General features: G+C 43.2%; 1 protein-coding gene and 1 long non-coding RNA gene across 2 annotated transcripts in view; one reads left to right on the top strand and one right to left on the bottom strand.

The window, feature by feature from the left end:
- LOC114026922 overlaps window positions 1-2,288 on the top strand; it is an 18,052-nt gene extending 15,764 nt beyond the window's left edge. The window contains exon 3 of the long non-coding RNA XR_003567182.1: window positions 1-2,288. This exon is cut by the window's left edge and continues 123 nt beyond it. This is a non-coding gene — a long non-coding RNA (uncharacterized LOC114026922).
- Window positions 2,289-32,268: 29,980 nt separating this feature from the next.
- RCN2 (reticulocalbin 2) lies at window positions 32,269-51,245 on the bottom strand. Its single transcript, XM_027840515.1, has 7 exons — window positions 51,072-51,245; window positions 49,004-49,109; window positions 46,800-46,996; window positions 37,948-38,061; window positions 34,916-35,012; window positions 33,589-33,731; window positions 32,269-33,138 (listed from the first exon to the last, which is right to left on the bottom strand). Exons 1-7 carry the CDS (start codon window positions 51,228-51,230, stop codon window positions 32,986-32,988), a joined length of 969 nt encoding a protein of 322 aa, XP_027696316.1. The 5' UTR covers window positions 51,231-51,245; the 3' UTR covers window positions 32,269-32,985.
- Window positions 51,246-72,089: the final 20,844 nt, after the last annotated feature.

Below are 72,089 nucleotides of genomic sequence, written 5' to 3'. Positions count from 1 at the left end.
AGCTGGAGCTTGAGCTGAGTCTGGAAAGAAGCCAGGGATTCTACGAGCAGCAAGGAGGTGCATTTCAGGCATGAGAGACAGCCAGGACAAAGGCACAGTGATGGGAAATGGGAAGGTTTTTGTAAACCTTAAAGAGCTATAGAAATGGACATTGATATTTTTTTTACAGCCCAGACTACCCCCCCCCGCCCAAATTACATTTGCTCCAAAAGTCCTTTAGGAAGGCAGCTGCTGGGAACTCAGAACGCACAATTCCACCAGTGGACTCATCAGAAAAGAAGCAGAACTAGGGAAGGACAATGTTGGGGGCGGTGGTTGCCTGCACTTTCTCCCTACTCGTCTTACATTACAGAGTCCATCTCTCTCTCAAGACCTCTACTGGTCCCCTGAATCATCATTTCTCCCCAGGCTATCTTAACTGTCATTGGCATAGCCCTTTCTTAGGGCTGATGTGACTGCATCCACATGGGGCAAAGAACTCGCCCCATTCTGCCAGACCCGACGACACATATCTTATGAGACACGCACAAGCCAGCCTTCCTACGGGGAACCCCAGGGAGCCCTGGGACAGGGGAGGGTCTCTTTAACTCTGTCCCACAACCCTTGCAACATATGCTAGGGCCCTGCAAGTCCATTTTCCCCAGGTGCTAGAATACCTACGGAAGTGATGAAGAATGTGGTCTCTACCCTCCCCCCCCCCACTCACCCACGGACAGAGTCACAGAAAGTCCAGAAAATAATCACAAGGTAAATAAAGAAAGAGTATAAAGGGTTTGTTGAGAAATTTTCATATAACCACACAACAATGTATGAAGAACTTTCTTAAACAATCTGACTGTATTATAAGCTTTTGGCTAGGGCATAAAGGGAACTGTCACTACATGACACATCTAGTGATTGGCTGAATCAGTCATGTACTTGGGCCTACATAGTTAAAGAATCAAGTCATGTAGCTGTTTAAATTTGAAAGATGGAAACACTGGAAGCCATGTGGAGGAGAGGAGGGAATTTCTCTCATCCATACCCCACATATTTTGGCTGGGTAGCTAAGGAGATCACGCATCCATCTGGAAGCAGAGACAGACAGACAGACATGGCTCCAGAGGAACAGATACCCCAAAGAGGAAATAACCTCAAGGAATATGACCCCTGGCAATTCAGAGTTAAGTTATGGAAAGGGGCAGACCCCGGGAACCCAGGATGAAGACTTTAAAGAGGAAAAATTACTTCCAGGGCCTGTAACACAGGACTTGTGAGTTGCCTTTGCCCCAAGTGTATCCTACACTCTAAGCTTGAACCCCTTCCTTTCATGGGTGGGTGCTATGTGTATTTGTGGAAGAATGTATCCTAGGTTTAAGAGGAGGTGGATATTTTGTATCTATTTGTTCTTGCTCTGACATTTAAGTGAATGCCTTTGCTAAGAGCTAATTGAGTTCCCTGGCTGATTGTTAATGGGCAGTACACTAGTAGGGGCTTGTGAACTGTAGTTTTTAGAAGAGTGGTACCACAAGGTATATCACTCTCAACTTACGGACTTAAAAATTATGCAGCAAATATATAATACTTTCTAGAAATGCAGCATCCCCTTTATAAGCAGAAATATCTTAAACTGTTAGAAAGCCATTTACATGTCCACACCCTTTGACCTAGATATTCTATGGCTAGGCACGTACCCCCAAGAAGTCGATGAAGAAAAAAAGACCCTATATAAAATAAAATACTCAGAGTAGAACTCTTTGTGTTAACAAGGTACTGGAAACAAAGTAGATGACCATCAACTTAGGCATGGTTAAACATGCGTGGGATGGAATGATACCATATTGTACTATAAGAAACAATAATTGATGGAGATAGAGGATCATGAGCAGAACCAGGAGAACAGACAAACAGCTTTGAAAGCTGTAAGAACTATGGTCAATACAATGAACATTCATGATCACCGGAATTGATAATGAAACATACCATCTATCTCCTGACAGAGATGATGGATTCAGGGTTCAGAATAAGATGTATACAGTCAGTGAGGGGATTTGTTTTGCTTGATTATAGATATATTTGTTACAAGGAATTTGCTTTTATTTTCCCTTTTTTTTCCAATAGGGTTGGGGGTGGGAGAAAGAGAAAATAGATTTATGTTAATTTTAAAATCTTTTAAAAATAGAGAGTAGACATGCTACAGATGGGAGATGTGGTCATTGAGTTGTTAGATTTGCTTAATTGTTTTCTTTGTTACAAGGGACTTCTTATGGAGTAGGGGTTATCTGGAAATGTTTATAATGTAAAAACAAAACATGTCAATAAAACTTTTTGTTTTCAAAGAGAGGTTTATATAAGCTGATGCAAAATGAACTCAGCAGAACCAGGAAACCTATAAACAATGAATACAAGGTGAGTAAAATGATCAACAACCACAAAAAAAAATGAAACAGAAACTGGAATAACAAAGCTTGGCCCCAGAGAAGAAACAGAAAAAGACTCATTTCACGCACAAATGCACACACATACACACACATACACACACACATGCACACACATATGCTCCCTTCTTTGCAAAGGGGAGCGACTATGGATTCAGAAAATTACCTATAACATCAGACTTTTTCAATATATTGGTTAATTTACTGAACTTTTTTTCTTCTTTAAAATTTTTTTTTTTTATTATAAGCAATGTCTCTCTGGGAAGGGATGAAGGGAGGGAACTTGTCAGAAAGGTATGTGGCATCAAAACAAAAGCTATAAATAAAAAATGTATTTAAACAAAAAGAAAGTCATTTAGCTACCCCGTCCCAGAATCCCAGAGTTGGAAGGGACTTTGGAGGTCTCGTCCAACCTACATCTGACAGGAACCCTTTATCAAGACCTGGAAGCAATTGTCAAGTCTAGTGTCCAACCTTCAGGAAGCCCCTCTTCAGTTTCCCTGATCCTGTTTCAGGTTTTACTTTCAGAATCCCTCCTTAACAAAGACTTGGATCCAACCTGGAAAGCTGGTGCATGGTCAACAAGCATTTATGAAGCACTTACTGGGTGCCAAGCAGAGGATGAGCAAGAGGCGGAGAACTACAGGTGTAGAATATTGCCTACCCTGCTAGGCATGCTATTCCTCTTTGTTCCAAGTATAACCTGACTTTGGACATGAGAGAGGGTGCTATGGCTGTGGCAAATTCAAGAAAGAACACTGCCTCTGGAGCCAGAGGACCTGGGTTCAAATCCCACCTCTGACCTTTATCACCTTTGTAGACTCGGGCAAATTACTTTAACCTCCCAGGGCCTCAGTTTCCTCATTTGTAAAATGGGTGGCTTCCATTAGATCTAGTCCTTTCCAGCTCTGGATCCAGGATCCGGGGGTATTGGAAAGTAACTGTGGTATCCAAATCTAAGACATCAAAGAAAACAAGAAGTGGTGCATGGGTGCCACCGTAGGGGAGACAGGGTCACAGTGGCCACCACGGGGGACGCAGGGATCAGGGCAGGATTTAATTGTAAGGAATAATCTGTCGTTGTTGTTTGTCCTTTGTTCTTGAGGAACATCGATTGCAAAATAGAAGGAAGGGCACTGCCTATATTTGTGTTACTTGGGGGCCTGTTTTCCCAAATAAGTTTAATAACAAGGACAATAAGGAGCTTGTAACCCAGGGCAGCTGGGGTGGGGGTGGGAGGACCACAGGGCAAAGTGCTAGGTCTGGAGTCAGGAAGACCTGAGTTCAAATCCGGCCTCAGATACTTAATAGTTGTGTGATCTTAGGCAAGTCACTTAACCACTTCCTGCTTCAGTTTCCTCAACTGTAAAATGGGTATAATAATAGCACCTACCTCCTAGGATTGCTGGAAGGATTAAATGATGTGATAAGTGTAAAGGGTTTAGCGCAGTACCTCACACATAGTAGGTGCATAATAAATGCTTGTTCCCTCCCTTCCCTTGGTCTTCCAGCCCAGCTAAATGGTGAGCACTACGGTTACTTCCTCTCGTTTTTTCTTTCAAGTTCTTTCCAAGGCTCTGTTTCGTCCCCTAAAAATTGGGAATTGAAAGAGTATGCTGTTGCCTCCCCGATTCTGCCCAGCAATTGTGCCCATTGGTCTAGCTTGAGATCTTCCCCCAGGACTCAGACTTACCCCTGACATGCCCACTCGCTGGGTCCAGGGCACAGGGCCACAGCCACCCATTACCTGGTCACAGCAGTTAGCAAGAGCTAAGAGAAAGTCTTTCCCTTCGAAGATAGAGTCCGATGACCAGGCTTCTAGAGCTACCATCTACTAGATGTCAGACCACAGACAAGTCACCCAACCTCTCTGGGACTCAGTTTCCTCTGCTGTAAAATCAGGGGTTTGAAATAGATGGCCTCTGAGGTCCTTTCCAAGTCCAAAAGCTTTGATCCTATGTACCCTAGTGACTCACTATCAAAGAGTCAAGTTATGTCTCGTAGTGGAGATGGATTCACCATGGATCTTATCCATTCCTCCTCTTACAACCAAGTAGGATAGATAGATGGAGAGATAGATAGATGGATGGATAGATAGATAGACAGACAGACAAACAGACAGATAGATAGATAGATAGACAGATAGGTAGCTTGATGGATGGGTAGATAGACAGGTAGATAGATAGATAGATAGATAGATAGATAGATAGATAGATAGATAGATAGATAGATGGATGGATGAATAGATAGGTGGATAGATGATAAATAGATTAAGATAGACAGACAGATAGATTGATAGATAGATAGATAGATAGATAGATAGATAGATAGATAGATAGATAGATAGATAGATAGATAGATAGATAGATAGATAGATAGACAACTGCCATGGATCATGGGTAAAGTCTGGCCACAGAACAGAGAAAAACTAACTGGCCTATATTTGGATGGAACCCCATGGCCCTTTAGCACTGGGTTGTGACCATAGAGGGAGTTACTTACCTCCCATATTATCACTTACCAGGGCAAAGGGATTTATTTGCTCATCTATTTTAATGAGTGAGATCTATAGCAGAAAAAGTGGAGGAAGTAAAGGAAAGGAAAAAAATTGGAATAGCAAGACTTGCAGTCCCAATCCCACCTTCATCATTTTCCAGTGAGGTGACCCTGGGCAAGTATCTTAACCTCTATGAGCTTTAGTTTCCTTACCTGTAAAAATGAAGACAACAATAGCATCTACCTCACAGGAGTCACATGACATAATATATGCAAAATGTTCTTCACATGTTAAGGTGCTATATGAATGCCAGTGGTTACCCACATTATAGGCATGATCAAGCTGGAACACAAATAAGACCTATGAGAATGCATTTTCCTCTGTTCTTTGCAAAGGTAGAGTTATGTACTATAAGCTAGAACATTGCAAACATTGGTGTATTTGATTGATGAGCTGGCCAATTTTACTCATTTTTTTTCTTTTTTCTTTCATGTTATAAGGATAGTTTTCTTGGTGGAATGAGGAAGAAATATGTTGGGAAGTCACTGTGAGGTAAAAATAAGATAGTAAATTTTTAAGAGAGAAAGTGAGGAAGAAAGAGAGGGGAGGAAAGGAGGAAGGGAGAGGGAGGGAGGAAGGGAGGGAGGGAGAGAGAGAGAGAGAGAGAGAGAGAGAGAGAGAGAGAGAGAGAGAGAGAGAGAACTTGAGATTCCCCCCTCCGAAAAAAAATTATTATCGGACTAGTTGCATGAACTTGGGCAAGTCAATTGCCCTAGATAAACATTTCCCACCTGCCATTCTCTCCTCAATGGTGACTCCTTTTTTGGCCTAATAGTTTTTAGAAGGACCCTAACAATGCTTCACATTACTCTTGACAAAAAACGTCTCCTTCTTCTGAGATGATGTCTGCTACATTTCACCTGGGGCATTGTCCCCTTTTTCTCCTCCCCTTTCTGGCAACACAACTTGGGCTGTGTTGATTTCCTTTATTAGAATGTAAACTCCTTGAGGGCAGGAACTGTCTTTGTTTGCTTTTATTTGTATCTCTGGCTCTTAGCACAATGACAGGAATGTAGTAAGTGCATAGTAAGTGCTCTATTTATCTACCTGTCTGCCTACTCATCTACCTATCTCTCCTTCAATCCATCCATCTATCCATTTATCTATCTACCTACCTACTTATCTATCTATCCATCTATCTACCTATCCATCCAATCCATCCATTTATCTATCTACCTACTCATCTATCTATTCATCCCTCCATTAATCAATCAATCTCTCTATCTATCTATCTCTCTCTCTCTCTCTCTCTCTCTATCTATCTATCTATCTATCTATCTATCTATCTATCTAATATTCCTTCCAAGTCAAGGATTCTATGAGGATGAAAAGTATTGATGAGAATTTCCTCTCTTCTCCTGGAACCTGGTACTCCTAGAACTGTGAAAGGGGTGGTCACTGACCTCACTCTGGAAGAATGACTGCATACATTCATGTCTCCATGAGTTAGACTGTATGATTCTTGGGTATAAGCACTGATAAATTTTTGTCTTTCTATCCCCAGAAAACATCACAGTGATCTGCACATGACAGGTGCCCAATAAGTGCTCGTGGATGGATTGATTGATTTCGTGTCTCAGATGGCCAATCAAAACTCTCCTCCTAGGATGCCATCATTCAGCACCTGAGCAAGGCTTTGAGGCGGCTGTTAAAGGGTCACTCTCCTTTTCAGAGTCACATGTTAAAAGCATCTGCAGCTCTTGGGCAGGAGCTGCCTCTCTTCCCACAAACCCCTGAACACTAGAAATGCTCGTCCCATTAAATCATCCCCCTAGGCGGATCAACAATCACATCTGCTTTTCCCATTAGGAAAGCTTTCACTGCCTCTCCACTGGGGTGATGGTGGAGGATCAGGTTGTTTCCAGGTTTTGCCATTTCAGATTCACAGCAAACTTTCCTCCATCTTCATGAATGCTTTTCAGGCTGTTTCTCTGTCTTTGTTCTTCCTTAGCTCTCAGCTCATGTTTCCCCAGGGAGCAAAAAAAACAGTATTTCAAAGAGTTGCCTTTCAGTCCCAACAGAGGCAGTCCCAATTCATCCCTGCCTTTAGAGCTGTTTTTGTAAATTTCTATACCTTTAAAAACTCCAGGAAACTTGGGTTTGAATCTCAGGACTGGCACTTAGTAGATCTTGGGCAAATCACTTCACATCTCTGGGCCTCAGTTTCCTCACCTGTAAAACGAGGATCACTATACCTGTACTCCCTGATTCACTGTACTTACTCTAGTAAGTATCTACTTAGTCTGATATTTTAGTCACTCTGGGATTTCACCAAGGTAAAGACTTCCTCTTTAGAACGTTTTGACTCCTCCATGCCTCCTTATCCTGTGTGATTCTTGTCCATAGATTTCTATAAGTCCTCCATAGAGGGTACACCCAACACCCTGGAGATCTCTTTCAGCTTCTAATAATATATTGAAGGTTGCAAGTCAGTGCTTGGGCCATCTATATGTTGAGTCTCATTCTCAACTCCAGACTAGCTAACCATTCTCAAGTCATATACATCCTCAATGTTGAGAAGGTGGTGCACTGTGGAAAAAGAGATGGACTTGGGGTCAGATCTCTGGGATCATTGATTTTAGAGCTAGAAGAAACCTTAGAAGTCATTAAGTCCAACTCCTTCATTTGACAGATGAGGAAACTAAGGCACAAAGGAGGTAAGTGACTAAACAGTATTTGACTGAAAAACGATTAAGGACTGCCATTTCTTGGAGGAAACTCTACCATAAAGAGGACATTCTCAGTCATTTGTGGATTTGATTCTGTGGCCTCCTAGGTCTCTTCCAAATCTGACACTCCAGGATTCTCTAAATATTGTCTTTGTTGCATATATTCAAATATTCAAACAAGCCCATGATCTCATTGATTTGATGGTTTCCTCCAGAGATGCAGATCGAAGCCCACACATAGGATATGTGACTCTTCTCCTCTCCTCCCATGAATACAGGAGACTTGTTTTACTTTCTTTGGATGTGAGGATGCCAGGGGACCCTCAGGCTGCTCACCCATTATCCCTGACCCTGTATATCTTCTTCTTCTAATCTATACTTCCCTTCTTCAAAAATCCTAATTGGGTCTATGCTGCAGCTCACTCCCACCCACCACTAGCTTACTCACAACCTCTCTGTGATCATTAGACCCAATTATTTGGACACAGCTGTATTTCTACCCATGAAATTTCCCATTTCTATTAAGTGGAGTCCATTGAACCCACATTTATTAAGCATCCACTGTATTCATGTGTGGTTTCAGGTTAAGGACCAAATAAGTGCTTCAGTTAGGGAGCATGGGACAGAAATTCCCTTTGGGCTGACAGGTCAGGGAGGCCTTCCTGGAAGAGGTGAGACTCAAACAGGTAAATAGAGCCTTGAAGGACAGGTAGAGCTTGGAAAGGCTAAAAAGAAGGAAGGGCACTCCAAGAAATCAATCACTCAACACTGAGAGAGAAACAGTCACACAAAAGTTAATGCCTATGGTCAGTTGAAGTGGCTGGTATAGTTGAATAATAGGAGATAAGACTGGAAATCTAGGTTGGGACCAGAGAGAAGACAGCCTTGAGTACCAGGCTTAGTAGCATGAACTTCTTGCCCAAGTCAGAGGTAAGCTTGACAGTTTTGAGCATAGGGATGACATAGAGATAGTAATTTCAGAAAGATTAATCTGGCCTCTGTGTCTAGGATGAATTAGAGCTGGGAGAGACAATTAGGAGGCTATTAAGTTAGAGATAATGAGGGCCTGGACCAGTGGAGTGGGCGGAGTGAGAGTGGAAACAAGGTGACAGATAAGAGAAGAATTGCAATTACCAGGGCTTGATGACTGATGGGAAAGTGAAACATGAAGGAGAGAGCAGAGTCAAGGATAAATCCAAAATGCTGGATCCGGGTGACAGAATAGGATTTCCCTGGGAGGGACAGGAATGTGATAGAGTGGAATTTGGACTCAGGACACAGCATTCCAATTCCAGACCCATTACTTATCACCTGTGTGACCTGGAGCGAGTCCCAACCTCCTCATCTGTAGAACGAGCAAAGCTCTAATGTCTCTTCTGTAGAACAGAGAAGGAGGAAGAGGATCTGATCTAGGGCTGTGGGGATGGAGAAACCAAAGCAAGGACAAGTTTGTTCCTGGGTGTGTCGTGGATGTGTCCAGCAGGAAAATGGAGAGCCAGACGTTCTCGTATGTTTGATTTAATTTAAGAAGCACATATCTGGCACCTACCACGTGCTGGGCACGGCACTAGGTGCTGATGATTCAGAGGCAAAAAGAGAAATAATCCTTGCCTTCGAGGAGTGTGTATCCCACTCCCCACCCCCTCCAAATAAAATGTAATAGGCACAGATAAGTCAATGCAAAGGATATGCACATTTATGTGAGATAATTAATTGCAAGGTAGGATATGGAAAGGTCATGTTTTGGAGATGGCCCCTGAGCTGAGCTTTAAAGGGAAGTAGGGATTCCAAAAGGTGGAGGTGAGAGGGAGGGTATTCCAGCAGGAGGAATTCAAAGCAAGGAGGAAGGAGATGGCACGTCATTGTAGATGGGGTCACCTAAGAGGAATGGCAAGATGGAAGATATAGAGATGGAGATCTCCAGGAGTGGACTAGTGGACCAGACACAAGAGAATGCCACGATTGCCATGGTGATGCTGAGGATTTGGGGAACAGTCACTCACATTTCTCTAGTAATTTTGAGTTTACAAAGCCCTCTCCCAATGTAATCCAACTAAGTCAGAGGAAGACTCAGAAGCACCACATTGGGTCATGGAGCCTTGGTGAGCTGGGAAGTGTGTGTACAACGTATTTCCCAGAGTCATTGGTTTTCTGGTTCCTTTGGCCTTGAAAAGGAGTCTGCCTGGGGTTTTTAGCCAGGCTGCTAGAGAGAGGAGGGAGGAGGGGAGCACTCCCTAGATGCTCCCTGCTAGTGTTTCCATGAGGCAAGGAGCAAGGTAGGGGTGTGCTGCCACACCAACTGCATGTAGGAGAAATCAGAGCAGAAATCGAGATTGCTGTGTGAGGACTCGGTATAAACTGGAGGAATCGTAAGAACGGCAAACTGGTAGAGAACTCTACGAGTGGACCAAACTGGAGCAGGCTGGGAGCTCCCTGGGCCTGGGAAGCAGCAGATAGCATTGACCTCCTGACCAAATCCAGTGGGATTCCCACCTCAGGCCTTTCTCTCTCCCCTTTCCTCTCCCCTTCCCACCATTTCCTTCGACTGGAAATATTATTATTCTATTATTATATGTCATTAATAATATTGATGTTATTAATTTGATTAATATAATTAAAACCAAAATGATATTATAATACAGAATTGTGATGATTAGTTTAATTATTATTATGTAATATATTATAATATTATTATTCCTATTTTACAGGTGACAAAATTAAGCCTCCAAAAGGTATGTGATTTCCTAAATGTTATCCAGGCTTATGTCCTTCTCTTTTTCATTTCTGGACCCGGTTCACTGCCCATTTGCAGTGCTGTCCAAAATGTAGATACTAATGAGCTAACTCAATGGATTTCCCACCCTAATGCATGCTATAATCTGGGTAATATATATTTTTCACCCATTTGTTGTTTCTCCAGCGTAGACAGTGAGACCAATCTCTTTTGAATGACTACGGATCTCAGGAGGCCCATTTCTGCTAAAGGGACAGAGTGGTATAATGGAAGGATCACTGGACAATTTTCAAAAAAGGAAATAATTCAAGAAGTTAACAACCATATGAAAAGATTCTCCAAATCACTAATAAGGGAGTCTCCATCGCATCACTAGCCATTCTAATTTAGTATTGATTTTGACCTTTGACCTTAATTCTAAAATGAACCCACATCAGGAAGCAGTCATTTCCTGTCCACTAAGTATCATCTTTTTGTGATGTTTTTGAAGCTCCCCACATCCATTGTCTTTGGAACTGTTCTTGGAGACTATCTTCATGACCCACAGCTCATACTACTTCTTAGAAGTCCATGAGCCTTTGACCTCTTTCATTTCTTGATCCTGAACCATATTCCCAGATGAAATGGAAGCCCCTCGAGGGCAGGATTTTTTCATTTTTGTCTTTATATCCCAACTGTCTAGTACAGTTCCTGGCATGTAGTAGGTGCTTAATAAGCGCTTGTTGAATTATTGTTGAATTGGCTGCCCTATGTCACAGGATCATAGCTCTAAATTTGGAAGGAAAACTAAGAGAAGACACAGGTAGGAAATGGAAGAGGAATGATTTGAACCCAGGTCCTTTGAATTCCCACTCTTGCTAATTGTCTGCATTAGCCTTGGCAAGGCAGGAGTATCCCAAGAGAATCCACCAACAGTGCTATTTCCTAGCTATGTAACTCTGGGTCAGTCACTTAAACTGCCTGGGACTCAGTTTCCTCATCTGTAAAAAATTATGGCTTCTAAGCTTTCTTCCAGTTTTTAATCCACGATCCTCTGACCCTAGGCTCTGTGGGTGCCCTCCACCTCCACATATACATCATGTCTTCTCCTCCCTAAAATGCTGACACAAGGGGACTGATCCCACCACTCCATCCCTGAAAGAGGCAACTCCACTTTCACAACAGGTGGGCCTGGGGGAAGAAGCAGCTCCAGGAGCTGATCCTTAGACACGACCTCCCCCCAGAGGCTTTGAGAAGGAAGAGGAAAGGACGGAGAAGCAAGATTGAGGTGGAATGAAAAGAACGTTGCCTCTTCAGCTGCAGGAATCTGGTGGAGGGAGATCTCAAGCTGTTGAAATCACATTGCAGCAGCCCTTTTCCGGGGCCCAGCTTGTCTCTCCTATTCTTCCGGCTATTGCAACAGCCCTAGAGAGATGCATCTGCAGCTCCTCCCGGCGCAGGCTCATGGACCGCAGGCCTACCATCCAACGCCATGCTAACCAGTCACGTACGCGCCATCTTGTGGCGAGGACAAAAATCTGCACTTCGGCAGCATCCCCAATGGAACTGCCGCACGCAATTGGGTCGAGCTCTCCATTTCCCTTGGATGGCTTCCCTGGGAGGAGCAAGGGACCTAGAATTAGAGGAGGGCACCCTGCCCTTGCTTCCCCATCCCAATCTCCAGCCTTCACCTCCACCCCGTCCACTCAGCTTAGTTCAATGATACCATTTGGATTCGGAGATTTCTAGATCCGGACCTAGCCATGCAGCTGGGACACCTTGCTGTCATTTCTTTTCCATTTCTTTTTGATCTGGCTTTGAAATTTCCAAACACACTTTCCACCATAAGTCTTGCTAGACAAAGGAATCTAGAACCCTCTGGAACCCAGCCCATGAGAGTCACCGAGAGCCTGACAATGTCTCAAGAAGACAACCTCAGGTCATGTCCCCCCTGAGGCAGCCTCTGGTCTCGTGGCTTTTGTTTTGGTTTCTAGGCATTGCAGGGGTGTGATTTTCCATTGAATGAAGTTTTACCAGCCTCTTTTATTTTTATTGTTGTTCAGTCATGTCTGACTTTCCATGACTCCATTTGGGGTCTTCTTGGCAAAGATACTGTAGTGGTTTACCATTTACTTCTCCAGTTCATTTTACAAATGAGGAAACTGAGGCAAACAGGGTTAAGTGATCTGCCCAGTGTCACACAGATAGTAAGTGTCTGAGGCATTTAAACTTAGATCTTCTGGACTCCAAGTCCAGTGTTCTATCCACTGAGCCACCTAGCTGTCCCACAGCCCATTCTATAGATAGACTAAAAACCTAAGGAAATTGTGACAGAGAAACAAAAATTTCCCTCTAAAAATAAAGTTCTTTGGGCAGCTGGGTGGCACAGTGAATAGAGGGCTTTGAAGTCAGGAGGACCTGAGTTCAAATCCAGCCTCAGACCAAACACTTAACACTTCCTAGCTATGTGACCCTGGGCAAGTCACTTAACCCCAATTGCCTAAAAATTAAAAAAAAATTAAAAATGAAGTTCTTCCAGTATACAGTGAGTTGCTTGAGGGCAGATACTGTTTGAGCATCCTCTGGAGTCAGGACGATCTGGGCTCAGAATGAGGACGATCTGGGTTCAAGTCCTGTTTCTGTCAAGTATTATATAGAAGATCCCAGACAGGAGACTCAACGTCTCAGTGTCCTTGGGCAATTCTCTAAGACAGGCATTCTTAACCTTTTAAATGTTACTCATTGCTTCCTTTGGCAGTCTTGGGAAGCCATGGACCCCTCCTCCGAATAATGTTTTAAAATAATTAAAGGAAATACTAAATTTTAGTTAGAGGTTAGAGAAAATAAAGATGTAATTTTTTCCCATCCAAGTTTGCAACCCTCTGAAATCTATCTATGGAAATTGGGGAGGGGGGGGCTGTGTATCCCAGGTTAAGAACTCCTTCATGCTCTAAGACCAATTCTGCATTAGTTAACCAAGTTCCTCACTGGGAGCTCCCTGTGCCAGATAAGTTATAGAACCAGTGCCATATCATTACAATAGCCCAGCATGATGCCTTGCACGCAGTAGGTGCTTAATTAACATTTATTGAATTTCATTGAAAGTTGAACCAAGAGAGGTTACCAGAATTATGCACCCCAATACTTGAAAGGATCAGGGTTTTAGGTGCTTCATTTGCTGCTCCTAACCGTCAGTCCTTAGGACACTGTCTTCATCAGAGCTGTTACTAGCAATTTTGGTGTCTGAGGCAAACAGCACAAAACATCTCTCAAATCTGATTCTTAGGACAATTTCAGTTTGGAGAGGAGTGATGACCGGTAAAGAAAGAAAAAAAAAAAAAAACTCTAATGCCTTGGCATGGGGTCAAGGTGAAATGAGGGGACAGAGATCCTGGCCCACCAGCCCCCAAGGTCCAAGATACCAGCGTACTGTGATGCTGCTTCTGGGGAAGATGCCTCCCAGGGAAGAGTAGGATAGACCCAGTTTGGGAAAGAGGTGACCTGGGAAGCAGTTGCTAATGGGATGAAGAATGTCGTCTGGTTATTTCTTCCTTTAGCTAATTAGAGTGGTATAAGAAAGGAAGAGTGATGTGAGTGTGAGGGCATCAGACTTAGAGTCAAAAAGACCTGAGTTCTAACCCTGCCTCATATATTTTTCCTAGCTGGGCAATTCACTTAACCTCTCTGTGTCTTGATTTCCTTATATGTAAAATGAGGGTGTTGGTCAGTAGCTTCTAACAGAGGGTTCTTAACTTTTTTTTTTTTTTCCTGTTTGGCAGTCTGGTAAAAACCAACAAACCTTTCTCAGAATAATGTTTTTAAAAGTATAAAATACATAGGTTTGCAAAGGAAACCAATTATATTGAAATAAATTTATCAAAATATTTTTTTAAAAAGCAAGTTCAGGGGCAGCTAGGTGGCGCAGTGGATAGAGCGCCAGCCCTGAAGTCAGGAGGACCTGAGTTCAAATCCAGCCTCAGACCAAACACTTGACACTTACTAGCTGTGTGACCCTGGGCAAGTCACTTAACCCCAAGTGCCTAAAAATTTAAAAAAAAAGCAAGTTCATAGACCCCCAAGTTAAGAACCCTTGATTTAGATCCATGATTCTCTAATCTTTGCTAAGCGAGTACTGGTTGTCTCTCTGGGGCTACAGGAGTGTGAGTGATGTTAGCCCCCTATGGATTTTACTAACCTGGGTAAAAGCCATGATTGCCCTACCCTAGTTATTGCTGTGGGACAATACTTCAGCCCTTTCCAACTTGGTTGGATCTATGAACTTGTGCTCTGCTGGCATAACCTTTTAGAAACCAGGGATTCCTCCATGCCTGGATGAAACATAGGAGTATGTCAAAAGGAAGTGTCAGAATTAACTGGGTCATCATCACTGTCATTTTCCTCCTCCTCCTCCTCAAGATGGCCGTAGTGATATGAGGGGTTTACGTGAGCACAGTGGATTTATAAGGGCAATGCTGTAAAATGGACCTATTTGAAAAGCCTTATCTTTCCTCCCATTGGAAACTCACACTAGAGTCTTAGCAACCCAAGAAGTGCTTTCCTGGGAGGAGGCAGAAACAAGGCTGCCTAAAGCCAAATTGTCAGACAGAAGTCTGCCTCCTCCTCTCCTCCTTCAGCTTCCTATGCCCTTCTCTGGCTTGGCTTCACTCTCTCCTCATTTGCATGTCCAATGCTCCTATTCAGCTGCATAGCTCCTGCCAGAAAGGCAAACCTTTGATAAATGCATTCCCTCAGAGGCGCTGTGCGTGCATAACAGGAAAAAAAAAGTACTGAGAACCAAGGTGCCTAGGTTATAGGCCCAGTTCTGCTGCTCATTAGCCGGGGAACTGTGGGCAACTCGATTCTGGCCTCAGTTTCCTCTTCTGAGAAGAGAAGTGGGTGGAAAAGCTTCGCTATACAGCCACCTCCTTCCTGTCTGCCTCCTTTCCCTCATCCTGCTCTATAGAGCAGCAGGTGCATGACTGGGAAGGAGAGACAGGCAGTTAGGAGAGGGATGCCACGCTCAGAACAAGGGATCAGAACAAGGGATGACAAGGTGGCACTGACGCTAACAGCTTCTCCCTCCTGGCACCACCGTACCACTGAGTCCGTGCACTGAGCTCCACGGTGGGCTTGGTGAGGGGAGGCAGCCTGAGGTCAGCTCCGGGCTCTGGCAAGAGAGCCTCAGTCTTCCTGAGTTCACCAGATCATGAGTCCACCCCCTAAACTGCGAGGACCCAGGGCAGTTCTTGCTTCTCAGCCCGGTGGGCGCTTCTTTGCCCGATCACAGGCGATTGGCAGCGGGGAAGGAGGGATTCAAGCAGGACGTTTCCTAGCGCTCCTGAGTTTGAAGGAGCTTCTGGTGCCATTTGGGGACTTCCTGGGACTAGGAAACATCCAGCCCAAAACTCTTTGCTTCCCATGCATTTTTTCTTTGCTGACTGTCTTTGCCATTGGGAGGAGATGAGTGAATATGCAGAATTAGACACACTTTTGGGGGGGGGCTAGGCAATGGGATTAAGTGATTTGCCCAGGGTCACACAGCTACTAAGTGTTATGTATCTGAGGCCGGATTTGAACTCAGGTCCTCCTGAATCCAGGGCCGGTGCTCTATCCACTGCGCCACCTAGCTGCACCTCCCCCCCTTTTTTTAAGGCAATCGGAATTAAGTGACTTGCCCAAGATCGCACAGCTAGCAAGTGTCAAGTGTTTGGTCTGAGGCTGCATTTTTTTCTTGTTACCACGGTCTCTTTCCTTACTCAGGGTAAGGGCTGCATCCGATGCAAGCGTGCTTACCGGCTCCTGCAGAGTCAGCTCTACTGAGTCGCAGGATAAGAGCTCGATAAGGAAGTTCAAGAAGGGGGTGGATAGCGGGTAGAAGCATAAGCTTATTTTCGATTGTGTAAATCCACAAAGGCACACACCCACTGATGTTGTCAGCATGCAGAGGCAGGCAGAGAGGAAGCTTAGTTCTGAAGCTTACGATGCATGACCATAGGCAATCACATAACCCCTCCAGCCTCAGTTTCCTCATCTGAAAAATAAGGGGGTTGGGCCAGATGACCACTGATGACCTGGCAGCAATAAATCAATGAGCTTATGACATTATTTTCTTTGGGAAAATATAATCTCAGAAGTAGAGGAAAGAGACAAAACAGTTCTCAGAAGAACAGAAGAGAAAATGCACCTCCCTTCTTTACAGAGCTGTGGAACGTTCAGACTCGTCTATCATGACGCATGACTAGCACCCTGTTCCATTAAACCTTTTAATATAATTGCTTTTGCAAAAGGATATTTACTTCAAGAATATAGCCAGAACAAGCACATAAATATGTCCCCCCAGCACCACCAGGGCAAACTCTCCCCTATGCTACCGTAGTCTGAGGGCCGGAGATGAGCGGGGCAGAGGCTCAACTGAGCTCAGTTCCTGCAGAGCATTGGTCCCACCAGGTTCACATGCAAAGGTGAGATAGGTCCTCATACCAGCTTATTATACTAGGTGGGAAATTCAAAGATCACTCCTTACTCCCAAGGGTGTCAATGAGTTTGGAATCAGGAAACCTGAATTCCCATCCTGGCTTTTGATAGCTGGGTGATCTTGGACAGGTCATCTCATAATTTGAGATCTATAAAACGGGGATAATAATATCTGTGTTACTGACCACAGGGGGTTGTTGAGAAGAAATAATTCAATGATGCCTGTAAAATGTCAACAGGGAAGCACTCATTTTTTGGAGTAGCAAAGAAGGGGAAACAACATAGAAGACCATCAGTTGGAAAAGGACCGAATCACTTGTAGTGCCATGTATGAATGTGATGGAATATTATAAAGACATAAAAAATGGCGGAAGATATGGGAAGACTTATATGAACTGATGCAAAGGGAAGCTAGCAGAAATTTAAAAAACAGTCCACAATTGAAATAATGCAATTGTTTTAAATTAAACAACTAAAACAGTCCATGATTAAAACAATGACAACAAAGACAAAATAAAAACTGAATACTTCTCCTGAATTGAGTTCGATCCTGAAGAAATAAGAAAGTGCTCATCCCTTCCTTCTTCAGAGAGGTGGGGAACTATGGATGAAAACACTGTTACACTCAATGGATTTGTTAGTTTTTCTTGACTGGTTTTTCTTATCTCTTTCTTTTTTATTATATGTTATAAGTGATATATTAAGAATGTAAAATCAAGATAGGAACAAAGAAATTTAAGAAAAATATAAAGTGCTGTATAAATGTTAGCTATTATTTATATAAATGTGTCATTATTATTTATATAAGCATGAGCTATTACTTATATAAATGTTAACCATTATTACCTATACAAATATCAGCTGTTCATATTTATATAAATGTCAGCAATTATTACTATTTATATAAATTATTATTATTGCTTGCATAAATGTCAGATATTGTTATTAGTATTATCCTCTATTAGGCTCATATAGCATTAGTCTTATCTCTGAAAATAGACGACAAGCTTAGAAGACAATTGTCTTCTCTATTCCCCACAATACCTTACTCAGACCTGGGTTTAGAGCGGAGTTTTTTCACCTGTTTTTTAGCCCCAATGTGGTAAAGCCTTAGGGATTCTTTCTCAGAAGCATGTTTTTAAATAACTGAAGGAAATGCTGAATTTCACTTTGAGGTTAGTGAAATTAAAGATGTAATTTTTTTCCACATGCAAATTCACAAACCCCCTGAAATGTATCCATGGGACCTGTGGGTCCCAAGTTAGGAAGCCCTGGTCTAGAGGACTCAGCAAATGCTAGTTAAATTGATCTGCAGAGCCTCTTTAAAAACATTCAAAGGAGAAGGGGGTGGAAAGTGAAGAGCGGAAGTGTAATTAAACTGCTTTTATTCAACCCTTTGCTTACTCTGAACATTTTAAAACTCAGGGTTCCTCCTCGATTGCGCGGGGAGAGCTGTTTTCAAAGCACTGGAGTATTTCTGGAAAGTCAACAGGAAGGATAAGAAGGTGCCTGGAATGTTTATAGGCTAAGCTGAGGGGCGTGGGAGAAGAGGGACAGCTAAGCATCAAAGACTGACAACAAGGTGTGAAAGCATGATAAGGATGGGGCAATCAGACGTGACAGCCAGTCTGTAAGTGGCGTGTCTCTGGTTCGCCCATTCCTTACCTACTCATCTCATTCAACACACGGTGTAATCAAGGGGCTTCTTCACATCTCAGGAAATTACCTTAGAAAGATAGAAGGTTCTGGGAAGGCCAGGGTTCTCAGGTCAGCATCCGTTTGTATCAGAAGTCGCTCCAAGGACCTGGGATTTCCCCGGGGTGGAATGGATACTCTTGCTCCCGATAATCAGCACTATATTCTCCAGGCCTTAATAAATAGTCTTTATGAGACATTATGGCTAAAAATGTCGCCTATGGCCAGCCTGTAATGATGAGCCTCTCCTAACTTAGCTAGGTTGGTCCTTAGATGACAGGCTCATCTGCCCGATGGAAAGAAGACTGGATCTTGAATCCAAAGAGCCCTGGCTTAGAATTCCAGGTCCAACACTTACCAGCTGTGTGACCATGGGCAAGTCACTTAACTCCCTGAGTTTCCTCTGAGTCAGCCAGAGTGGAAACAATTCTGAATTTAGAATCTGAAGATCCAGGTTCTAATGCTGGCGCTGCCATTTACTACCTATGTGACCATGAGTGACCTCCTTGGCTTTTCTGGGTCTCAGTTTCTAAATCTCTAAAACGAAGGGGCTGGACTTTATAATCTCTGAATCAATAGTCCCTGATTCGGGAGACCTGATGATGAAGTGTGATATTCACCTCCTAACAGAGAAAGGATAGACACAAGACACAGGAGACAAACATCTTTTGGGACAATGTGAGAATTTGTTTTGTTCAACTATGTATATTTGTCACATGGGTTTGGTCTCTTTTTTTTCCTTTAAATGGGAGGGAGGTGCAAGGGAGAGAGAACAAATGTCTTTTAATTGAAAAATAAAATGAAATGTTTAAAAATTGGTCATCAGATCATTATTCTTCAAGTTTGGTAGAATCTTCCAGATCTTGGGCTCTACTTTAATAACTTTCAAGAAACCCAGATTCAGATTCACCTCCATGCCCCACTGAAGCACAGTTTTTCTCTCTGGGGACTGGAGCAGAACTTAGAAGGACTTAAATTGTCATTTACATATTTCATGCTTTAGCCTTTCTTGGGAACAGAGGCAGAGCAGCGGAAAGGAGGCTGAATTTAGAGCTGGGACACAATAGTCTGCATTTCAGCTCCGACAATTTGTAACCTTGGGCAAGTCACTTAACCTCAGTTTCCTTATCTCCAAAATAGGAATATTGTTCTTTGCATCATCCAGCTGACAAAATCCTGATCTTTGTGGAGGCATAAGCTTTTGTTATTTTTATAGTGCTTTCCTTCTCTTTTCATTATTTTCAAAAATTGATACTTATTTATTAATACCTGCTAATTAATTGTTAATTACATACTAGCATTAATATAATGCTGTACTATTAATTCACCTCAATAAAGAATAAATACAACAAATTATTATGTGTTCTGTTCCTTTCCATCAATTACGTCACTGTATCTTCTTGGTCTTTTATTTAAAAAAATCATTTGCCAAAGCCATGTTGTTGTCTTCTCATACTTTCATAGAAATACTACTGATAAATGTATACATGATCTCCTAAGAGTTAGTAAAGATGACAGTGTAAGCTTGTATGTTAGCAGTTATTGATTTTTTTTCTCATTCCTTTTTTATCTTCTACTATTAGTGATACCTTTAACACAATGCAATAATGATTTCAAAATTGTATTGCCTCCAGCATATATTTCTTTGGCCTGTTCTTCAATTCATCCACAATTACATCATCATTTTTCTTCATTAAGTCATACACTAGAAATTAAATGCCATGCTTTTTCCACTATCTTTGATCATGATGAAAAGGATCATTATCCAAGAAATTTGCTACATTTTCTGATTATTCTTCTCACAAAAGCCTAACTTATGAATGTTTAGGGGAGGATGCAATTTAGCTGTCCTTATTGCAAGATTTCCAAAAATCTGACTTCTACTCCTTTTGGATTGTTTTAGAGGAAATACTGTTTATTTATCTCCTATTCACTAACTTCTATTGGCCATCATAGTACTCCTTAGCTATGACTACAAAATAATTCATTGATGAATTTCTGAGATCTCCTTTAAGAAATGAGATTGTGCTTCCACATTCTGAAAGGGAGAGAGCACTGGAGGTGATATTTCCCCGAGGTTGAGTTTCTCTGAGGTTCTGCAGCCCAGAAGTGGGAATTTCTGTTTCTCTGCCCTTTTCTTGTCTTGATAACTTTCAGAAGAAGGCAGAATCAAAGGAATTAGAACCAAAACCACCCATCCGCCGCTGCCATCACTCCCTCAGCTCCTGGACTCCGTCCGCTCTCACATTACAGACACAGTTCTGGATCAGCCCTGGGCCTCCTTTCACTGCAGAGGGATAATTTCACGTGGGTCTTTATTTTCCCATAGATTAATACAGTTCCTGGAACGTGGTTGGTGCTTAGTAAATTCTTGTTGATTGATTCTTCACACAATAACCTTGCCTAATATTCACAGGGCACATAGTCTCTATTAAAGGTGCCTAGATTTGACATACCTCTTTATTTCATATGTCCTTATTTGACATACCTTCCATGAGCAGCTTCATTTTCCACCATGTCTACACCTTGGTTCTTTCAGGTCTTTCTCCTCATTCCATTTTTTGGGGGGGGCAGGGGGCAATCAGGGTTAAGTGACTTGCCCAAGGTCACATGGCTAGTAAGTGTCAAGTGTCTATGGCTGGATTTGAACTCAGATCCTCCTGCCTCCTGGACTGGTGCTCTATCCAGTGCACTACCTAGCTGTCCCCTCATTCCATTTTTGAAAATCATTTTCTAACTAAAGAAAAAAACTATCCTATAAAAAAAACCTGAATCTGTTCCAATTTGTAAAATAACTTAATTTTCTTTTGAATAGACAATAGCTCACATTTACAAAGTATTTTGCTAGAGAGCTTTAATAGCTGTCATCTTGACAACCCAATAAATTAGTGCAAATGCTATTTGCTCATTTATTACAGAAAAAGAAACTGAGGCTCAGTGAGGTAAGGCCTCCCTTGTCCAAAGTCACATCATGAATTAGTGGCAGAGCTGTTACTTGGCCCCAGCTCTACCAACGTCAAATCCAATGGTTTTTCATTACACTATGTTGCCTCACTGATAAACAATCATGTTAACAAAATTAAAGGTCATTTGAAAATCACTGGTAGATAAGAACTAAAATTAAAATGTCAACAGCATCATTACTTGAAGTACTCTATAATTGTAAATTATTATTATTGTCTGGCAGAACAAAACAAGGAGGTTTTCTCCCTCATATTTAGATGCTGGTCTGTAGCACCTGTGTAATGATATATGTCAAAGATAGGAGTCCCTGCCATGTTATAGTCTGATTTAGTGGAAAGAGAGGTAACATGGTGTAAGAGTCTAAGAGTCAGGAAGTCCTGTGTTCAAGTTATTGTGTGTGTGACCCTGGGCAAGTCACTCAACCTTTCAGTGCCCCCAAGCAAATCTCTAAAGATATGTGTATGTGCCCATCTTCATTGGTAGAAAAAGTTCTTGACAGACACTGATACAATCAGAGGACTGGACAAAAACAAAGCAAAGCTGGGGAAATAGCCCTGGATTTGGAAGGAGAAAGATCTGGCACTGAATCCTGGCTCCTGTGTGACCCTGGGCTAGTCCTTTCACCATCCTAAGCCTCAGTTGTTCATCTGTGAAATGGACAACTGGATTAGAGGGTATCTAAATTCCCTTCCAGATTTGAATCCTATAATCCCATTTATGTGAAATTGTAGAGGAAACAAATTGAACATCCGGACTTCTTCATAACCAACTACACTTTAAAGTCTAACAACATGACAGACAGAATGCCTGGCAGTTTAAAATTCAATCGCTAAATGAACGTGTCTCTAGTCATCACTTCTCAAGTTCTCCTGAAGTCGGTGTCTCCCCCTCTGCTTAAATAATATTCTAAACTGGATCTGCTCATAGAACTTAGGAGTGAAAACACTTCCTATGTCTTTTTTGCACTCTCTCCCCAGGAGCAGGGCGAGAAAACTTTTTTTTAAATCCAAGGCTACTGGCTCAGGTAAGGCAGAGATGCAGAGAGGAGTGACCAAACAGGCAAGGGCTTCATAAGGGAAAAACAACTTTCCCACTTCCCCTTCTCCACTTTATCATCACCACCACCATGACCACCACCACCACCACCAGCACCATCATCACCACCACCACCATCACCACCACCACCATCATCATCACTACTGCCAACACAGCCACCACCATCATCATCATTACCATCATCTTCATAATCATCATCATCATCTTCATCAGCAGCAGCAACACCACCACCACCATCATTATAATCACCATCACCATCATGACTACCACCACCATCATCAGAGTGAGCATTTAAATAGTGCCTGAAGGCTTGCAAAGCACTTTACAAACATTACATTGACATTTATAAATAATGTGAAGTGTCCTTCCACTCTCCTCCCCCATCTATATCTTTGCTGTCAAAATCCTATCCATTCCTCAGGGCTTCTCTCAAATGCCACCTCTTTCCTGAGGTCTTCCCTGACTGCTCCAACTAGATGCTGCTTAAGACCTGTATTCAAACCCTGCCTGTAATACCCGCTATCTGTGTGACCATGGACAAATCACTTGACCTCTGAAGCTGTTACTTTCTCTGTTAAATGGGGGTAACAATTCCTAAACCACCTACCTCACAAGAGGTGTTATGAGGCTTACAAGGGACAATGTATGTGCAATGTTTTAAGACTTTCCAGATAAACTGAGGCACAGAGAGATTAAGTGACTTGCCCAAGGTCACACAGCTATATAAAGGTACCTTTCTTGTGTCTAGCTCAGCCAGCACAAGGCAAGCTGTGACTGGTCTTTCCAAGCTGGAAAACTTCTGAGTACGGGTTGGATAACACGGGTTGGAGTCCACAAAGAAAAAAGTCATGTCTTTTCCAACCCCATTCCTTCCTCCTCTTAATTAACAACTTATACTCATAGAGAGCCTTAACACTTACAGGGTGGTTCAGCCAGTGAGTTGATAAATATTTATTAAACCCCAACTATATGCCAGGCACTGTACTAAGTGTTAGTGATACAAAGAAGTGTAGAAGTCCCTGCTCTCAAGGAGCTTACAATCTATTGGAACATTTCAGTAACTAGGTACATACAAAATATACATGAGAGGGAGTAGATGGAAAGTATCCTGAATGAAGATGGCATTAGCAGCTGGAGGGGCCAGAAGACACCTCCCGGAGACAGTCTTTTGTGATAGGAGATGCAAAAATTATCTCCATTCTGCAAATGAGAAAACCAAGACTGAGAGCGGTTAAGTGACTTACTTGGCATAGATACATGGGAAAGCTGGGTCCAGGGAGGGAGAAAGCCAATGCAAAGGTCCAGAGGTGGGAGATGTAGTCGTGTATGAGGAAGAATAAGCAGGCCAGTTTGCCTGCATGACAGTGTATGTGAAGGGGAGTAACGAGGCTTGAAAACTAAATTGGAGATAGGTTATGAAGGGCTTTAAATACCAGGGGATCTCATATTTGACTGTAGAGGTAATAGGGATTCAGGACTGTTTATTGAAGGAGGGAGGAGGGGTGAAGGGGTCAGCCCTGTGCTTTAGTAAAAACATTTGGTTCCTCTGAGTGGAGGATGGATTGGAGAGGGGAAGGGTTCGAGGCAGGGAGCCATTGTAATAACTGAATCAAAGGGTGATGGGACTCTGAACAAAGGGGATTCAGAGCAGGAGTTGAGGTTTTGGAAAAAGAGAATATGGCATCACAACTAAGGGGAAAATTGTTGTTTTTTAATAAATCAGAGAACTAGAGAGTTTACAGAACATGGGCATCTTGATTTAAGCTCCCTATAATCTGGGAACAGGTGGTCTGGCACGTCCTCTAAGCTAAGCAGCCCATTCGTATCCCATCTGGACCACAGCTAAGGAAGCCTACCCAAATCTCCTCCGCTCCAATCCTCCATCCCCTTTTCTCCTTCATGGAAAACTAGGTCAAGTCCACATGGGCCTGCCATGTCAGTCCTATGGAATCATGGATCCCAAGGATCTTTTCTCAATCATGACTCAAGACGCAGAACGCTGAAGAGGAAAAATCCATCCTTTCACGGGACTCAGGTACAAGCCACATTCGCCCTTTTTCTTTTCCCAGATTCAGAGGATCGTAGATTAGAGCTGAAAGGCCAACTAATCCAGCGTGTTCGTTTTACAGATGTGGAAACTGAGGCTCATATTTGCACATGGCCACACAGCTAGTGTCAGAGGAAAGATCTGAACCTACGTCCTCTGAATGCCAAATCATTTTAACCGCAGCACCATGCTGCTTCTCAAGTTGCTGGCTTCATTCTTCCTCCTGAGAGCTCAGGTGGCTAATGTCTAAGTAAAGAGAAGGGATTAAAGAGATACTTGCAGCCTAAATACAATGGCAGAGGCATAGAATCCACTTTTCACCCTTAAGAGTAATTTAACGAAGAAAATAATTGAAAGCCTGGAAAATTAAAATGTGGTAGGTATTCCCATGGAAAAGACAGTGAGGCATAGTAAAGAAAAAGCTGGCATCATAGTCAGGAAGACCACTAGGTTCGAGTACTACCTCTGGCATTTACTGACTGTGTGACCCTGGGCAAGTCACTTACCCAATCAGGGCACCAGGCAACTCTGTTACAGGGGTTCTTAACCTGGCATCTGTAAACTTGATTTAAAAAAAATTAATTTTGACAACTGTATTTTTAATATACTTGGTTTCCTTTTTAACTGTATATACTTCATTTTTGTGAATTTAAAAACATTCTTAAAAGAGGTCCATAGTTTTCACCAGACTGCCTAAGGGGGCCATGATGTCAAAATGGTTAATAACCCCTACCCAAGATTGCCAGTTGTACAGAAGGTGCCAGTCTGCACTGGTAGAGGGGGTTTTCCTCACCTGGGAGTTCCCCGTATCAACAAAATGACTGGTTCCAGATCAATGTAATGGAATATTATTGTGGTTCAAAAAAAAAGGAAACAAGCATTTATTAAGCACCTACTGTGTGCGAGGCACTGTGATAGGCACTTTACAAATATCTCATTTGATTAAAAAGAAGCATTGCCGATAGGCAATGGATAGGACACAGGACTGAACAGGAGGAAGAGAGAGGGAAGGGGTTGTGTTAAAGAAATTGTGCAGCGCTTTCAACAACTCCCAGCTGCTCCCTGGGCCAAATTTTGTTTTCATATAAATACTATCATTGAAACACGCTTTATGGTTGAGTCTTGGAACTCCACAACCACCAACAAATCAAAATTGTGGGTAAGAGTAAAGAGAAATGGAGAGACGTACAGTGGGTTCCCAGGCATGACCTACACTCAAGAAACAACAAAAGAATTTCTTTGAAGACACGGAGGGTGGGGAAAGGACACGGGTTGGCCAGATGGTGACAGTGAGGGATAATAAACAGATGGACAGCCAGAATCCTCCGTCGGAATCCTGGAGATATTAAAAAAAACAAATCTCCCAGAGCAAGGCCTCCAAGATGTTGAGTGGAGCCTCCAACAACAATGGATGAAAGAGAATGGACAAGAATGCTACGGGCTAAGGTTTGGACCAGTTGTGACTTGCACCAACGCGGGGAGTACTCATGTCAACGGGATCATGGGTGAATTGAAATTCTGAAGCAAAAAGCAACCAATGAATAGAAAAGGAAATACTGAAAGGCATCGAAAGCATCTTGGTGATGCTAAGAGAGTAGAATTAGAACATAAATGTTGACCTCATCCATACAATCTCTACAGGGTAAGGTTTAAATTGCCCTAAGACTTTGGGACGCCCTGCAAAGTGCTTTACAATTTATCCAATGCTTTCCTCCCAACAATCCTCTGAGGGAGGGATTATATTATTATCCCCATTTTATGGATGAAGAAACTGAAGGTCACAGGGGAGAAGTGATTTCAGGCAGAAGGACCAGCTGGGAGGCTATTACAATAGTCCAGGTAATCCTTTTTCCAGACAATTTAATTAAGAGGGGATGAAACCCTGAACGGGGGTGGTGCCCCAAAGCAGGGATGGGTCATATGTTCATTGTTGGAGCTCCAAATCCAGAGTTCTTTCAACAGCAAAACTTTTCAAAAGGACATTGACACAAATGAGTTTTCCTCTTGATTTCTTTATTAAAATAGAAAAACGTTCAAATTTTGTGGTTTTCTTTGAGGTTTTATTACGGATCAGCTCACCAAACTATTAATACTTATGCTGTAGTCGATCAGTGATTTTTTTGGTGCCAACCTCATCGTCATCCTAGCATTTATATATTCATTAAGGTTCACAAAGCACATTACACACATTATCTCATTTAATTCTGCAACAATCCTGAGAGGAAGACGTTATTACCATCTCTATTTTGACCTGAGAGAGGGCAAGGGACTGGTCCAGGATCACACAAGCTAGGAAATGTCTGAAGCAGGACTCAAACTCAGATCTTCTATGCTCCAAGTCCAGGGCTCTATGCCTCCTGCTGATTAGGAGCTCATCTCACTCTATACAATTCTTTTCTGTATCCTTCCATAAATGTACCTACAACCAATGCACTGGCAGGCTCTTCTTAACGCTCCATGGATACCAGCCCGAAAGACACCACGAGCTGGTCATGTAATGATGGGAATGAGGGTAACAGATGGCCCACTACAGTGTTGCCCTGGAGACTAAGTATTTTTTTTTAAAAAGGAAAATACTTGCATAAGATTTTTATAGTCAGATCCATAAAACAGACTGTCTGGCAGACAGAAATAACTGTGTTCTATAGAAGCCTTCTTTTGAGGGGTATTAATTGCAATGAGATTCGAATGTGACCCGTTATTACGTCACCACATCGAGTGCCGTGGCAGTAAGGAAGGACACTGTGACCTTGTTCCGCTGAAATCAGCCGGCAGAGAGCAGAAAAACAAAGGCCTTATGCCGGGCAAAACAAGACACTGTTGGAGGGGTCTTAGAAGTGTTTTATAAAAAGTCAAATGACAAGTCTGAAGGCGGAGGAAGCATGCTATTTGTCTTCCTTTTCCTTTGTTGTTTTGCTTTATTGCTTCATTCTCATGGCTCCTCCCATTAGCTCTAATTGTTCTTTACATCATGACTAATAAGAAAATATGCTTAATATGAATGCATAAGTAAGCCTATATCAGATTGCACGCCATCTTGGGTGGGGAGGTGGAGAGGGAAGTGGAGAAAATGGAAAACTCAAAATCTTATGGAAGTGAATGTTGAAAACTAAAAATAAATTATTTTTTTAAAAAAAATCAAATGACAAATCACTTTAACTGGACGAAGATATTTTCTATGGAAGTTCAAATGGCTCCTTTTTATTATTTACCTGCAGGGCGTGAACTATATACCTTCGGTCTTCTTCTTCTTTTTTTTTTTTTGAAGAAAAGAAATAGCAAACTGTGGCCATTTCACTTGAGATTTATTTTGCCTACTGTTGGCATTAATCCTTTTTCCAAATAAAGCAGACATTTTAATAGCTGCATTTAATGCCCCTCAGCAGGCCAGCTACCATCCCGGATACAGTGATTCTGCATTATCACTTGCAAAGGCGGAAAAAACAAATTCCCAAAATTCAAGGAACTTGGCCAAAGATTTTAACCAAATAAAATACTTCTGAAATTGGTAGCCAATTTGTAAATGCCAAGCAAGTCAGTCTCTGTTAAATGTGTGGCATACTTGCCATATCAATCAGATTATAGGTGGCTTTCCTAATGCAGGGTCCAAAATGGAAGCTTCTCAATATAAACCTAATTTACATCTTTCCCTTTGGTGCAGAATGATTCCAGTCCAAAATGCCTTAATGTAATGAAGCAAGAATACAGATAAATGAACCGTCCCTTGAGCTATATAAAAGGAAATGTGGCATCTTGGCATCCAAACAGAATTTCCTTGCTTCTGGAAGGCTTAATCACAAACCAAACAGTCATTTTCTGGCCTAGGTCCTGGTCTCATTAGAGCCATGTATGACCTGGTTTGTGCAAATTCACTCAATTTTCCATCTGAAGCAGGACCTGAGGTCACACAGCCTCAGAGGCTGGACTCCTTTTGCCAAAGTCAGCCTTGCAGCCAGCACGCCAGTGGATAGAGAACTGAAGGTGAAGAGGGAAGACCTGGGTTTGAATCCTACTCTTAAAATCTGGGTGAAAGGCTGATGTGGCTTACAAGATTAAAAGGAGTAAATAATAATAGCTACCATTCATGTAGCAAAGCTCTTTAGATACCATTATCTGTTATCTCATTTAATCCTCAGAACATCCCTGGGGGAAGGGTGCTACTATTATGCCCATTTTACAGATGAATCTGAGATTATAATAATCATTACAACTGGGCACTGAAGTCAACTCAAGAAAGAATGTATCACGGGGGTCCTTGCAATAAGGAAAAGAGTGGATAAAATCATCAGGTATGATTTCGAAAAGAAGACACAAATGCTTTTCAGATAGACACTGCTTATTCTAACACTTAAAAAAGACTTAAATGGGATTCAGTAAAAACTTAGAAAGCAGAGATAACACAACCTGAGTACTGGCCATCTGATGGGTCTAACTTAAATTGCAAAGTTGACAAAGGAATAGCTAACACTTCCGCTATGTGTCTACTGTCCAATATCAGGGGTCATGAGGAAGCCTTTGGCAGCATCTGAATCACATTTAATTCATGATTTAGTTCTCTCTGCCATTAGCTAGAGGGGCAAAGTAATTATTCTGTTGGGAAAGAAGACATGCTCCTCTTCTCTCCCATATTGACCCGAGGGAGGGGAGCAGGGGCCCCTTAAGGTTGAATCAATCTTGTGAGAAAATCCAGAACACTTTTTTTAAGGATAAGTAATGGGGGCAGCTAGGTGGTGAAGTGGTTAGAGCTCTGGCCTTGGAGTCAGGAGGACCTGAGTTCAAATCCAGCCTCAGACACTTGAGACTTACTACCTTTGTGACCCTGGGCAAGTCACTTTACCCTGATTGCCTCACCAAAAAGTAAAAAATTCAAAAAAAAAAAGAGGCAAGTAAAAAGCTCTGTCTCAACACAGAAAAGTTGATTTTAGTATGAGAAACTTCTAGGCTGGGACCTGTTCACTGCTTAGTCTTTTAAATCAAGGACTCTTCAGGGATGTATCCAGGGCTCTACCCTCCTCTTCTCCACCCTCTTCCTTGGACACCTCTTAAAGTATCATCTATATACAATACAGATGACTCCTCAAACTCTACATCCAGCCCTCTGCAAATCTCCTTCCTGACTTTGTCACAGGTAGGTAAGTTCTCAAGGCATCTTGACTACAACATGCCCCAAACAGAGGTCTTTTACCTTTCACCCTACAAATTTATCCCCCTCCACCAGATGTGGAAAGACGGGCACTGGAACACACTAATGTGAAACGATCCAACCACTCTGGAAAGCAAATTTAGCTTATGCTAAGTCATTGAAACGTCCATATCTTTTGACTAAGGGATCTCGCTGCTAGGCGCACACTCTAAGAAAGTCAGTGACTGACAAAAGGAAAGACCCCAAATGCACCAACACATCATAGCAGCAGATTCTGTAGTAGCAAAGATCTAGATACAAAGAAGATCCTCACTGGGGATAGTTTTTGAGAAATGGCCCAACAAGTTGAGGCTATGAATATAATGGAAGCTTTACTGCACTATAAGAAACAATGCAGATCACGAATGTAGAGAAACATCTGAAGATTTGAATGAATGGATTTAGAGGAAAGGAGGCAGAATCAGAAAACAACACACACTATGACAATGTTAATGAAAAGGACAGCAAAACAGACTGAAATTTTAATGATCAAGGGAGGCAGTGTGGTACTGCAGAGAGAGCACTGGCTTTTGCATTAGAGGTCCTGGGTTCAAATCCCACCTTTAACGCTTTTGTGGTCCTGGGCATGGTATTTAACTTCCCTGGAGCTGTTTTCTCCTTTATAAAATGAAAGCCTTGAACCAGACGGCCTGAGGTCCATTTCAGCACTATGTCTACACCGACCCAAGTTTAGTTTCAAAGGAGCTATGAGAGGATACCCCACACACACACTTTGCAGAGGGGAGAGACTATGGTATATGATGTCAGACTTTTCCAATGTGTTAGTTTTGCTGAACTTTTTTCTTTCATTCTTTGTTGTAACACAGGGAAGGAAGGGAAAACTGTATTAGGAAATAGCGGTATAAAAGCAAGAGATTATATCAGTATGCATATTCTTAAAACACCAAATGCCTGGGTGGAAAATCCACCCCTCCAAACTTGTTGGAGGCTGCCATCTTCTCAATCCCATGGGGTCACCACTCAGAATCACCCTTGCCTCCTCTCTCTGCCCCAGGTTCTGAGCTTTGTTGATTCCACTTGCCCAACACTTCCCATTTGATCCCTCCTGTCCCATCACAGAACCGCCACCTTCAATCAGATTTCCATCATCTCTCATCAAGGCTGCTACAAAAGTCTCGTGACTGGCCTCCCTGCTTCCAGCTTCTCCCCTCTCCAATTCCTCCTCTAAACAGCTGCCAAAATGATCTTCCTAAGGCACAGTTCTGCCTTTGACCCCGGTCTAAATGCCCTCAGCAGCTCCATACTAGCCACAGATAAAATACAAACTCCTTGGCCCAGCGGCTTCCAACATGCTTAACAGCCTTACTTTAGACTGATCTCCCTTACAAACTGTCGTCCCTAAAAGCCACAGACCACCTCCCACCCCATTCATTCATACAAACTACTCCTACAATCTGAAAAAAATCCTCCCTCCTTCCCTGTACCCGAGTTCCACCTGAGCCCTTCGGGGCCTGCTTCTTTATTCCAGGTTCTCAGTGCTCTCTCCCTCAATTTTCTCTGAACTGTTTTCACAGCTGTTATATTCCCTTCCCCAGTAACATCTTTGCTCCCTGAGCAGGCACTATTGTGTGCCCCTAGCACAGGCTCTTCTATGCGTTTGGTATGTATAGCATGAACACAGCATGTGGCTGTTGGATTGAATTGGGATTTCCTGCACCACCAACGGTGGCTACTCCTGGCAGCAGCTAGCTACCAAGCCCAGAGACCCTATAAGTAGCTTGGAGGAGAGGGCTTGTTTATTCATTTGTGTGCAAGGTCATGGGGCTTACAGAAGAGTAGATCCGAAGAACGCACCAAAAGTAAAAGCAAAGTCTGGCACAGAGCACTTAAAAGCTATCAGCAGCACGACTAGTAACAGCTTCTTAGTTTAGCTTTCCATGGGCCCATTTTCACTCTCAATGGGGATGGATGCTTAGGTAACATATGATGCTGTCTTCTCCCTTGAAGGATAAGATCTGTGATCTTTTTCCCTGGCGTGAACACCTCCTCCCTCTACTGACACAGAGTTCAACCCCTCAATGCCCTAGTAGACAGCCTTGCCAATTGCTATGGTGAAAATAAAAGAGTGATCTGGTGAGTGACCTTTGGATGGTGACCGTCTGTGGAAGAAGTAGGTAGGCTGGCCAGCTGAGAGCCATGCAGCCTGCTGTGATGTGGGTTTCCTGCACCACCGACAAGGTCTCTGAAAGCTTCGTCCACTCCAGGCCCCCACGAAGTGAAACAGGCCTAAGTGTCTCATTTTTAAGGTTTTCAGGGGTGGGGAGCCTGCGGCCTGGAGGCCACATGTGGCCTTCTAGGTCCTTGGGTGCAGCTTTTTGACTGAGTCCAAGTTTTACAGAACAAATCCTTTTATTAAGGGGATTAAAGGGCCGCACTTGAGGACCTAGAGGGCCACGTGTGACCTTGAAGCCACAGGTTCCCCACCCCTGGTTTAGGTGGAAGATCTACCAAATAAATAAACAGAACAAAGATATAGAAAGATGAGGCATTTCCTTTTTAATCAGTCAAAAATGCAAAAGGTTCTGGACAATGTTAAATTCCACACACCATAATGCTAAAGAGTTGTACATTAAATATAATTACTATCTATACATATGCAAAAATATAAAGTTCTATTTCATACAATAAACCCTCTATAGAAACCAGTTTAAAAATTAAGCAGAACCTCTCCACATTAATATGTGAGGCGTAAGTCTTTTAGGAAGTTCCTTTGAAGGTTTTAACACAAACACTAAACCTAAACATTGTCCATTTTCTTTCCATTTCAAAATTATTAAAATCTACGTAAAACTAAACAAAAAATACTGGTACCTCAGTCACTTATTACTTACATAATAACGTTCAGGCATCGTTTAAATCCTCCATTTTATTCAAGTATGGTAATGTAACTCAAATGCTCCATCTACTTAAGTACTATGTTAGGGAATATTTAGAGACAGTTCAACTTTTTCATTTGGCAAAACGTTAATTTTTTATTTCTTAAATTACATTTTAAAAACTCACGTCTGGTTGCTTTCACTTTGTTTTTCTGCTAAAAGGCCAAGATCATAATCTATAGTGTTTGAGTGTAGCAAAACTTAGAACAGAAATCGTAAGATCCACATCACATCCCCCAAGTCAAGCTGCTAACAGATGACAAAGCTGTCAGTACTGCAGACAGAGCCAGAGGCAGAGCAAAGCCGACGAGCCCCTACAGCTCATCGTGGTAGAAATGTTCATCATGGAGCTGCCGGCCATAGTCAGTGGCTTCGCTAGTAAGAAACAAGTCCTGATTTTCAATGATTTCTGCTTCGGAAAGCTTCGAGTCACTATTCAAATCCATTTCTTCAATCAGATGAAGAGCCTTTAAAGCAAAAGATTTTAAGCTTAAAAACGAGTAGTTTAAGTTAAATGATTCGACTTTCATGTAGTTTTTTGTGTCTCCATTTGTCAAAGCCACCGTGCTCAACTGCCAATTGCTGAGGTCTCGAATCTAAAGGGTGACCCAGTGGACGGGAGCTGCCTGCTCTTTTCTTCCTTCACATGCCCTCCTCCAGCAAATCCCCCTCCCCAATCCAGGATAGCCCAAAAGCAAACCCTGAAAGGGACAATAAATGAAAGTTTAACATTATTCATCCCGTATCATCAAGTAAAATAACGTTAAATGATAGGGATTCGACCTCAACACTCTGATTTTCTCAGCTAGGTAGGGAGTCCTATCATATTGGAGCATTAAGGCTAAATAAACTTGTTCACTAACAGCTACACTAAGACTTATTTGCTGTACCAAAATGAAGACGGGCTAATCACTTACCTCTTCTTGTGCAATCCCCTGGTTATTGGGCACTACCCAAGATAAAAGTTCTTGAGGATCAAGCCTCCCATCCCCATCTTTGTCATAATCATTCACAAATCTGTCTTTCTCAACAAGTATCCATTCCGGATCTTCATTTGCAGCTTAATAGGAAAGATAAACAAAAGCAGTTAAAAGCAAAAAACCTATAGGAATCCAACAATAAGGCAGGCATACTTCTGGGATAAAAGAAAGAAACAAAAGTCATAGCAAAAATTAAACCTATGAAAGATGGATGGTTACAAATGAAAAATAAACACATAAAATGTCCACTCAGCAATTTAAAAACTAGCCCGCTTTTACACCTTGCTGCAGAGAGAAGGTCAAATAAAATCATGACAACTGTGGTCTACATGGCTGCCCTGCTGCCCTGAGAGCTTTCTTCTATGGTGGGTTATTACAAAGTCACACCACACATACATTTATGGTGACTTCCACAACTGTCCAATTGAACAGCCCTCCTGGTGGTCTTTTTCATTCAGTAATCAGCGAAAGCAGGAAATGGTGGCTGGTTTTAAACTCATCTGATACCTAAACAAAGTAGCAGTGGCTACTCTCTAAGCAAAGCTAAGGGGAGGAGGTAGTCACTAAAAAAATTCTAACCCCCAATATTATGAAAAGTCCTTTTCTACATTAATTCTACTTTTATAATATCTTATAGGTCTTTTCCCTCTTTTAGGAAGGTCTACTTGCGTCAATATTGGATTTTATTTACATAATATCAATTCTTATTTACTCTTCCATTTGTATTAAAAATAAATTTATTAATCTAACAGTTTAAACAAGTGAAAGATATTTTGACTGCAGATAACAAACTAGAACAAAAGATAGAATTCTGACACTAACTATACACCCCTTTTTCTTATTTGTACTATAATTTAGTGGGATTTATTACCAAAAACTTATTTTTAGGTGGCATGGGCAGCCAGGTAGTGCAGTAAAGTGCCAGGCCCAGAGTCAGGAAGACCCGAGTTCAAATCAAGCTGTGTGACTCTGGGCAAGTCACTTAACCCTGTTTGCCTCTTCCTCATCTGTAGAATGAACTAGAGAAGAAAATGGCAAACCACTCTAGTATCTTTGCCAAGAAAACTCCAAGTGGGGTCGTGAAGAGTTGGACACAACTAAAAACAACTGCACAGGGAAAATTACTAAAAAGAAGTTAGTCATAGTTCTTATGGGCCCATTTTTATCTACTTTTAAATGGCTCTAAAAAGAAATCTTCCTTTCCACTGGTTCTTTCCTCAAGCCCATGCCCCCCAAATCCCCCAGATTCTTTTGGGTTACTTACTTGGATCTCGTCTGTAGTCACCAAGGAATTCTTCCAAACTCACAAACCCATCACCATTTTTGTCATGTTCTTCTAAAGCCTCTTGAATGACAAATTCCTATTGTACAGTCAATAAGAAAAGACAAGTCACTGGGATTTAGTATCATACATATTTCTAACCTGAGACGATTAAGATCCTTGGCTTCTGAACTGGTTATACAATAAGATTATAAAAACTGGGGGCAGCTAGGTGGCGCAGTGAATAAAGCTCTGGCCCTGAAGTCAGGAGAACCTGAGTTCAAATCCAGTCTCAGACAGTTGACACTTACTGGCTGCATGACCCTAGGCAAGTCACTTAACCCCATTGCCTCACCAAAAAGCAAAAAAAAATACTCTTTGGGAATACTCATGCTGTCCAGGCATACAAGAACGCATCAGTAATCTCTGTTACCAGACAGGCTGAGGTCAGTGAGTCTAAGCTCAAGAGTTCTAAGCTCATGTGCTAACCCTGTCGAAAGTCTGAACTAAGTTTGCCAATACTATGAGAAGCCCCCATGAACAGGGGGTCCCCAGGCTGCCTAAGGAGTTTCCAGGTCAAAAACAGAGCATTGGCTCCTGTGCCAATCAGAGCCAAGAACAGGTCCAGGAGAAGCCCTCGCATTTCCAGCCTGAGCGAGATAAGGAGATAAGCTTTAATTAAAAAAAGGGGGGAGAGTAAGGATTCTGGCATCTTCAGTGCTATAGCAAGTCTATTAAGAAATAAAGAAACAAGTACAATAAAACCTTAACTAAGCAGCACCCACAATAATGTGGAACCACAGAAAACCCCTTTCACTTTCCTAAATGATTTCAGCAGAACTTGGCTGTTCCTTCTACACTCTCCCCTCTCTCCAGGCTGACATCACACAGGACCCCGAGCTTTCACCATGCCCTCCTCCGTTACGTTAACTTTCCTCATTGCCAGGCCACATCATCAACTACCGGTCCTGTTTTACCTTAAGCCTGGAAAATCTTGGGCTTGGTGCTGCCACTAATGATTTCTCCATCCTTCAGGTCCTCTTTCTCACTCCATCACATCCATAAACCTGCATTAGGGCCTCCCAATACTACCGGCCCCTCCTATTTCAACCCTGAGGTCCCTTCTCCAAGGCTACAGACCATGCAATGCTCGGTGCACACTCAATGTCATTTGAACTGAACCTCATAGTGGGTAAAATGGAAGAGCGCACCCACAGATTACAAGAACACTTCTCCTTCCCTTCTCCAGGCATTTCCAGCACGAGGACTTAACTTCTAAAATGCATTTAAGGACCAACTTGCATCACTTGGCATGCCTTGTCCTCCGAGTGCCAGCAGAAAGAGACTGAAGACAGAGCGGTCAGCAGGAAGCTGCAGAATGATGGCCGCAGGCTCCTAAGGTCACGACCATGACTGGCCTCTCTATGAATCCCTAGCGCTTAGCCTGACGGAGTCTGATGGGGCCCGAGATCAGAACACCTGAGGTGTAATGGTACTGTAGGGATGAAACAAAGTGCCATCTAAGAAAGGGCAAACTGAAAGACTGGATAGAATGGATAATGGAACCAAGGAGAATGGTGTTAACATGAATAGTCAGGGAAAAAGTGAGATGAAGAGCTGGTTTACCAAAAAAAAAAAAAAAAAAAAAGAAAAAAGTAGTCAAAGAATTGAATAAGATATATTTTACCTATTAAATTTCCAATACCCATATGGAAGCAAATAACAGAGCTGTAGATGGAAGCCTGGAGTGCAGGTAACTATGGCAGTGTCAGGGATAAGAACGAGGGAATTGGTGGTAGAGAAATGACCATCCTCATGTTTGTTTCATATATGCCCACCCTTTACACAGTCTTCCCCAAGACAGAATGAAGGCTGTGTGTCTGGCTTCAAATCCCTGCATTGACTAAGGCAAACCAAGCAACAGGGAGATGCACGTATCAGTGTGAGACAGAGACGACGCCAAGTGGACCACCCCCCAGCCAGGGCAGAGCAAGGCAGTGGTGCCCGTCATCAGGTGACATCAACGGCCTCCAACAACACAGGTGTCGTGTCCAGGTGTGTTAAACCAACAGCGGAGGAAGCAACAATGATAGGTTCTATCTGTCTGAGACCCTGGACAGCTGATTCGCCCCAGAGGTCATAGTTTGAAGCCTTCTATGAGCTTGATCACTGGTGAGCTCAGCTGTCAGAGACAAATTAGAATTTTCCTCTTAGCACTTTAATTTCTTTGTCTTTTTGGGAGACTGCACTGGACTGTTTTCCTGTATGCTTTCCAGACCAGCAGATCTGTGACCAACTAGTTAGCTCAAGTAATTAGAGCCGTGTTAATGGGGCCAAAGACCATCAAAAATGCACCTGATTCCATCCCTTATACCAACCAGTGACTTTCCCCAAAGCTCGGTACATCACAAGCACGAAGTGATCAACAATCCACAAGTGCCCTACCCGGGGGGCTGAGCAGCAGCATCTTCTTGTATAAAGGATGAAATCACCACCAGATGTCAGTAGGACACAAGTGAGCTATAGAAACATACTGTGATAGAAAGGGAAAGGGTTCCTCCAAGGACTAGGGGATGCTAAAATTTCCCAAAGTTTTGGGGGAGAAAATATTTTCTTTGTTTTTCATGCAATGGAACAAAAATTTAAATTTTTGAAAGAATTTAAAAACAAATTATTTTTTAAATTCTTCTACAAACCTAGTAATTACTTTTTGATTCGAAACACAAACATACATCAAGTTTATCATTTATAAAATGACGTTTGATATACAAAGAAATGTGAAGGCTCTAGGCAACGAAAAACAGGGAAAATGGGAAATCCGAGTATACTTTGGGCAGGGTGGAGGAAGGGAGAGAAGCCTAGGGGGGGAAAATTTTTCTGGGCCTTCAAATTCTCTAAATAGATCTATTCACTCCCCAAATGGCTTCTACATTTAAAAGCTAAAAGCCAAGCAGTTACAGAATTTATGTAGCTTTGTCTGATACAGGTTATAAGAGCTATCACTAAATAATAGTACGAAAACGTTTCTTCCTTACCGTCATGTAATCAACCTCTTCAGGATGCTCAAAAACAATAAATTCGACAAGGCTCAGACCAGGAACTTCATCCTGATTCGCTTTTTCAAACCGTTTCTTGTCCTTTAAATGAAGCTTCAAAAATAAAGGAAAAATTTCCAAAGGCCTGGTTAGATACTTCAGAGTTCATGTATGTCTTTTTCTTATTAAGACTCAAATACTACTTAGAAAGTAGTCCTAATATCACCATGAAAATATCTTAAGTTCGTACAAGCATGTCAGAGTCTCAAAACATGTTCCTACACACTGTACCGTTTACTACCTCATGGATAAAGGCTAAGACAGAACCAATGCTATTCATTTGCCAAATGTTTGCAAGAGTAACAAAGAGATAAATGCCCTGTCCCTGGTCAGAGAGTGAGCCGTGCTTCTTGGTTCATCTGGGATCGTTACCCATAGCAACAGTGTTAGAAGGGTAAGGTTCCAGATCATTTTTTCCCTTTTCTTGTTCATTCTAGGCTATTAGCACAAATGTCTAAGATCAGTAAGCCTGCCTTCCGAGGCAGTCCGTTAGAGGTGGCGGGGGTAGTGGTTGTGTCCAACTCTTCATGACCCCATTGGGGGTTTTCTTGGCAAAGACACTGAAGTGGTTTGCCATTTCCTTCTCCAGCTCATTTTACAGGTGAGGAAACTGAGGCAAACAGGGTTTGACCTCCTCACAGCTAGTAGGGGTCTGAGGCTAGATTTGAACTCAGCTTCCTGACCCCAGGCCTGGTGCTCTATCCATGGCGCCACCCAGATGCCCTGGCTTTGTAGGTTTAACTGGATAATATCCTAGTGATCATCCATCGTAATGGTGGGTTTAAACCCCAAGTTCTCTGTTGCCTTCATCTCTTTCTCCAAATATAATGAAGTCTTGCTGTAATATCACCATCGGGCCCCATGCTACATCATGAGTGGAGCACCTGTGAATGAGGTCCTTTTGGTACTTCAGTAATTATTAAGACCTCCCCCCTCCACCACACCAGGAGTTTAAACCCCAGCTTCCTAAATGTTGATCTAAAGCAAGTGTATCCTGGTAGGCAAAACTCTTACTACCAAAGGTCCTTACTTTTTTTTTAAAGAATGTTTTTATTTTTTTCTTATTTACATGTAAAAACAATTTTTGACATTCCTTTTTTATAATTTTTGAGCTCCAAATTTCCCCACACTTGGGAAGGGAAGCAGTTTGATATAGATTATACGTGGGCAGTCATGCAAAACATATTTCCATATTAGTCATGTCACAAAAGAGAACACAGACCAAAAAAAGAAAGAAAAAAAACAAGAAAAATAAAGAAAGTTTAAAAAATATGCTTTATTCTGCATTCTGACTCCATGAGTTCTCTCCCTGGAGGTGGACAGCATTTTTCCCAAGTCCTTAGAATTGTCTTTTATCGCTGCATTGATGAGAATAGCTAAATCATTCACAGTTGATTATCATATAATACTGACGTTGCTGTGTACAATATTCTGGTTCTGCTCACTTCACTTTGCATCAGTTCAGATTAGTCTTTCTCGGATTTCCTGAAGGCATCCTGCTCATCATGTCTTACAGCACATAGTATTCTATCACAATCATATGGCAACTTGTTAAGTCATTCCCCAGTTGATGAGTATCCCGACAATTTCCAATTCTTTGCCACCACAGAAGAGCTGCTACAAATACTTTTGTAGATCTAAGTCCTCTTCTTTTTTCTTTGATCTCTCTGGGGTTGCCTTGCTGGGTCAAAGGGTATGCACAGTTTTACAGCCCTCTGGGCACAGTTCCAGATTCTTCTCCAGAATGGCTGCTCCTCACTTCTTCATCCCTAACAAAAAGTGACTCTTCTGCATCACTGCGTGTCCTACTCTTCATTCCCACTGCTCAGACCCCCAATATCCACAGTTCTGAGGCTACAAGTGCAGAGAGCTTAGAGGTCATCTAAGTTCACAACAGATTACATATTAGAAAGCAAAGCTACAATAAAGGGTCAACTAAAGCTTCCGTGTAGTTCTAACAGGATCCCAGATCCTGGGTTTAGAGCAGTCATCTGTACCAGATTATTTCAGGTCTCATTTAACAGATGAGGCAACTGAGGCTCAGGGATTAGTGATGTGTCCAAGTAGCTTCCGCCATCATTTGAACCCAGGTCCTTGGACTCCAGTCAGGGGGCTCTTTCTACTACATCACTGCTTCTCTCTTAACCTCTTGAAAGGTGGCATGTTCCTAACCTATACATTAAATGTTAGCAAAAATGCCTTGGCCAAGCATTCCAGGCACTGTTACAGTGCGGTGTGACGAATACCCTTCATGCCTTCTCTCATCATTCCTCCTATCTGTCACCTGGGTTTTCCCACCTCCATGCCTTTGCCTGGATCACCCCCTGTTACTGTAATGTCCTCCCTCCTGATTCACCAACTGAATTATTACATCATTACTCATGCCACTTTGCCCTACCCCCCCATCTCCTTCATTTAGCTCTTTGTTTTACAAGTCTAACTTGATTACGTTAACTTTATTTATTACTTATTACTGTTACCTGTGTTGTGGTACAATAGAAATAATAACAATAATGGTTACCATTTATATAGCATTTTAAGGTTTTCAAAGAACTTTACAAATATTACCACATTCAATCCTCACAACAACCCTGAAAGTAAAGTGCTACTGTGCTGCACTCCCATTTTACAGATAAGGAAACAGGCAGGCAGAGGTTAAGTGACTTCCCCAAGGACACACAGCTAGTGAGTGTCTGAGCCAGAATTTGAACTCAGGCCTTCCTGACTCCGGGAACAGCAGTCTGCAGCACCCCCTAGTACCAACGAGACTCTTATCAGCTTCAATCAGCATAGGGCTTTGCCTATGATAGATGCTGAATGTTTGTTGAATAATGGCATAAACTACTCTAATTAGCCGTCCATCGTAAAGTGTCCCTCTGAACCCTTCCTCGGGAGCTGCTAACATGTTTGCCTGATGAAGGGAACTGGCCCCTTCCAATTTCCCCTGCCTCGGTGCCCTCTGGGCAGTCCTTCACCCAAGCTCTCGTGTTCCACAGGGTCATTACTTTTCTCACAAGAAATATTCCTTTCAAACACTCTCTCTCTCTCTCTCTCACACACACATACCCCAGTGGACCAATCATCCATCCAAACTGAAGAGGGAGAAGTTTGTTGTCCACTGGTTGTTTTAAATGGACAGTTCTTGACTTCAATCTTTATTCCTGAAGACACCTGTCAGTCTTGTGCATCTACTTGTTCAAACTGAACCTTGTGCATTTCACATTGAGCACAAACATGGAAAAATGCTGACAAGCAAGAATTCCGGGGGCTCTGCTAAGCCAGACAAGTTCAAAAAGAACAAGCCACCATTGAAAAGTCCGAGTGCCTGGGCTTCCTTATGAAAGGACCCTTCCATTCCCAAGCAAAAGGCCCGCGTTTCAGCTAAGGGCATTACTTGGCAAGCTTTATCTATCAAAGAAAGGATCTTTCTCCACAAGCTGAAGTTGCAGGAAAATAAAGTTTTCTGGTTCACATTTGTCAGTTACTGTCAGGCTTTTTAAAAAAGAAACTAAACTTGGAACATTTTTCCCAAAGCATTCAAAACTGCACTAGAGAGGAAAACTGGCTTGTGAGATACAGAAACCTATGCTAGGGAAGGACTTTTTGGGGACCACCTTGGAAATAGAAAACGTCTCTTAGAAAGAAATGTTAAGTATTACAATCTTAAAGCCTTTGTTCCTTCTATGTGTTTGAGAAGTTGTGGGGGGCGCAAGGTAGAACAGCAAAAAAAATAGGACAAGAAAAACGATGCTCTGAAAGTTCATTTCAATACCAATATGCACAAAACAATTAAAGCTGGCAATACTATTTTTACATTATGATGGGAGCCTACAAAGAACAAAGCTGCCACCTTTTGGCAGACAGAATATTTTACATGAAGAAAAAGAAATAATCTTTCGTACTCCAACAGTCATGTTCCAGTACTAGTACCAGAACAAGTCGCCGCTCCTCAAACGTGGAGGAGGCCGAGGCAAAGTTGTGCCTCAAACAGGTCATGAAGCTGGGACCCGGGCGCTTTCACCAGAAGAGCCCCCAAACTTTACCTCCCCTCCTGAGAAATGCTGTGCAGGGTACTTCTTCACACAATAAACCAAGAAATGCTATTCCAGGCATTTCACACGACCTCATAATAAAAGGTCAGTACTCTTACATTTGTCAACAATTCCCTTCTACCTAGCAACCTTTTAAAAAGCAAAAATCAATGAATGAGATATCTGAATTTTACCCAGGCATTCAATCATCCTTGATGATCAATACTGTTTTATTTGGAGTTATGAAACTTCTCAAGTCTGCAACTTTTAACTTTCCTTGAACAACTGGTTTTTTTCAAGATGCTTTATAAAAAGCAAAGCACACACCGCTTTTGGTGTAATGTTTGCATCACTCATTTGCAGATGATTTTTGCATTTGATTTTAATTTAGGATTAAAAGTCCTGGCAGAAGGGAACAAAAATCCTGTCTTACCAGATCGGGGAGGGTCCAGGCAACTCTAAGGTTTTGGGGAACTGAGATGCACAAAGTACAGGAAAGAAATATTCTTAAGAGGAGATCTCAAGAGGTCCAGGGGTTCTGAGATCATACCAAACGATGATCAATTAAAGAATCTGGGGTGTGTGGAACCTGGAAAAGAGAAGACTTAAGGGAGACGTGACAGCAGACTCCCCCTATCTGAAGGAACATTCTATGGAAGCATCAGATCGTTCTGCTCAGGCCCAGCAGATTTCAGATCAACGCATGGGAATGTGTCCTAACCTAATGATCAGGGCTTTCCCAAAGCAGAAAGAGCCACCTCAGGAGGCAGTGGGTCTCTAGAGATCGACAAGCAAACCCTGATAGGGTGCAACAGAGGCAGCAGGCTCTGGTTCACGGGCAGATTGGACTAGATATTCTGAGGGCAACCAGTCAATCAACAAGTAGGTGGCACAGGGGACAAATGATGGGCGTGGAGTCAGGAAGACCCAAATTTAAATTCAGCCTCAAACGTGACTAGCTGTGTGACCCTGGACAAGTCATTTAACCCTGTTTGCCTCAGTTTCCTTATCTGTACAACGGGGACAATAACAGCACCTACCTCCCAGAATTGTTGAGAGGCTGAAATGAGATATTTATAAAGTACTGAGCACAGAGCCTGGCACACAGTAAGTGCAACATAAATGTCAGTGATTACTTGTGGCTTCCTAGCCAAGAAGCACTTGCCACGTGCCCTGTGCCAGGCAGTGTACCCTGACAGACAGCGGAGGGGATAAGTGAGCAGTGGAGACAGTCCCTGCCCCCCAGAAGCTGCTGGCCTGACTTAGGTCACAGAGGAACCGATCAGAGAACAATGACGCGTTAGACTGCAGGAGGGCGGAGAGGCAGCAGAGGGTTACGGGAAGGCCACGAGATGGAAGGAATGACTGCTCTGTGTTCCTCTAAGCTGGAGCTTCCTCATCTGTACGGTTTGGGGCTGGACTGGCTCTAATGGCCCCTCCCGGGGCTCCCACCGAAATGAAGCTTGTGTAGAAACCCCTCTACCTCTGTCGGGCCCTCACTATCCATCTTCTGTACTTCTCAACAGGGAGAGTCATTACACAATGAGAACATCCAAAGAAATAAGGCCTCAAATGAAGACCATCATTCTAAGGATGGTCAAGAGACAAACACCAACCCCTTTTTATGAATACACAGACCTCACCAGCAGGTATAAACGCACCTCACAGCACGGGGGCAGTAAGTGGTTAGAGCACAGGAAGACCCCAGCAAGTCCTGCCTCAAAAACAGACAAGGTGCATGACCCTGGGCAGGTCACTCAGCAGAGGCTAAGTCTGCCTCAGTCTCCTCAACTTGAAAATGAGGATAATAAAAGCACCTGCCTCACAAGGTGGTTGTTACAAGGATCAAATGAGAAAACATGTAAAGTGCTCTCCATAAAATGCTATTTTTTTTTCAGAATCAAGAGGACGTTTCTCAAGTGTTCTATGACCTCTTCATGCAGTTATTTTTCCTAAGATTCCTAATACTAAAATTCCAAAATGCTCTATGTACTTAATAAACCTGTCACTTTGAAATGATATTGGTTCTGGATTTTTATCTGACCTTCCTGCCCCAGAGATCCTGTCCTGTAAACCATCACAGCAGCACAGAATGTCAGAACAGAGAGGGTCAGACTAGATATAAAGGTGAAAATTTTCTGACTAATAAAAAGAGCCCTCACAGGTCTGGGGAACCCATTAGGACAGAAATGACTAAAGATGCACTATTTTTGGAAAAGGCTGGAGTTCTACTGATGACAATGCTTTATTCATAAGGGGGGAGATGGCAGGCACTAGACAGAAAAACTCAAATGATCCTAAGTCTCATGAACACAATCAGTTTCAGCTTCTCTCCCCATTTGCCCTTGGCAAAAATCTCCTAGTGATTAAAAAAGAGTGAGCTGCATTTACCATTTTAATCAGAACCCATAGCCGGCCCCTGAGATGAACATGCCTGACAGGAGAGGAAGGCCTGACCCGAGAGCCAGACAGTCCACTCCTAGTAGAGAGAAATCTTTTTACAAAGGAGAGTCACCTCCAGCTTGTGAAAACATGAATTTTCAAGTTAAGCTATCTAGTTCAGAATTAAGAGTTGTTAACTTAAAAGTATATGGGTCACGTAATTTTAAATACAGTCTCTCCTGGAAGTGCTGGGCTTCATTTCTACTCCTGCCCTCGGGTCAGCTGCATTAACACTTTTCCAGTGGCCTCAACAGGCAGAAGTCGGACCAAGCATCAAGAATCACAACCAGGGCTCTCTGAAAATGGGGTGCGCTGCCTTGACCTCACCCTCCCCAAGGCATTCAGGGAGATGCTGAATGACTTCTAGAGAATGCCGTGGCTCAAGCGCAGGATGGAACAGAGACCCTCCACATCCTTTCCACCCCTGAGAACTGGCCAGTGTTAGAACCCTAGAACCCTCTGGAAAAGTCACTTCATCAAGATCAGCTTCAATTTCCTCATTTGCAAAATGAAGACAATACTTCCACTACTTACATCACAAAGGACAGCCATCGGCAAAGTTAAAAATGCTGTAGAAATGTGAGAGCTTGCTACAGCAGATTACTGTGACGGCAGACAAATGGCCAATTTTTGTAATAATCAAATGCGTTTTTAACCTACATTAAGCAAAATAGCTAATAAAACTAAATTTTATCTTACGAACCGAATAACACATGCAATAACATTACTCTAAATCTGATGTGCCTCTCTACTTTGTCAAAAAACACATTGTTTTTAATTAAAATGAAATTACTCACAAAGCTAGCTACTGAATATGTACTACTGACCAATGTCTCTTCACTGAGGAAAAAGTGATTACCACAGAAACTCCACAAAAAAAGAGTACTACTGTGTGATGTATCAGGAGGCAAGCAGTGTGATAGAACGCAGACAGAAAAGTGGGCTTGCATTAGCTCTGAAGGGCAAGGCCTCTGCTTCCTCAGAAAGGATTTCTAACTCGCCTGGCCACTCTGAGGCTCTGCTCAGCTCTGTACCTGAGGGAGGAGGTCCAAACAACAAAGTCCAGACTTCAGTGACGACGAAGGTGACCTGCAGGTGATACAGCTCCCTGGAAGCCATAGGGTGAGGAGAGCTGTGAGTAAACTGCAGAGCACCAGAGAAAGGAGCACCGCCAGGCTTTCCTGGCTGGTCTGGAGGGGCATTCTGACCGCCAAACCACAGAACAGGACTCTCAGCCCTCTTTTTTCTCTTCTGACCAGCTCTGTCCATCTAGTGCACCTAGAGAGGGAAGAGGCTGTGATCTCCGGGGGGCCTGAGCAGGGGACGGAAGAAGGGAAAGAGAGGGAACAGATACATTCAACGTATGGCCACCCAACTGAGCCCCCTCCCTCACCGTTAGCCAGCACATGGAGCCCCTAAAGAGCATCAAGCTGGTCACAATGGTTTGATATCCTAATAGAACTAAAATAAACCCTTTAAAAATATCATTTTATGCATTTAAATACATATTATAAAAAAGCCTGTCACAAAAGCTGACTAATTTGCAGAATAAAAATATAGGAAAAAGGCCTCCCTTTTTCAGGAAAGTCTTCTACATGACTAATACTCTTAAAATATACTGTACTGTGAATACAGTAGTGGGCTTCATTTTTTTCATTTTAAAATGTCATCTTAAAAAAAGAACTGTGAAAAGTGATCTTTGTAACCACAGTGGCTTCTGAACCCTGCCATGTCAAAACACACGCAGTATTTTTAAATTACTGAGTCCTAAGTAAAGCCCTTTCCCTGAATTTCCCAGGACTACCCGGTTAAAAAGTATGAATTTTTGTAAATTGTGCCTGGAGGTGGGGGTGTGTAGAGTCTTAAAGGGACAACAAAAACTACATTAAGTGCAGATAAAGTAACTGCTTTAAATAATGAGAAGGAAGCAGCATAATGAATTTAGAAAACAAGTCAAAGTCCCTTTTTTGGGGATTTAATGTATCTTCGAAATAGTAGTTGGTCATCACGGCCTCTTCAGTAACTATCCTCATCTGATGTTCCATGAAGGCTAACAAAAACAGTACTCCTTTATAAAAACAATAAAAATAAAAAGAAGAGCTTGGGATACAGGAGGCCAGCGTCAGCCAACTGGGCAATAACTACAAGGAATCCTGAAGTCTGACTAGAGAAAAGAGAAGCTTTCAAAGAGGTCAGTGAGGCGCGACAAAGCACAGCCTGGAGAACACGGCCATGCAGGAAATGACCTAAGTCTGCCAGCCGGGGCCTGCAGGCACGATGGGAAAGCGGCCGGACAGGACCAGAGCACTCAGCACTCACCTGCCTAAATGACTCCTCCTCCGCATCGTCCAGCACGGTGTTCTCGTCAAAGTCGATCACGCGGTCATACATCTGAATGTTGTACTCGCCCCACGTCACCACGCCGTCGCTGTTCTTGTCATATTCGACAAACTGCTGCTTCGCCTCCTGCATGGCATAGTGCTTAAAGGACATCTGGATCCACGTACTGAGTTCATCTGGGGGGTTCACAGAGAAAAGGTGTCGTTTTAATTCTGAATGTTCAAAGGACCTTTGTAGATTAAAAAAAAATGGCCAACTACAGTACCCCAGCCCCACATTCCTGTCAGGAAACAGAAACAAATCCAAACAGCTCCTGAAAAAAATAAATTTGAAAGACTTTTCAATTTCAGTTCAAGAAAAAAGTTGTGATACAATAATTACTTCATTCAACTGGAAGTTCAGAGAATTTGTATTTTCACAAGTGTTAAGTTGCATCTAAATTATTTCCTTAAAACAATGACAGAAAATTAATCTTTGGTTAACAGATGAATTGGTTTTTTTCTAAACAGACAAAAGCATTAAAAAAAGAACAGGAGATTAAAATGGAGCCGTTCGTGTATGTGGTAGAGGGTGAAAGGGGAGGGTGGTGAGACAGTTTGGGATGAAGTTGATTAAGTATGATTCCCAAACATTGTCCAAAAAGCCAAATGCAGTCAACAATTTCTGCGCAGCCAAAAGAACAAAAAGACCTGCACTCTCCCCAAATGCTGCTGCAATGACTCTGAAGGGCGCGCTAGCTGAGGACAAAGGGAATGCTGTGAGGAGGGAGCATATCCAATTAGAGCTGACTCTGCTCTTTACTCCAGGGAAGGTGGTCAAAGTTTACTGAAGGGAAAACGGGGAAGGGAAGGTCAGGGCTGATCCTGACATCCTAAAGTCTGAGGGACAACGTTAACAGAATCAATGAAATCCAATCTATGACAGTTACAATGACACGTGAAGACCCAGAGGAAAAATACTTTCACTTCCTAGTCGTGCCATTACTTTCAGACCATCTTTGAAGACTGGTCATTGTGGGAAAGGCTGACTGAACCAGGGGCTCTCCAAAATGAGGGGCAAACACAAGAGGGATGGGCAAAACCCCTGGCACCCCCAAGGACATGGGGAGATCCTGGGCACAAAGCCACAATGGCCAATCGCATCCAGGACTTCTATGATGAACACTGGGTGGAATAGGCATCCTCAAGGGAAAGAGAGGGAACAGATACATTCAACGTATGACCACCCAACTGAGCCCCCTCCTCACCGCTAGCCAGCACATGGAGCCCCTAAAGGGCATCAAGCTGGTCACAATGGTTTGATATCCTAATAGAACTAAAATAAACCTTTAAAAATATCATTTTATGCATCCTCAAGCTCTTAATGCAGAGAAGTCCCCATTCAAGCCCTTCTCTAGGGGTAGTAGCTTATTACATCAGAAAAAAACAATGGACTAGGAAGGGATGAGGAGATCCGAGCTGCTCCCAGACTGACGGACTGACAGCTCCGCCACTAACCAGCTGCACCACACATGTCCTCACACCGGCTGGGACTCCATCTCTTCGTCTGTGAAATGAGGGTAAAAGCTAGCTCATCTCTCTAAGGTCACTGGTTGCAAAAATATATTTGGATATATACAAAAAGAGTTTATAGGAGAGGACCAGACCTACAGCTCTGATCAATTTGTGCATCTGATTTTAATGAAAACACCTACAACAATGCCTAGGATTCCATGAGCATTCAAATGGTACTATATGAAACAAATAACAAATAACACAATTCGACCACAATTCCAAATGAAATTAGTCTTCTTTCCTCTCTAGTACATTTACAGTGAAATGAACTGAATCACTTTTCACATAAAGTGCATTTCTCTGACAATGCAAAGTGATATTATTAGCATTTTTAAAGAGTCCAATGAGGAATAAGGTTTTAAGTTTTAAAGTACACTTTCATTCTACATTACAACTAAAAGCACGTGACTGGCATACATACATACATAAGTGAGTCACTGGACAAAGCATTTACTCCAATTTGTTAGCCTATGCCCCATTTTTCAGTCATAAGACATATTCCCCTATCTTCCTCTCTCACAATACTCTAAATCTTGGGGAAAGCTAACAGACATCCACTCTGAAAATTTTGGTAACATTTCTCACAGGGACTGATTTCTTCAGTAAGTGAGAGGGGAAAAGATTCCTTACTTTCAGTAAGGAAACCATCAGAGTCCACATCAATTTTCTTAATGATTGCCTTCAGTCTTTTCTGCTGCTCTTCTGGACTGAGTTTTTCATATTCATCTGCTTCTGCCTTTGGGAAGAAAGACACAAAAGAATGAATGAAACAGGTCAGGGATGGGTCCCATCATTTTGGTGGGACCAAAATTTGGACATGAACTTACAAAGTACCATGTGTGGGTCTCAGAAGTAGCCTGCCACTGCCTGCTGGTTTCACCAGCCAAGGCAAGGAACAAGTTTGATGAGCTTAAGAGAAGGGTCACACTCATGATCAGCATGACATGATGGTAAGAGCATCGATCTTAAGTGTCCTCTTCACAGAAGACAGAGATTTGATGCCTGGCCCTGAAACTTAACATCCCCACAGGCAAGTTCGCGTCTCCAAATCATGTTCCTAAGCTTAAAAATGGAGATCATAATAATCCTTGTACTTTACCCCCACTCCACAAAGTTTTTGAGGGAAGCCCTTATCATAAGATCATAGGGTTTAGAGCTGTGACGAACCTTAAGAGGCCATTTGGCCCAACTTTTCATTCTACTACTGAGTAAACTGAGGTCTTGAGAGGTTTAAGTGCTATACCTAAGGTTACACATAGCATGGTTAGGACTTACCCCAGGTGCTCTGACTACAAACCCCCAAGAGGGAAACAAAATGCAAAGCAGTGTGAAGATATGTCAGGAGGATACAAGTGCTATGAGGCTTCAGAAGGACAGTAACCTCTGGCCTGGAATCCAGGACAAAAACCACAGAAAACTCAGAGGTAGTGCCTGGAGAGCAGGTCCTCAGGAGTCAGCCACTCCTTGTGCTCAGGGCCTGTGTCCCCCCACTCCAACCCTCATGTCTGCAGAGACCACCTTGCTGCAGCCTGGACCAGTGAAAGGAAGCCAGGACTGAAAGCACAAGGCCTGAATTCAATTCCCAGCAATATCAAAGGCTTGCCTGGATCTTAGGCACCTGCTCTCTCCTCTCTGGGCTTCAGTGGGTCCCCATTCTTCATCCACAGAACTAGCCTCAGGATTACAGCAGAGGTGTCAAATCTATGAATCCCAGCACCCTCACCAAACCACATTAAACTGTAATTAGGAAATGTTTAACAAAGTAAGTAAAAATACAAGGTGGATAATGTTAATTGGTGGTTTTGTAAGTCAATATGTAACAGTGGATTGGAGGATGCCTAGAGAGGTACTGGTGAAATGAAAAGAACACTAGGTTTAGGGTCAAGAGATCACCTATGGATCCTCAGCCCACATTTCCTCTAAGTAAACCTGGCCAAGGTGGGACTTTACCAAAGGGCCAGTGGCTTCATCTGAGGCAGAGAGAGGTGGAGAAAGCTTGGAGATGCTGATTTTGCAGGGGAGGAGACTGATGGAAATGAAGGTGGTCTCCAAGGCCCTTCCTGACCCTGGCATCCCTCTAGGTCTCAGTATCCCCGTGTGCAGAAGGGCATCCACCCTACCATCATCCTGACACTGCCTACTCATGCAGCAGCATGGACTCTGGGTTGGGGGTCGGTTCCGCCACTCACTCACTCACTCACTCACTCCCACTGACCTCCTCAACCCTAAAGCAGAGGGGAGGGACCCCTCTACCTCCCCCCAAGGTGCTCGTCATCGTTAGAAGGGGAGCTCACTGCCGGGAGAGCTTTCCTTTCTTCTGCTGCTAGGTGTGCAGGGGAAGAGAGGCTCGAGTTCAAATCCAGCCTCGGACCATCGCTAGCTGGGTGACCCTGGGTCCGCCTCAGTTTCCCCCTGTGTAAAATGAGGATGATACCAGCCCCGCCTCCCCGGGCTGCTGTGGGTGTCCGAAGAAGTCACAGAGACTAAGGCCAGGTGCTGCCGCCTCCCACCCCGACATCCCCCCGCACGTGGCACCAGCGCCGCGGGGGGCTGCCGGAGCAACCAGGAGGAGCGTGGACGCAGCTCGGAGGGAGGGACGCGCTCGGGTGGACCCCCCCGGGGGGGGCGCTCCGTGGGGAGTCCTCGGTGGAGGGGCGCGGCACCCCCTCCCCACCCCCGCCCGTCCCGGCCCTCTCACCTGGCCGCCCAGCAGCGCCTCGCGGTCGTAGTCGGCGCGGTGCTCGCCTTGCGGGTAGTGAGGGTCGTCGGGCTCCCCCGCTCCCCGCGCCGCCGCCGCACCCGCCCCCAGCAGCAGCAGCAGCAGCAGCTGCCGCCCCGGGCCCGGCCTCCGCTGCATCGCAACCGCCGCCCGCGCACACGGAACCTTCTCGGGAGACGCCAGGCCTCGAGGCCCAGGAAGAAGCCCCGCCGGGCCCGCGCCTTCTCCCCCCTCTGCCGCCTTCTCCGCCCCTCCTTCGCTCGGCTTCGGCTCGAACCGCCGCTGCCTCCAAGGTTCCAAGGCGCCTCAGAGACGAGGCTGGAGAGGAGGGACCGAACCGACCACTGATTGGTCCGAGGCTGGGGATGACGCGAGAGGAGGGCTCATCTAGCCGCTGATTGGGCTGCGTCTGCGGAATACGGAGAGAGAAGCGGGACCGAACCTCTGATTGGTCTCTGGCTGCGGAGATGGGAGCGAGGGGCCGGGTCTAGCGCTGATTGGGCAGCCGACCTGAGGCTGGGGGGGGGGGGAATCAAGACGTTGATTGGGCTACGGCTGAGGCTGGAGCAGGGTCAAGACGCTGATTGAACGCTCTGCGGGGAGGAGGAAGGGAGGAGAAAGGGAGGAGGAGAAGGCGGAGCTCTCGGATCCCAGGGTTGGGAAGACTGGGCTGGGAGTCGTTGGCGGCAAGAGGGGAAGGCAGCCCCCTCCCCTTCCCGGAGGGAGAGCCGACCCCCCCACAGAAGTGCCAGCCCCGTCTTCTCCCAAGCCCCTGGGGTGCTAGAGTGGCGAGGGACCCCGGAGATCCTACTGTACAGATGGGGAAACTGAGGCACGGGGAGGGGCGGCGAAGGGGGCCAGGCTCTTATCCCGAGGACCCGAAAAGCCGGTATTTAGAGTAGGCGCTTAATACGTGCTCGTGCCTTCCCCTCCCCCAGCCTTCAGCTTTGCTCTACGTGTCTCTATGACGGGGGATGGGATTGGGCGGGGACTTCGAGAGTTCGGGAGCTCCCAGGTGAGGAAAGGCCCTCCACCAGGGCTGCTCTCAGCCTTAGAGAGGTGCCTGGAGCGGGGGTGTCGGACTATCCGTGTCCTACGGCATGTGGATCTATTTTGTGAAATGTTTCCCAATTACCTTTGAATCTGGGCTGGGGGCCGCTTGTGGGACCCCTCCAGCCCAGAGCACTGGAGGATTAAGCTGCTTCCCCAGGGTCGCATGATAGCCCCCCGTGTGTCGGAAGCAGGACTTGAACCCAGGTCTGAGGCCATCCTCACTGTCTCCCGTGTCTCTAGAGTAGTAAGAGTGATAAGAGTAACTCACGTTTTGGACCGTTTAAAGTTTACAAAATGCTCCCAGAAGACCTGGTCCTGTATTGTTACTGTTACCGCCTTTATGGATGAGGAAAAGGAAGCTGGAAATGCACAGAAGTGCCTAGTCCGGGGTCAGACGGCCGGGGGACCCCGAGGACAAGTTGCTTCAGTTCTCAAGGCCCAAGGCGACTATCTAAAGTGATGAATTTTTTTAAAAAATAAGTTTTCATTAATGTCCTATTTTTTATGTTATCATAGAATCCCCCTGAGCCCCTTCCTCTCCTCTTCCCAGAGAGTCACCTCATATAAAAAATATTTTTAAAACAAGAGAAATTAAAAAGCGCAACAGATCACTACGTTTTAAAAGTCCCAAAACATGTAATGCCCACACCTGTCGACCTGTCACGTCCTGGCAGGGAGGGGGGTTGGAAGTGTCCTCTCATAGTTCTTCGTTTGAATTTGATTTGATCTTTATGATTTTGTGACATTAACTTGTGATTTTGTGTACGTGCTTGTGCTTTTCCATTTGCATGGTGCATGTTGTTTTCTTGACTGGTTATTTAATTCTGCATCCGTTCATGGAGAGCCTCTCATGCTTCTCCGTATTCACACACACATCATTTTTTACAATGCGGTAATATTCCTTTACATTCATGTACCACACATCATTTAGCCATCCCCCAATTGATGGGTGTCTACTTTTGTTTCCAATTCTTTGCTCTCTTCAAAAATGCTACTATAAATATTTTGGTGTGTATAGGGATTTTCTTCCCATCAATGGCTTCCTTGGGGTATCAACCCAGGTATGGAGTCTCTAGTTCAAAAGTATAGACATTTTATTCACTTCATTTGCATAATTCCAAATTACTTTCCAAAAGGATTGTACCATTTCATAGCTTCAACAACAATGTCTTCCTTAGTGTTCCTGCAAGTCCAAAACCCCTCCAACACTGACTGTTGTCATTTTTGACCATTTACAGAGAATGAGGTGAGATGTCAGAGCTGTTTTGGTTTACGTTTCTCTTATCTTTAGCAATATGGAGCATTCTTTCATGTAGTTGGGAATAGTTTTACTCCTTTTGAAAACTGTTCATATCCTTTGATTACTTATCTATTGGAGAATGGTTATTAGCTACATATGTTTATTAATTGTCTATATATCTTGGATACCAAACCTTTGTCAGAGAAATCTGATATAAAGATATTTTTCTCATTCAGCCACTTCCCTTCTTATCCTAGATACATTAATTTTGTCTGTGCAGAAGCTTTTCAGTTTCATGTAATCCAAGTTACAATAAAATTAAAAAGAGAAAATAATCTTTCAAAATTGCCTCTGTCTCATGTTTGGTTAAGAAGACATCTCCTACCTATAGCTGTGAGAGTTACACGACCTGTTTCTCTTCTAATTTTCTCAGTAGTCTGATAATGAATATTAAGGTTGTGTATTCATATAAAATGTATTGTGGAATGTGGTACAAGATGTTAATCTAAGCCTAATTTCTGCCAGACTGGTTTCCAGTTTTCCCAGAAGTTTTTATAAAATATCCCTAGGTGTATATAGGTGTGTGTATGCATATATGTATGTATGTGTGTATCTACACATATGTATGTTTACATATATGTATATATACATATGGGCATGTCTATATATGTGTGTACATGTATATACATATATGTATATGTGTGTGTCTGTATATGTATGTATATGTATATATAAAATTAAATTCCTCTGAATAATTTATGTTTCTACTTTGTCAGACACTGAGTTACTGTTTTTGAATCTCCTTTGTCTAGGCTGTTCCATTCATCTATTTCTCTATTTTTTTAACCAGTATCAGATGGTTTTGGTAACTGCTGCTGTGTAATATTGTTTGAGGTCTCAAATGCTATTCCTTCTTCATCCTTACTTCTTTTCATCATTTCCCTTGATAATCTAGATCTTTTGTTTTTCCAAATGAATTTTGCTTTTATTTTATCAAGTTCTGTAAAATACCCCCTTGCTAATTTGCTTCACATAGCATTAAAAGTGTAAACTAATTCTGGTAGCATTGCCATTTTTATTATATTAGCACAATATAGCCATGAGCATTGACTCTTCCTCCAGCTATTCAAGATATTCTTTACTTCTTTAAGGAGCACTTTGTAGTGAATCTGTACGTCTTGTAAGTGTTTTAAGAATTTGATCCCCAATAATTTTATGCATATTTTTGTAGTTACTTGAAATGGGATTTCCCTTTCTATTATTGCTTCTTGTTTTGTTAATATTACATAGAAATGCTGGTGATTTTTGAGTGTTTATTTTGTGGCCTGAAACTGTGCTGAAGCTATTAATTGTACCCATTACCAATTAATATCTTTGCTGATTCCCTAGGAATTTCAAGTTTACCATATCATCAGCAAATAGGGATGGTTTTATAAGATCATAAATTACAGGCAAATTGCTAACCTGTGTCTGTAAGTTCAGGGAGTTTCCACAGGAGGAATGCTGATGAAACCACATGTCAGGACCACAGACAAACAAGGAAGGCACAGTAACTACCTAGGAAAAGAGACTTTGGTTTGGAACTGAGAGGGACGTAGGGACCATCTGGGTCAACCCTTGATCTCAACAGAAAGAAGTACAGTGCCCAGCAAAAACTTTGCCCTCAGGAATCAAAGAGCCATTGTAACTTTACCTGGAGGATATGAAATATGGGTCTTTTTTAAGTAGCCAGATTGTGTTGGACAGTAAGTGACTTAGCTTTGTTGTACTGTTTCTCAAACTTCTTGGCCTCAGAACCTCCTTACATTCATCAAAATTATTGAGGACCCACCCTTCCAAACTATTGTCTGTATAGATTATATATACTGATAGTTAGTGTATTAGAAATGGAGATGTCTTAGTATTATTATGAGAATAATTTTGACCCTGAGAACCCCCTGAAAGGCTCTTCAGGAGCCTCGGGCATCTCCAAACCACACTTTGAGACCGTTGTTCTAGGGGGAGCCTTAGCAAAATATCAACTGATATCTCCCGTGCTCCTGACACAGTTTCATTTCTGTTCAATTCAAACACCATGTTAAGCACCTACTGTGTTCAAAAATAGCGCTTGCCCAAAGGAGCTTACAGTATAAAAGGGAAATAAGTATGATACAAGGCAGAATGTAACAAGGGCTAAGAAAAGTCCCAACAAAGTGCTATAAGAAACTCAAAAAGGAACAGATTACTCCTAGCTGGGGGTAATATGGAGGGGATAACACCTTCAAGGAAGAGAAGGATTTCAAGAGGCATACGTGGGCATAGGAGCCTACATGAATGCAAAGAGGCAAGAGGGCAAGACAAGATGAAAAATGGCTGCTAGGTCCATTTACATACATATTTACTGAGAGAAGTATAGCATAGGAGATAGTACATTAGACTTGTAGTCAAGAAGCCCTGAGTTCAAATCCCACATCAGGCACTTACTAGCTGTGTGACCCTGGGCAAGTCATTTAATCTCTTGGAGCCTCAGTTTCCTTATCTGTAAAATGGTGTTTGTGTGTGTGTGTGTGTGTAGTGTAATGTAATACATACCAGTAGCATATATTTTGCAGTACACAATAATAAAATATGTAGGTAGCACCTACCTCACAGGGTTGCCAACAGATCAAGCGAAATAATGCATGTAAAGTTCTATGTAAACCTTAAAGCACTACAGTTATCCCTTCCACATTGTAACTTTCCCCATTGCAGTTTTGATCCGGGCAGGTCGGCATAAGAAATTAAATGGAAGTTTTAGGGAGTTTTGCAGAAGTCGCAGATGACACGTGAAGGCCAACAGAAGACACAGGAGAACTTTAGAAACTCAGAAATGCATAAAATATGTGTATAGTATTGTGTAATATCAACATATTTTATCTTTTATTACCATAATAATTCAAATTCCTTCTCTGGTATGAAGGGAGGGCTAAAAAATTTTACGCTGATTTTCCAGATCTCCAGGGTGCCGTGCCCCTAATCCCTGAGATGTGGAAGGGATAACTGTATTTCAATGTGAACAATTATTATTGCTGCTTATGCAATGATAAAAAAGGATAGAAATTTAGATACTGTCAAACCACGTCCTTGGAACATACGGCTAACTTACTGCTCAACCAGCCCCTTCTCCTCCAGCACTGTCACCCACCAGTTCTTTCTTTCAATTCTCATAGAGTATGGCTTATTCGCTCTCTGATTGGACCTCACCTACTTGGTCTTGCCTCTTTCATTGCTTTCTGCTTAATTTATCCCCCTTCACGCAGAGTCATAACTTAAACACACAATTTAATCAAACTGACAAGTGTGTAGTCAAAGTAAAAGTATTAGCAGCATATAGCATAGCTTGCATATACCATTCAGTCCCCTGACCTGGTTCAGTTGGTACAGTATCTAATCCCAAACATCCTTGCCTGAGGCGTGAGACATTGGGAGACACAATCTACCCTTTCAGTAAGTATTATGGAGGCAGCTAGGTGATGCAGTGGATAGCCCACCAGCCCTGAAGTCAGAAGGACCCGAGTTCAAATCCAGCCTCAGACCAAACACTCGATGCTTACTAGCTGTGTGACCTTGGGCAAGTCACTTAACCCCGACTGCCTAAAAATTAAAAAAAAAAAAAAGTGTTGTGGCTTAAGTCTGAGAAGTCCCCTTCACCCTCACTATGGTTTACCTAGCTTCCTTCCCTGCTGGCAATTTGAAGTCTCTTTTCATCCTCCCTGTGACCGGCATGGACCATTCACCTCCATGACCTATCAGTCCTAGAAGCCCTGACATCCCTAGGAAGTGTTGATGCTTCCCGGGTTCTAGGACCAGTGCCACTGGAGGTCCAGCAGGATGCGTGTGTTATCCTCACCCCTATTTCTCCCTGTCAACTGACTTTCACCTTCAAAATCCCCACCACCCAGATTCTCCTACTAGGGATATACCTCAAGGAAGCCAGTGACAAAAAGTCCCCCTATACACCCAAAATATTTACGGAGGCACTTTTTGCAATAGCAAAGAACTGGAAACTAAGTAGATAAATGCCCATTGATTAGGAAATGGCTAAACAAGTTGTGGAACCTAACTTAAAGGAAACATTACTGTGCTATAAGAAATGATGAATACAGAGAAGCATGTGAAGATGCATGATGAGCTGATACAAAGCAAAGTTAAGCAAGCAGACCCGGGAAAACAATGTACACATACCTACAACAATGGGAAAGGAAAGAACATGGACAAAGCAGTGCGGCTTCTTTGCAGATGTGGCAGCTGTGAGTGTGGAACATTGCATCTAACATCCACCTTTAGGAGAGAGTGACTTGTTGAGCTCAACTGTTTTTTTTTCCTCTTCAAATTTTTGTTATATGGATTTGCTCTCTGAAAGGGAAGGGAATACAGTGGGAAATGTAGGTGAAGTACAAACAAATGCTATGAATAAAAATTTCCTTTAAAAAAAGAGATCAACAAAACTTTGAGAAAATAAACAACTCCAGGGCCAATGATGCTCTGACATCATCTCCCTCCACCCACCGTGAGTATCAGCCCTGTTCCAGGGACAGGCTCCTGGGGTGGCACCATACACCTCTCAGGACATCAGAGACTTGGCGGGGAGCTGAATGTCCCTGTCACACTTCAGCATGGTGCTGATCTCATTGATATGGGCTCCTCTTCCTTTGGAACAAATGACAGCCCCTTCCACCTTCTCGTGCTATGTGACTCTGGGCCCCACTCATCCCATGATTCCTCCACCGAAGCTCTCACCATCTTCCACTGTCTTTGGAGTCTCCTACAAGGTTGATTTTCTGGTGGGTGTGGTGTTCCATATTTGTAGATGCCCAGAGCAGAAAAGAAAAGGCAAAATGGCAGATGCTCTGACTTTAAGACTCTGCACTTGGCCAAGGGAGTCTAGTAGTGTCTGTCTGCCCTTGATTAGAGCAGTAGGCATGGTTTTGACGCCTGAAAATCTAAAAAAGACTCACATACACTCAAGAAACGAGAATCACAAGGAAGAAGGCTCTATGGTGATTTTCCCAATTGCAGCACATTTCCATTAAAGATGCAGATACGAGCCGCTTGACCTGTTCGTGACTGATTCCGTAGAGAAGGGATCAAGTTGAAGCTGTTGGGGGCAGTGATGAATGCAGTCCTTAGTGTCACAACCAGTCAGAATGGCTCAATTTAACAGATGGTCCCTTAAATGACTGGTTGGTTTTGATCATTATGGTAGCCCTCCTCCTTTATCTGTCCTAGAGGTTATGGTGGTGCCTTTGAAGCTATGGTGAGCAGAGAATGTCAATTCCTAGTTTTGTGTTTGCCATAACTAGCAATTTTGGCTCCTGAGGCTGGCGGGAGGAAATGTGCCTAGGGCAAGCAATGCATATCCCACCCCACTATGGACTCATAATTCATGAAGTGAAAATAATTATTATCTACAAGTCTATCCTATCCCCTAGGATATACACACAGATTTTTCAAAAATAATGAAGCACATTCAGTCACATTAAAGTGATTAAGAGATTCAGTCACAAGAAATCATTAAAACAGATTCAGTTGAACAAGGAGAATTAGTTACTAAATGGTGTCTGTGATGCTGAAAGAGAACCTGTATTAAATGTTTGCACCTTCCAAATTTCAGCGCCCTGAGGAAAAGCCTAGATTGCCCTACCCTAGTTATGGTTTTGTGTTGGGCAAGATGCCCATTACAATGAATGGTGTTTTACAAACATGAACAATAACAAGCATGTGGTATGGACGTTGTGGTTCTGCACAGGAAGTGACCCGGCTGCTGCTGGACCTCAGGACTCTTGGACCAGATAATCTCTAAGGCTTCTTCTAGCTCTAAATACTAAAATCCTATGATTCCAGTTTGCTCACGAAACACAACTTCAGTTAAACAAACCATAAGAGGAAGAGTTTAAAACCGACAAACAGTTGTCCGGTGACTTGTCCAGGGTCTCAAAAGTAGTTCCCAAGGTAGAATTTGAACCTAGGTCTTCTTGACTCCAAGCCTAAAACTCGACCTACTGTACCACATTGCCTCTGTATACTCTACTCCCTCTTTGCCTAATTAATATGTGTTGAATTAAGTTGAATTGAAAGTTCAAAATGTCAGGGGGAACAGAAGAGAATTGGGGAGAAGTAATTCAGTTGTAGTAATTAAGTTGTAGTAATTGAGAAAATAATTATTGACATTTACATAGCATTTTAAAGTGTATGAAGTACTTTACATACATTATCTCATCTGAGGTATCGCATATCATCTCATAATTCAGAATTTATTGCTATACACTCCCATTTTACAAATGAGGAAACTGAGGCTCAGAGGTGAAAGGACTTACCCATGGTCACACCCTAGTAAGTGTTGTGGCAGGATTTAAATCCAGATCTTGCTAACTCTAAGTCCAATACAGTATACAGAAAGCCGGTGGTCTCCAAAGTAGGGCCATGGCATGGCCCCAAGGAAGTGTGTGATCAGCCAGTTGGAGTCTGGGAAGAGGGATTGCATCCCACTCTCTCTGCAGTCGCTAATCTTGGTACTTGTTTCCAACATAACCACCCCTATCCTTCCCTCATAACTGGTCAATTATTTGCCCCCCTCTGCAATTGTACAAACTCCTAAACTCCCTCCCTCTTAACCTCACCAAAGCCGGGGCACCCACAACGGCAGTTGCCCAGGGACCATTGGGAACATTCCCACCCACTCCTCCCTCCCCCCAAAGACTATTCATCCGTGTCCCATCCCTGGCCTCAGATTGCCCAGCATACGGTCTTTGGAGAGCAGGCTCTTCAATCTGGGACAGTGACCTGTGATCGGAGGCACCCTCTCTCTCACCCTACCCCCCCCCACCCCTCTGATTTCCTTAAGGGTGGGAGGATCAGTCACATGGAAGGAGCAGGAATAGATGGTGGAGATTCCACCAGGGATCTGTCTTATCTTTCCCTCAAAGCCTCCTCTCTTCCTAACTTCCCTATTTCTGTCAACGGCACCCATCATCCTTCCAGTCACTCAGGTGTACAACCCCAGTGTAATCCTGGACTCCTTGCTTCCACTCACCTCACATATCCAAGCAGTGGCCAAATCTTGTCGAAGTCAGTTCCTTTCCCACCTTTCCCCTCATTTACACACACACACACACACACACACACACACACACACACACATGCACACACACACACGCTCACACACGCACACACACACACACACGCACACACACACACACACACCCCCAGTTCAGGCTTTCATGCCTTGTCACCTGCACTATTTCCACGACCTCCTAATCGGTCTCCCTGCCTCAAAAAGCTCGATCCATCCTCCACAATGCCCCCAAAGTGATTTTCCTGCAGTACAGAATGGCCCATGGTACTCCTCCACTTGATAAACTCCTAAGACCCCCTATTACTAAAAAAATCAAATGTAAACTCCACTATCTGACATTGAAACACTTCTCAACCTGATCCCTATCTACCCTTTCTGCCTTGTTATACGTTACTCCCTTTCCTTCGCTCAATGATCCAACCAAACTGGATTTCACGCTGTTCCTCACATTCATAAAAATACACTTGAACAGGAAATTAAAGTCTGATACTATCTATTAAGCAGAACCATATAACGTAGAATGGCTTTATCCTACATGGAAGACTTGCCTCTTAGTTGAAATCAGTGGTATTGTGTGTGGTAAATATGTACACCCAGAGAAATGTTGCTCCTGTTGAAAAGTCTTTGAGTTCACTGATTGTTATGACCTGTTATTTGGTGTTTTTTGGTGTATTTTGTACTTTTTCACAAAAAGCATCTAAAAAGTAAATTCGCTTGCTTGATGAATTAACTTAGCTTTATTGATCAAGTTAATTGGATTAGTAGAGGCAGCTAGGTGGTGCAGTGAATAGAGCACAGGGTCTGGAGTAAGGAAGACCTGAATTCAAATCCAGTCTCAGACACTTACTAGCTATGTGACCCTAAGAAAGTCATTTAACTTCTGTTTGCTTCAGTTTCCTTTTCTGTAAAATGGGGATAATAATAATGCCTATGCCCCATGGTTCTTATGAGAATCAAATGAGATAATTATAAAAGCATTTAGCATAGTGCCTGGCACATATTAAGTGCTATATAAATGGTAACTATTTTTATTATTAATTAATTACTAGCATAAGATGGGGCCCAGCCAATGAAGTCATAGTCCTTGGAGAATATGCAAGATGTTGTACCTGGGGCCAACTCACATGGAGATTTGAAATCCTGCTTCCAGAAATACGTCAGGACACAGAACAGAGGGGCCCTGCCCTGCACTTTGGAACATTTGCTGATATTCTGTAATTGTTTCCTGTCGGCTTACAGCATGATGAAAAAAACCCATTTAATTGGCCGCTGAGCCAGAACTGAGTGAGATTACAAATCACTTCAAGAGAGAAACTTAACTTCTCTCTCTTCCCTGAAGGCCTTTGAGTGAGCAAGAACTGCCCTAAGGCAGTAGGCCTTGCTGCCAGCTGCCTTATCTCCCTCCTGGGTCACCATGGAGCCATGAATGCATGGCACCACTGCTTTTCCATCTGTGCCATGGCTCATTCTTTTCTGCTCTTAAGCAAATGAGGGCAGGACTCAGATCTAGGCTATGACCTGGTGAGCTTTGCAAGGTTAGAAAAGCCACCAAAGAAAGGTATAGGAATTGGAGTCCATACCAGAGTTTGCCAGCAACTGAGACCAGAAAGGAGCTAGCCCTGAGAAGTAGCCTGCTTGGCCCTAGACCAGCTTCGAATCTACCCCGTGCGACACTGGAAACTGCAAGCAAGGGAGCGATCTGCCTGTCTGCTATGTGACACTCATAAATGAACTTGATGTGTGGAATATTTGGGAGCAGCCACTTTAAATTTAAGCCTGCACAGCCCAGGGTGCTAAGGTATAAAGGGGAAAGTGTTCCCTGGGTTCAGAATATTTTTGTACTTTGGTGCTTGCTATATCTTTTCCGGAAATATCCCTTTGTAAAAGCTAATTTATGTTAATTGGTTATCAATGATATCAAAAAGATATCAACTAGTCAAAATGAAAGTGAGTCACTAATCTCTGATTAAGTGATGTTGAGTAAATATTAATTGGTGATGCTCTGGATGGGGAATACATGAATGATAATGGTAGAATGACCCCCTACCCCCTCAGGTTGCTAGAACTCTGAAATGAGCTGTAACCTTGCTCTAGAGACCTTACCAGTACAAGTGTAGGTTAGGGTAATTACCATCCAGAGCCTATGTGTGCAACACAATTATTTTTTACAAGTCCACCGTCTTCCCTAGGACATACACAGCGATTTAAAAAAAATAATGAAGCATATTCAATCATATTGTTCTCACTAAAATACTAATAATAGTAGTATTTTAGTGAGAAGATAAAAGTTTTTATCATTAAAGAAAATACTTTTTAATGTCACTTATTTGATCTTTCTTATCCTTTTTAATGTCTGTTTTTGTCTTTGTTTTATAACATACCCAATATATTAGTACAGTGATACATGTCTATGATTTATGTATAAATATAGTGTATATTAGGGACACACGCTCCAGAGTTTCTTACTGATAGGAGTATATGATTGAAAAGGCTTAGAGGTCTCTGATCGGTTGCAGTCACCTCATTAACAGATGAGGAAATCCAGGCACAGAAAAGGTAGCTACCTGGCAAAAAGTTTCTAATCTTCTTAGTTTTAAGCCAATAGGGTAGAAGCCACCTTCTGCTCTTACTAGTCTATAGTCATGCCCAAGAAATGTTTCTAAAGAAATTTCTTTTTCAAAGAATGAGATTCCCTAAATTCAATATACTGACTAGAAGGGACATTATGAGCAAAAGCTCCTCCCCATTACTATTTATTTCTGAACACTGAAAGTTCTCCATTTCCTATGATTCCCATTTATGACGTTTAGCCAATTACACTCATTTAGGGCCTTTATGGCAGGAGATAGACAAACACAAAAGTCAGTTGTTTCCTGATGGACTGACTGTGTATAAAGCTTCCTGCCCTTTCCCAGCACTACACACACCATCACACACACACACACACACTCCCAATCCCACCCTGGCTATCAAGCTTCTCAGGGTCTCTGCTCCAGGGGGGGAAAGGTCCTCTCTGGTGGTCTCTAAGTTATTGACACAAGCACTTTACAAGAAGTTGGGGAAAAAAAGGGAGGAAGTGAGGTGGAGCATAGGGAACGAAAGGAGTAAAGGAGAGAGAAAAAGAGAGAAGACGTACTGGACCAAGGAAGAAAGTCCCAAACTCAAAAAAGTTTTTTCGATAACTGTATTTCAACACAAGTGATTTTATATGTATTTTATTCATTTAAAAACATGATTCTGAGAAGAGGTCCAAAGGGGACCAGGACGCCAAAAAGGTTATGAGACCCTGGTTTAAAGTGAGGAAACTAATACTTTGGTACAATTGGCAACATGGATGAAGAAAATTACAAGAGGAGTTCCAAAAATGTTTTCAGCAAGGTGACTAAGATAAAGAATACACTGTGTATGTTCCAGTATGTCTATAGGGGAAAAAAAAAACCCAATGTTTTCTTATATTGGTAGCACCTGGGGTAGTCCTCCTTCTGTGAGCCCCCGGCAAAGGTATTCCAATATCGGAGGCACACTGGAAGAGCAATCATTCAAAACCATAGTTTTTGATGTTTACTTTTTATCAGCCAGCCAGAGAAAACATTAGCTCAAAACAAAAGATATATAATTAAATAGCATAATAAATTAATAAGAAAATATTATTCCTTGTGAACATATGGGGTATACTCCATGAAAAGATTACCACACCATGCACACATGCAGAGAACTTGTATGATCAGGTAATATGTATAGAGGGCACACACATAGGTAGCAAGTGCGGCTAGGGAACATGCATGTAAAGGGACTCAATAGGAACCTCGGTGACCAGCATGGCCAAGTCACATACAGAGCCAGGGCAACACGACTTCAACACTATAAAGCTGGCTATATCTTGTAGTGATGTTATTATATTGACTTCTGTTGTTCTCTTCTGGATGTCACATATCTTCCCCCCACCCAGGCTTCAGTTCTTCAGGATCTTATGTTGACCCTCACATCTATTGTGGTGCAATGGCTAGAAAGCCTCTCCCTGACAAGAACAGACTGAGGTCTTTTAGTGCACAGCTTCAAAGCTCACAACTAGCTAAGGGCAATCCAATAAAAACTAGCCAGAGTGCCCACTACGCTAAGATTATGTCTGTTCTTTTCACTGACTGTGTCTAGTATTGATTCAGAATCCATTGTCCGAGGCAATTATTGAACTTAAGGTTAGAAAATCCCTTTGTAATTCTTGTTTAACCTGGAATGAGGCTTCCCCTCAAACCCATTTTAAGTACTGACCAAAAAACCCCATAAGAACTATGTTGAGGCTGGTGCTATAAAGCCTCACTTAAAAGATTTTTCATAGATTGGCATGCAAATGAATCTGAACAAGACCAAAAACTAATTGAGGAAAGTAAAGTGATTGCCCTCCCTCCTCCTGGCCCGTAGTCATGTCTTGATTGATTATATCTGACAGAAAAAAAAAAAAAAAACAACCCTTAGATTATGAGCTATATTCTGGCATGTAGAAAAACCTTATACTTTGTCTCCTTATACTTTGTTGTTGCAATTCTATTAGGTCTTCAGCTTCTTGGCTTGGCAGGGACTACACAGATCTTCATCTTTGCATCCATAGAGTACAAAGGAGTACAGAATACATGCTTTAATGTTTGTAAAACTTTGTTGACTTAATATTCAATCTTTAATTTAAAAAGTGACTAGAAAATGAGTCAAGTCACACTGTACTCAATTTGATGGCAGATTCATTATTATAAGCAATATCTGGGATTTGTGTTTTATTCTGCTTGATTCAGGATTAGGTCCCTTTTACTTCTGTGGTTTTTGTAACTGTCTTTATAACAAAGTGCTGCACAGCTTTGACCTTGACCACCATTGGCATCTTGTTTTTGGTGCTATGAAGCAAGAATCTGTTAAAGGATAAAAAGATGGAAATGTTGGTCCGTGCAATGTAATAGAAAGAGTGCTGGACTGGGAGGTGAAAGGTCTGGGTTTGAATCTGGGCTGTGCCACTTAGTAGTTATGGGACCTTGCATAAATTTTCTGAGTCTCAGTTTCACGGTCTATGAAATGGGGATAGTGATGCTTGTGCTACCTAATCCACAGGTTTTTGTACATTTTGCAAAAGATGGAGCTGAGCACACCCACCCTATGTTTTCTTTGGAAAGTATGTTTCAAAAAAAAAAAGTACATTTCATGCATTAGTTCAGAAAATTTTGGAACATCTAGTTTGGAAGGAGGGTAGAAAGCTTATGTGGGATGAGATACAGACTAGGAGACGGCTGAAGAAGTGAATGAGAACAGACGGGGAAGAAAGGTTGAGTTGGAAGGAGTCCCTGACATTCTCTGTTGGGAAACAATATCGGCAATAACATTCTTCGCCCCCTTCTCCAATTCACCTGCCCCTGCTCTGCTGTGAGCGCCCCTCACCTGTGATGCCATGCTAAGAGCCCGGGGCAATCAAACTAACCTCATGCTCTGCTGCTCCTGCCCCATTGCAGAGGTGGGAGGATAATCCCATGGTTCATTATTCAGGAGCCGAGACCAGACCTTCTTTCAGGGTGGCATAGCTAGAGAGGTGACAGGTGGTGTGAGTGCTCACTGGACTGGCTCTGGAGCCAGAGGATTGAGGTGAAATCCTTTCTCCAGTGCTTGCTTGGGCAAGTCCCTTTACCTCTCTCAGCCTCAGTTTCCTCACCTGTAAAGGAAGGGGGTTAAACTAACTGGCATTCCAGCTGTAGATGGATAATCCTACCTTGTCTTCTAAGGAAGCTTGTTTTGCTGTGATGTCAGGTGATTGCTTTGGGCTTGGTGAGGTAGGGGTTAGCTCTGGAGGAAACGGGGGCTCATAAGCTATGAGCTGAGATAAATAATTATCCCTTGAGTACCACAGACCTCGGAGTGGCCACAGTAGGAGGCCTGGGCACCATAACTATAAAGGGCTGTATGATTCTGAGTGGTTATTATTATTCATCCTCCCCCACAACCTCTTCAGATTCCTTCTTGTAGGAAGGGGTCCTGGCTCAGAGTGTGGGCCCGCCATCCAAGGACCAACTTAGCTAAATTCAGAGAGGCTCATCTCCACAGTGAATTACCAGCTAGCCAAGGACATTTCTGGCCACAGTTGCCCGTTAAACTGCCTGCTGAGGAGCAGAGGGGTGGTGAGCTGTGCTGGCAAAGGGAGGCTCTGCACTGACAGAAATCAGGCCTCTTGAAACATCATTCTTCGTGCGTGACGGATGTTGTACTTTGAAAGCAGAGCTTTTAGGGCTGATGAGATGGTAGCTCAAGATCACAGGAAGAGGAACAATCCATCCTCTGATACCTGTGTTTGCCGCGAAGAAATTTGTAGCGAGTAGGGGAACAGCAAAAGGCACCCCAGGGGGTCCAGTTCTCTAAGTCATCAGGCAGAGTTGGGCACACGCCCTTCAACTCCCCGCCCAAAGTCTCCTCAAAGAAATTTGGCAAAATCTTCTCAAAGACAGCTTCCTGAAGTTCATGATGGGGTCACAGAGTTGGCAGGGAGCTCATCTGGTCGGAACCATACCTGAGAGGAACTCCTACTATGAGACACCTGAAGAGTTGTCATCCCCAGCACCCATTGGGTCTCTGCTTACAGCCTCCAGTGAAGTGGAGCCCACCACTCCAGAGGCATCTCACTTCACCCTGAGGCAGTCTTAACTGACAAGAGGGTATTTCTGGACATTAAGCCTAAATTTGTCTCTTTATAAGTTGTATCTTTGCAAAAAAGATACAGGGCAGCTAGGTGGCACAGTGGATAGAGTGCTGAGCCTGAAGTCAGGAAGACCTCAATTCAAATGTGATCTCAGACATTTACTAACTGTATGACCCTGGGCAAGTCACTTAACCCAGTTTGCCTCAGTTTCCTCATCTGTAAAATGAACTGGAGAAGGAAATGGCAAACCGCTTCAGTGTCTTTGCTGAGAAAACCCCAAATGGGACCATCAACAGTCGGACACGACTGAAAATGATTCAGTAACAGCAGCAACAATAATTTATATGCCCTTCTTTCTCGACTCTTCCTTCTCAGGTTACACAGAACAAGTCTAACCCTGCTTCCCTAGGTCAGTCCTTCAAATATTTGTGAAGACAGGTGTTTTCTCTTTCCCCAAGGTCTTCTTTTCAACAGGCAGAACATCTCCCCTAGATCTTCTATGATCTAGATTCCAAGACCTTCCCCATCCTGGTTGCTCTCCTCTAGATATACTGTGGTTTATCCATGTCCTTTTAAAATTGTGGCACTGTAGAAGCGAACACAATACACCAGATGAGGTCTGACGAGGGCAAAATACAATGAGACGACAGCATCCATATTTCTGAACTACAAGGCTCTCAATTCAGCCCAAAACTGTATTAACGTTTTTGGCGACCACATCACACATTTGACTTATTTGGAGCTTGTGGTCCACTATAACACCCTGAGCCTCATCAGACAAACTATTATCTACACCTATTACAAACAACTATTTTACTGTTCAGGTGTGTTCTTGTGACCCTGTGGATCTCCGTCCATGGGGTTTTCTTGGCAAAGATAGTGGAGTGGATTGTCATTTCCTTCATTTGTAAATAATATTAATAATAATAAAACGGGTAGTATGTGGGATCTATCCCCAAGGGGAGATGTGGTAGGCTTATGTAGGATGACTCGCTTATCATTCTGAGATGGAAAAGAGATTGGGTTCCCAGCTGAAAATAGAAGGTACCCTGTCTCTATAGGTCCTTTTCTGTACCTGTCAGCTTTTAATGTCCAACAGCAGGAAACTAGGGCTAGGCCTTCTTGGGAATGAAAACTAAAGAATAAGTCAAGTTTGGTTGAGGAAGCATGGAAAACCAGATTCAGAGGCAACCCAGAATGAGAAAGGAGTCATTCCTCTTAAAGTCTGGCTCAGTAGCAAATCTTCAGAATAATATTCCCTTCACACACACACACACACACACACACGAATATGCCCTTCATAAGACAAAATACAAACTCCTTAGTTGGACATGTAAGCGTCCTTGTGTCCCAGCATCACAGGGACCACAGGATCAATAAAGGACTGCCATATCATCCCAATGTACAAGCCCTTCAGTGCTGACCCAGAGCATACATCTTCCTGGAAGTGCCCAGGGCACAGGCCCATCCCTATGTCTGACCCATATACTGATGAGAAAACTGAGGCAAACAAGTGACTTGCCTAGGGTCCCACAGCTAGTAAGCGTCGAGGCCAGATTTGACCTCAGGAAGATGAGTCTTCCCAATTCCAGGCCCAGCACTCAGTGCACTATGGCGTCACCCCACTGCCCCTGGTTAAAGGGTGCTTGGGCACTAGTTATTGGTAGCTAACAGAGGGGAGAACTCGCTGGAGTGAGGGTTTAAACCAACATGTTACAGAAAGAGATTACTAATCTTTCACGGGTACCCAAAGAGGAGAGATGTATCCAGCCTGGCTCTGGGAGGTGAAGGCTACAGTCTCCTTTCCAGAGGTAACAGACTTTCACCTCTGGACTGTGCAAACAGGCAGGGGAGGGTCACCTCTCTTTTCCCTTCTTTTCTCCCCTCCATCTTCCCAGGCAGAGATTATTTTCCCCTAAAGCTTTCTATTCCTGTCACATTGATCTCTCATGGTGCAATGGTGAGGGGATTTTGTTGTTGTTAAATCTGGCTCATTTGGATCAAGATTTTGTTTTTTATTGTTTTACTCAATGTGACTGTAAATGCCATTGGTGTATGCTAAGAAGAGAGGGGATATTTCACAGAATAAATATGCCAGATCACTGTTCCTGGCCTGGCAGTCACCTGGGGGACATAGGCTGAAGCCACTTTTCCTATAGGTTTTATAGTTAAACTCCCAAGGGCAGAATTGAAATTAATTTGGGGTTTTCTTCTGTCTGACCTTCAGTCTACCAGCCTAATTCTGCTTGGAGTTGTGGCCTGAATGTTTGGCTCACTGGCGGACTCTGGGGTAGCCTTTGGAAGAAGGTAGACAGAGTTTGGAAGACTTGTTAGACCCATGTACTAGTTGGGAAGGAGTAAGAGATCGTCTTCCTTCCTGGCCTGACCTCTGGACTGTGGCTCTATGTTTATAGGTGTCTATGTGCAGTGCTAATACATATTCAGGTCACTCATTGGCATCTGTCCCTCTTCAGACCTCAGCTGGAGTACTGTGTTCAGTTCTTAGCCCCACTTATAAAGAAGGACACTAATAAGGGGACAGTGTCCAGAAGGCAGCAACCAGGATGGAGAAAGATATTGACTTCTTGTCATGTGAGGCCCAGCTGATGGAACCAGAGATGTCTTTAGCCTGGAGAAGAGGAGATTTAGGGGGGGGCATGGTGCTTGTTTTCCAGTATCTGAAGGGTTGTCATATGGTGGAGGGACTAGCCTTCTAATATTTGGCCCCAGGGGGCAGAAACAGCAGTGATGAGCGCAATTTTATGGAGATAAATCTAGATTTGAAGTCGTGGAAGATTTTTTTTTCATTACAAGCAGGACAGTCCAAAAGTAGAAGAGACTATCTTGACAGATGGTAAGTTTCCCATCTTTGGGAAGTCTCCAGTAAAGTATGCATGTGTTTTGTTGTGTCTGGTTTGGGTTTTTTTTTTCCTTTTTTTTTTTTTGGTTGTTCTTTGTTTTTGCAAGGCAATTGAGATTAAGTGACTTGGCTAGGGTCACACAGCTAGTAAAAGTCTGATGCTGAATTTGAACCCAGATCCCCCGACTCCAGGCCAGGTGCTCTATCCACTGCGTCACCTGGCTGCCTCCTGTTATGTCTGTTTTAGTGGAGACCCCATCTGTATATGAGTTCAGGTAGATGGGCACTGAGGTCCCTTGCAGCTCTCCACATCTGTGATTTGCTGATTCTGCATGCAAGCTGCCCCTCTTCTTCCTCACTGGAATTTTTTCTCTTAGCTTATTCAGAATTTCGTTCTTGAGAGCTTTCCATTCCTCTTGAGCTGGCTTCCCTCAGAACATTTTAGTCCAATGGACCCTACCTGATTTTTTTTTTTTAATGAATCTTTTGAAATCTACTCTTTAAAAATCTAGCAGAAGGTACTGCCCCTTTCCTTGTGGACATTTTTGTTTATCAAAAGGGGGAAAGAAAAAGGACAGCCATGTGAAAAACACAAAGAAAGCAGCTTGAGGAAAAATTAAGACTTCTAAGAGAAACTGAGAGAAAAACCGTCCCTCATATAAAAGACCTTGAGGAAAGACACATAAGATTCTGAGAGGACCAGGGTGATAGCATGCCTCTCAGTACTGATCCATGGGAAACATGGCTTTGGAGCATTGTTTCCCAGCAGCTAATTTACATTTAGGAAAGCTAGGTGGTGCCATAGTATACTGGTCGCACGCCGACCTTCTGCCAGCCGTATGCCAGTACCCACTCCTTCTATAAGGAGCACACTACCAGAGTCTTACTCACTCCCGAGTCTTCGGTACTCAGCCGGATCACCACACAGAGACGAGCCATCGGGAGGCGCCAACACCAGAGCTTTATTCAGAGGCCAACACAGCAAGCCATCATAGCAAGCCCAAGCAGCAAGGCCAGAGCAACAGGGCAGGAGCCAGGAGAGAGCGCGTGTGATCTGACCACGCTTGTTCCTAAAAACCTACCTAGCCCCTCCTCCCCAGCCCACTTACTAGCCAATGATTGTAGGGTCAGATACCGGAAGGGGCTGTCTGAGTTTAGCACACCAAGGGGGAGGGAGTGACGTAGGAGGCTAGGACCGGATATAGGAAGGAGGGGTCTGGGATTAGCGCATAGACAGAGTACGTGACCTAGGAAGTCAGACTCAGAAGGGGTCTGGGGTCAGTGCTACACAAAGGGACCCAGGAAGTCAGGAAGGTCACAAGAGGTGTCTGGGGATGACGTTGCATATAGGGAGGGGACTAAGCAGAGGGAACTCAGTCCTCTGCCATCCCACTCCCACGTGGCACCGCCCCTTGCCTCAGGAGCTCAGGCTCGGCTACTTCCTTGCACCCAGCTTATCTCATAGCACTGCCCAATTGCCTCATGGCTTCTCCGTATCCAGCCCATCCCAGTACACACGACTCTGCCTACCACAGTCCCTGCCTCAACTTCCAAAATACCCATATCTTACTTTACCCTTGCCACAGCGCCCAACCTGGTAGCTGCCAACATCAGACAGTCCCTCACACCATAGTGCACAGAGCACTGGACTTGGAATCTGGAAGACTCAGCTTCCTAAATTCAAATCCAGCCCCAGGCACTTACTAGCTGTGTGATCCTAGGCCAGTTACTTAATCCTGTTTGCCTCAATTCCTCATCTGTAAAATGAGCTAGAGAAGGCAATGGCAAACCAGTTCAGTATCTTTGCCAAGAAAACCCCAAATGGGGTCATGAAGAGTCAGAGATGACTGAAAAATGACTAGAAAAATTTACGTAGAACTTTTAGGATTTGGAAGTTTATTGTTGGGAAACTGAATCAAAGAACTGTTTTGAGACTATAGGATTACTGTATAGAACTATTTGTGTCATAGTTGGGAGAAATATGGCTTTGGGGTGTCTTAACCAAGTTGGATATGGGTCTCTACCCATGAGGAAGCCCTTTAATGAGGTTTTAGAAGCCAAATCAGAAACCATGTGAAAAGTCAGTT

This window comes from Vombatus ursinus, unplaced genomic scaffold, assembly GCF_900497805.2.
Source record: "Vombatus ursinus unplaced genomic scaffold, bare-nosed wombat genome assembly UNPS02014847.1, whole genome shotgun sequence".
NCBI classification, from domain to species: Eukaryota; Metazoa; Chordata; class Mammalia; order Diprotodontia; family Vombatidae; genus Vombatus; species Vombatus ursinus.
The sequence above is the reverse complement of the archived record's forward strand: the minus strand, read 5'-3'. Positions and strand labels throughout refer to the sequence as shown.

Excerpts from the sequence above, each read along its gene's own strand:
- RCN2 (XM_027840515.1), bottom strand. The coding sequence starts at position 51,230 with ATGCAGCGGAGGCCGGGCCCGGGGCGGCAGCTGCTGCTGCTGCTGCTG. Across the intron at positions 46,997-49,003 it reads TGATGGTTTCCTTACTGAAA|ATGAACTCAGTACGTGGATC; the intron begins GTAAGGAATCTT and ends TGAACCCCCCAG. Across the intron at positions 33,732-34,915 it reads TGACTACAGACGAGATCCAA|CTGCAAATGAAGATCCGGAA; the intron begins GTAAGTAACCCA and ends TTTCCTATTAAG.